The sequence below is a fragment of the Condylura cristata genome, unplaced genomic scaffold (genome assembly GCF_000260355.1).
Source record: "Condylura cristata isolate star-nosed mole 26May11 unplaced genomic scaffold, ConCri1.0 scaffold00008, whole genome shotgun sequence".
Taxonomy (NCBI): domain Eukaryota; kingdom Metazoa; phylum Chordata; class Mammalia; order Eulipotyphla; family Talpidae; genus Condylura; species Condylura cristata.
In genome coordinates, this window is record NW_004567109.1 from 27,582,991 (window position 1) to 27,655,079 (window position 72,089).

Sequence of the window (72,089 nt, forward strand, 5' to 3'; positions counted from 1 at the left end):
TAAATGAAAGTGTGTAGAATGGATTTGAGCTTCCCAGATTTTTAAATGTGTTCATTCCAACTTTTTTCTGTAGCATCTTCAGATGACCCAATATTTTTATCATTAAACGAGCAAAAAACAAATAGCGTAAAATTCTGTTTTGCAACCTGGCCCCCTCTCTAAGTCAACTCAGCATTCCAAAGTCATTGCCCTAGGTGCATGGTAATAAAAGTGTGGTCTCCAACCAACAGGATCAGCATCACCTGGGAGCTTGTGAAGGCAGATCACCGCTACGTGAGTGTGTGAGGAACAAACACTGCACTAGTTGATAACAAGCCGGCACGTTTGGGCGTTATGCTATATTAGTGTCTGGAAGTCATTTATAAGCACACTCGTGACTGTCTCCAAAAGGAAAGAAGTCACCGCTTGCAGACCATCTGCAAAGTGAGAGGTCCTCTACATTCTTTCACTGGGTCCTCAAGCCTCACTTCACAGATGAGATTGAGGTTCAGTGAGAGTAACCAGAAGTAGTTAGCAAGTTTCCAGCTGGGATTTGGGTTAGAATGTGGCTAGCACCTCAGGGTTGAAATTGCAGAGTTTGAGCACCAAGAGAAAAAGGCCACTTGCATTGGGAGTGGCAGCTAAACAAGAAAGGTCACCTTTATATTCTAGGACTAGTTTTTACTTACAAGTGGCAAATATTTGACTTTCTTACCTTTGAACAGAAACCCTGAGCTAGGATTTAGTCCTACAATATATAAAGAACATGATTGAAATTCAACCTGTGAGGCATAGGGAAACTGCCTAAGGTATCATGAAGTCATATTAAAATATACCCTGAACTTTACAGATGAGCTTTATAGTGATTCCCTGATAAGATCACTCACTTATGATCTACTGTCTATCTTTCATTTTCATTTTCTTACTAATTGAAAGTTCATAATATCCCATAAAACACCACCGTCCATAAACTGACATTTGAAGAAATGCCCCCTCGGAGCCAGATGAAGGAATAGTCAAATTTTCTTCCATTTCTCATTAGCCCTCTTTTTTATTATTATATTAAATTACTTCACTGGTTGGGATAATTAAATTCAGGGCAAAGAATGGGATTTAATTAACCAAGCTAAATATTAAACCTCTAAGTCAGCGTGAACCTCACCTAGTTGAACTTAAAGATTCTTATTTTAGTTTTATTGGAGAGGCAAGCCACTGTTTCCTGAAGAGGAGCAGGCATTTAAATAGCTGTCCCCAAGAATAAGAGAGCATCACAAACATGTATAATGTCCAAAAAGTTGTTGCAGACCTCTGATAGTCATTCCTTATCATCATCAACCCTGCTCCTTAAAGGTGTCATTGCAATGTACATTAAACAAATGGATACATTATTTTGGAATATTGGAAGTTGATGGTATATTAGCAGTTCATATGCTGCATCCCCCAGCTTCTAACAGCTATCCTTAAAGTTTCACAAATAGCCGTGGGTATTTAAATTGGTCTTTAAAATACCCATAGAAGGACATTCTACATTCACTCACTTGTCAACACTTCCAACATCAGAGCAGTGTCTGCCTAACAGATAATAAAAAATTCATCTTGTGCGAGTGTAAGTCTGTTACCTTAAATCTCCAGGCAAACATTATATAGTTTCTGTAGGAGTTTGTGGAAAAGGTTTAATAAATCACAAGAATACAGAGATTATTAAATTTCCTTTCGATTCTGGGCACATTATGTTTTGCTTGACGGCATTTACTTAGTGTTATTTCCGTCAAAGTGGTAGCAAAGGAAGAGTGCAAAATTCATTGCTCTGTCCATAACCATCCCACCTCATCACCACCAGCAGCAAACGACTCGCATCTATAACTGAAGACCAAATACTGACCAAATGGTTACAACCAGAAATTTTTATCAGCTGTGTCCTCTTTAAATTTCTTTCATCAGGCTCTGTCATCATGTGTTCCTTTGAAAACAAAACAATTTAAGCCCCAGAGAACATTTGAAAGTATAGTGGAAAGTCACAAGGTCATGTGGGCCATAGTCAGTACTTAGGTATGGCTGCCTCAACCTTATCAAAATTGAGCTCATCACTTTTTGCCATGGATGGCAGGGGTGACTCCCACCCACCCCTAGACATGGTTTTCCCTTAGTGCCTCCAGGCCCTGTGAATGTGGATGTTTCTTAAAGGACATATAAAGCAAGCACAGAGGCAAGCATTTGTCCAGTTCAATCAGATATGGGACTTTTTACTTTGACCTGATTTTGATTCAAAAATCAAACCTGACAAAGCATTCACTGTGTTTTCTAAACAATGAAGAGTCATTAAAATCTTAATTTGAGAACATCCTGCCTGGATTCCTTCCACAGCCTTCACAAGAGCTCACAGAACACAGCTGTATAATACCCTTACACCCTTCACTGCCTTTGTTCCACCTGGAAAAGAGAATAATAAAAGGAAATTACATTTTATTTCTATGAACTAAAATCAGGTTTTAATATTGTCCAAAAATTACTCATACTGTTCCTTTATCTTATTAGCTTCTTGGCACATTAGGTAATAAGATAATTTCTCATGGTACAGTATTTATGTAAGAATCATATTTCTCTCTGAGCAGATCACTTACAGAAGTGTCTGTTAACAGGAGAGAATGATGCATAATCGGCACTTAAGATTAAAATAGACCTGAGAACATAAAAGTGTTCCTTCAATTAAAGGAATAGCATTTCTCTAGTCTCATCTTTTTGTTTCTGCAGTAGAATGAAAACTGGCTTAAAAATCACCCAACCCCGGGTTAATTGCCAGAAGACTTTTCCTATGCAGGTCCAGCTTAATCTACGAGTGGTTCAAATGCAAAATGAATTCACATTCCCTCTCCAGGATGCCATGAAATTATCTGAAACAGTTCCTCAGCAAAGTCCTTAAGGTTTATGAAATGGTTTTTAGAATGAACACTAGTATTCATGAAGTCTTGTGCACATGTCAGGCACTGTGCACACACATTCTATTTCTCCAGCAACTTAGTAAGGCTATCACCCTCCCCCTTTATGCTGAGCAAAAGGGACTCAGTTTCATTATCTTGTGCAAGCAGATCCCAAGGTGATTTCAACCCAGGTCTGCCTGAAACCCCTGCTGTATATACCAGCCTCGTTGTGAACCAGTTGTTATAATTGTATGTGCTGCCGATTCAAACTCAATTCCATCATTATTAGAACCAAAATAATTACCAGGTGACCCTTAATTGATTAAAGGCCGAGATGAGTTATGTAAGAAACAAGGGGAATTTCATTAGCACACTCTACCTGGGGCAAAAGCCCTCCCCAAATCTTTAATAGAGAAACAAATGCAAGAACATTGGCTTAAAAGCAAATTGCCAAAGAAAAACTACAAGTGATAGTTTTTAAAGGAAATTGTATGTTGAGAGAGCTGTTTAACCCACCAAAGGTCAATGAGCTGGAAAGGAGTGGAGGACGGGACCAGAAGGCAGAAATGTTTCTAGTAAACTTAGCTGCATTTGTTGCTGATCACACAAGTCTCCTTAAAAGAAGCCATTGTGGGAGCAAATGTCACATCGGTGAGAGTTCCTTTCACTGTTGTATTGACCCTGAATCCTCAGAACTACCCATGGAAGCACTTATCATATACTCCTTTCACATTTGACAGAAACAGGCCGGTTAACTATCTTGTCCACGGTTAGACAGCATGGAGCAGAACTGGAATTTACACCCAAATCAACTGGCTCCAATCCAGTCTTTTCCCCAATACACATGGACAACCTTTCAAGGTGACACTGCCATTTGCAGAACACCCATCTATCTTTGAGGTCCAGCAGAGTGGGTGAGTGAGCCAACCTAACCCTGTCTCCATGAGAAACCTTCCTCTGAACACCTGCCATATGCCAGCACCTGCCAAGCACCCTGAGCTAGGGGCACTGTAATGAATAAATACTCAGCTTTTTCTTCCACCTGTTTTGTGCATGGCACTGTGCAGCAGATGATGGCAGGAAACCAACAAGCAAAAAGCAGGAATGGAAATTTAGAGTTTTACTTCAAGACACATGCAACAATTATTTAGTCACACCAGGTAATTTCTAGGCTGGAAGGAGAATTAACAGGAAATTTCAAAAGTCTATGGGAAAGACATTCTGGAAAGAAGAAAAGAGCATGGCAGAAAGAAGACAAGCTCTTGCAAGAGAAAGTTCTGGGTTTGGAACCCTGGGCAAATCATTTAATGTCTTAGAGATTCTGATGAGAGAAAGTTTAGAGATAAAAGGGGTCAAGTAGCTGGCATTTGATGAAGAGTGGTAGAAACTGAAGAGTAGCAAGCAGCAGTTCCCAAAAGAGCTGCAGCTGGACCCTGTGGCAGAAGTAGGTTTGGTGGGTGTCCCTGGGGCAAGGGAGGGAGGAAACAGGATACAAATCAGGGGAAGCTTTTGGAAATATCACTTGGCCTTGTCAGACTTAAACTGCCTTTGACAAGGACACTAACACCCAGAACAGGCCAGCAGGGCTCTCACTAGCCCTCAGCAACCAGAGCCCATGCTCCCTTCCCTGTTGTTGGTGACCACAGTGACTCCTCCCTGTGACTCTTCAATTTGTGCTGGGTCCATCCTCCCTCATCCAAAAGCTACAATTCAGGAGTGGGGGGGCGGGGCACACTTGGTCCTGGTTAGTGGGCACTCACAAGCTGCCAGCCCCGTTCTTATTTCACAGACCAAACTGGTCCAAATTGCTGAAGTCAGGATTGAGGTCCTGTGCTACACAGCACAGACTGCTGGGAAACAGGGGTGTGTGGGGAGACCTGAGGCGGCAACTTGGAGCAGGACAGTGGCAAGGCAAGGTGGAGCAGAGACAGGCTTTCCTGGGGGCTGGTGAAGGGATGGTGGCTAGAGCTGAAGAACTCAGATAACAGCAAGAGTGTAAGAGGACAGCAAGGAAAAGGGCTGACCACTCAGACTGGGAGGGGGGGCGGGGGGGCTTTAGGAAAGTGGGGTCTCACGTGGCCTTTGAGCAGAGACAAGTCCCCTTTTTTTCCTTTTTCCTCTCCCACTTCATTAGGAAGGTCCAGTCCTGGCACAGAGGTGCTTGAACAGGAAGGCCAGGTGAGGAAGGTTAAGCACTGAAGGGTGCTCGCCACCGGAGCCCCCTTATCTTTAAGCCTGTTTGCTAGTCTGGTCATCTGTGTCTGACTCCTTCCTTCCTTACAGTGATGTTTTCTCCCAGAAACCTTTGTCTTCATTGTACTCTGTTGTCAGATACATTTTAAACCTCAAATATGAACAGTCCAAGTTCCTACTTGTAGAATCTATGCCAAACCAGAGGAGGGTATGAGGTAAATGTAGAACTCTGGGCCTCCAGCTACAGAACAAATGGTTAAGTTCTAAAGGCCTCGGTTTCCCCATCCATAAATGCAGGACTGATCTCAGCTTCAACGGGCCCACATCAGGAGGGGCCCCAGGAGCAGGCTTAAGGTCCCTGGATACAGGAGAAACAGTCTAGAGCCGGGGAGGGGGAAGAGTGAGGGGGAGAGGAAGTTTTCAATCAGGTGCTGAGCTTTCACTGCCAAAAAATTTCCCACAAACAAACCCACCCCAGCAAAGGAAGCTACTGTCGGCTGGCACACTGCAGAAGAGAAGGCGGGCAGAGGCCTCATTAATCCGGCAACTGTGGGATCAGTTGCAGATACCCCCAGCCCACCCACTTCTCACCATCTGCTGCTACTGCCGCCGAGCTGAAGGCATGCAGCTCTGGTGGGAGTCCCGCCTAAGCCAGCAGAAGGGCCCGGACCAAAGCTGTGGAGCAGCTTCAGCCACAGAGACCCTCTCGTCTGCTTGACCCCACTGTGTCCCAACTCCCATCTCCACCTGCCATGCATGGCCACCACCTGCCCGAAGCTCCACTTTGGGAGACTGGGAGAAAGAAGTCCCAGCAAATAAACAGTAAGCAAATAAATGGCTTAGCTGCAGTAACTGAGAACCTACTGTGCACATAGCTTTTCTCCCATAAATACTGCCCCAAACCATGAAGGCTCTCTAAAGCTACTCTCACTGATTTCAATAGGCTCACTGGTGATTCCTCCAGTCTCCTGGCTGGAGCTTCTCAGCCTCTGCTTGTCCTGCTACTGCATTACTCACGCCCTGCTCAGACCTTAGACCTTCATACTTTACTTTCAGCTCTGGTTTTCCCTCGTCCATATGTATCTCTATGCCACTCCCTTTAATACCTTGACTCAAAATAGCCCATCAAGCCTTTGGGATCTTCAACCCACTCTTACTCTCCCTTCCCTCACCCCCCAACTTAAATTCTTTGGTCAAACATGGAAGCATCCTGGCCTTGCAGACAGTCCCCTCTTCCTTGTCCTTCCTTTGTTTCAAGAACTCTTTGACTCAACCAAAGCTCCCCCCCACCAGCCCCATGCCTGTACCTTCACAGCTGAAGATGCAAGAGATAAATACATACAAAGACTGACCAGTTTCCCTTTGAGTGGGTAAGTGCCAGCCTCCTGCAAGTCCTGAAGGTCACCCTGTATTTCTCTAGAAATTTTCTTCCCCACCCCCTCACCGAGGTGATGTTTTCCTGCTTTCCCCTCCCCCTTCAAAATTCCAGTAAGTTAACTGAAGACTCAGCTTCTTAGTCCTTTCTGGTCTGTTTCTTTCCTTATCTCTTCAACCTTTAAGTACTGGAGCCTGTGTTTCTAAGACCTTTGCTCCAACTACCTTCACTCCTGGGGTCATTCACCCAGGGTTACAGCTTATAGAATTAATGCCTATATGACTCCTGAGAACATTTCCCATCAAGATTTTCGCCAAGTTGACGATCTCCACTTGATGTCGAAAGGACATCCTACACTTCACATGATAATCCAAGGAATGCCCAATTCCTTTTTACCCTCCCATCCTCTTGTTGAGGCCCCCATGCTAAGGGACCCCCCCCCCCACAGGTTCTTGACTTCTTTGCAGGAAAGAAGAATTTCTAGACAGAAAGAATTGTAGGCAGAAAGAATCTAGGCAGGAAAACTCTCCGTGTAGGTAGTTTGAAATGAAGCGTCATTGTAGGTGACAGTACACACTTGGAGAGTGTGGGCAGATTCAGAATCCGCGCTGGGGGCTGCAGGCTGCTGATTTAAATACTTGCTTAGTTGAGGGGGGCGGGGCTCACAGGTAGAATCCTGACTGGATTTTGACTACTTTTTTTTTTTTAAACAAAAGGGGCAGGAACTTACAGATTTGACCAATTTGTTTATCAAAGCACCTGACTCTTAATCACCTGTTAGAGAAGGTAGAAGTTTTACCATCAGTGGCACCCGGTGTGAAACAAACTATTGAATCATTGGTAGGGTTTGAGTCACTTGGTTCTGAAATATGCACAGCTGTTTGGCAGAAATGCTGGGTGGGGGCTATGGGGCCATTGTGCTAAGTTCCTGTTCTTCCCCCACCCACCTGCTCTTTTCCTAGTTTCAGCAAGTGGCAGTAGCATCCTTCTAATCACTCAAAATCCTCGACGTGACATTTCACTGTTTTTTCTTTCACCCTCTAGAAATTCTCCCCATCATGGAGATTCATATGTTTTATTCACTATTATAACCTCAGCTCCTGAAAGAATGCCCTACTAAATATTTGTTGGGTAAATAAATAGATGGCATTGAATGACTTGGGTTCTATGTCATTTGTCTGTTCATTATGAAAATAAAATCATGGCAGCCTGCTGGGGGCTGGGGAGGAAGATGCTGTGGAGGGTTAACAGCAGGGGTTTTCCCTGAAAAGAAACAGACAAACGAATAAAGGACTTTGAATCAAGACCGAGGGTGAGAAGATGTCCTTGTGGAAGGGCTAGGCCAAGAGCCTCAATGCAAAGGCCAGAGGTGGGCAGAGTCTAGTGGGTTCTGGGAAATAGCAGGTACAGAAGGGCAGAAAAACAATGCAGGCGGGAAAGAAAGCTGGGCAGGCCCTAGTCATGCAGACTTCTGCAGGCCCTAGAAAGGAGTGTGGCTCTTATCCCAAGGTCACTGATTTCATTTGCCTTGTTCCAAATTCTAATTAAAGAATGTGGAGTGATGTTTAAGACCTAGGAATTGGGACCCCTGTTCTGTCAAGCTTCCACCACGCAACCTCTAGCAGGTATCTTTCCCTCTCTGAACTTCACATCTATAACCTGGGGGTTACCATTTCTTACCTGCTTACCTAGTACCTTTATGTTTGGGTTCTACTGAGATCAACCAGCAGTCCTCTGAGGCATCCCTGACAAAGCTTTAAGGACACTTTAACTAGAATGTTATAGACACAGACCAAGCAAAAGGAAAAGCTAGATATGGCTACCATCTAAAGAGTTTGTTAGGCTCCGAGAACTCGATTACCGCGAAAGACAGAGCGTCACACAAGAATGCAATTCGCAAAGTAGAGTTTATTGGGCTGGCTAGCCAGGGTCAAGCCATTCCCTGCCGGAAACGCAGGTTCAGGCAAGACCCCGACCAAAGGAAAGTCAGGGAATATATTGGCCTTGTTGGCCGTTACATACGTCAGAGCCCCCGCAGATTCAATTTAGCAAATGGATTCAAGGATTAACAGACATCACAGCCTGGATCACAGTTCAACCACCCAATGACAGGTTTCCAGGAATAGATGTCTCATTTCCTTGTGCCCCAGATCCAATCAGCCTGGGCCACACCACTCCCATCATCCAATCAACCCCAAATGCACATTGTCCCTCCTCAACCCATCCTGCACTCCGGGGGGTGGGGCCGGGGGTGGGTGCCCGCCTAGGCCAGTCCAGCCCTGCTCAGGCCTGCATCAACCACCCCCTCCATTCCTTCAAGTTCAAAAAATGTTTTGCTAAGATGCAAAAGACATTTCCTTGGCATGCCTGATAGTTCCAACCAAAACTCCAGCTAAATTCCTGACATTTGAGAAGACAGGTTGACAAGCGACTCACTGACAGTACCCGGAATTCTGTCCTGCAAGGCCACAAAGTTGGTACTCATTGTGCTTACCTTGGCTGTTAACCCTCACGCCATCTTCTCTATCTGCTCAGGCTTGTGGGTCCTCATCTTTGTGCTCAGGGAGAATGAAATGTGAATGAAATGAAATTACAGCTGTGACTGTCTCGCAACCAGGAAAGCCCCATGGGAATTACCAACAGAGAAGTGAAAGAGGCCAGCCTGCCCTGTGTGCCTTAGTGACTCACGAGTGCTAGGCTGGGGTCCTAGTCACCACTGACTTGACAGCACGGAGAATACAGGTAGCTACACATACTTCTCCGTCTTCAGACTGTTACCCAGTGCTGTCCAAGGAAACTGAGGCAGTTAAAGGAAAGCTTTAGACTTGCACATGCTAATATGGCCAGGTCTAGTCCAGGTTTGGGGGCTGGTGGCTCAGAACCAGCTCAGATAATAATGAATGTTTTTTTTAAAGTATAGACCAGGTGCCAGAGCTTCAACACATTACCTGTATTCCTCCCAACACCCTTTGAAGGACAAAGTTGTTTTTTTGTTTTTTTTGTTTTTTTTTTGCCTTGTAAGTGAGGAATCCAGGGTGTAAAGGGAACATACGACTTTCCCACCATCTAAGGTTCATCTGTGGAGAAGCTGGGGCACTAATCCAGTTCTGACTCCAAAATTCATATACTCTGTACAAACTCGCACTACCTCCCGAGAAATAGTAGCCTCCTCTTTGCTCTTACACACCCTGTAAAGAGAGAGAACAATAAGGCACCTTTGCAGCAGGACCCTCTGTCCCTGACAGTTGGAAACACTTATTAAGGTGAGAATCAATTGTTGGCGAGATTCAGAGGCTTAGAACCCAGGCTAGCACCTTGTGGGTACCTAGTAAAAGTTGGCTCTCATCATCATCGCTGTCCTCATTGTTGACACTACCATACTGTCCTCATCAGTCATCTAACCAAGACCCCTTTCTAAACAGCTGCACCCTCAAGAGAACTAAGGGTATTCTTCTGCACCACAGCAAAACCCTTTACCTGGCATAAGAGTTCAGCTCAGAGCTTGATCTCCCCAACAACCAGCATCAGCATCCATTGGAAACGTGTTAAACTACAAATTCTTAGGTTCCAGGATCTACTTAGCTAGAAATTCAGGATGGAGTCCAGAAACCTGTTCTGGCATAAGAGTTCAGCTCAGAGCTTGATCTCCCCAACAACCAGCATCAGCATCCATTGGAAACGTGTTAAACTACAAATTCTTAGGTTCCAGGATCTACTTAGCTAGAAATTCAGGATGGAGTCCAGAAACCTGTCTGCTAGTGATTTCTGATGCACGCTAAACCTTGAGGATCACTTAATAATGGCATCTGTGGCTACTAAAACAGATCACCTCCTCCACCCACTAGCTTAACACTTGAGTTTATTTTTCAATGACACAACGTATTACTAACAGGTATCCCTGTTGGCTAGGATGCATTCTTGAAAGTGCGAATTTATGGGCCTAAGCTCCTTCTATATTGTGGCTTTAACATCCCAAATCACCTTCTGCTTCTCATTAGCAGACTGGAGAAGAGTATCACATGTTGGAAGTTTCTATGTGGCCACACTAAATGCAAAAGAGGCTGGCACAGCAGTCAAGCAATGGGCTCTAGAAGACTTGTGAGAGATGTTAGTGAACATGGCAATTGTTTTGTCCCAACTTCTGTGACCGGCCACAAGAAAGAAAGACAGGAGGCAGAAAGGCTGAGTAAGTGGAGTTTATTGCTCCTGGATAGCAGCTGGGACGGAGCCCTTAAGGTGGGGTCCACAGCTACTGCCAGCCTTATTGGGGGGAAGGGTCTCTTATATAGATTCCAGGTTCACATTCCAAAGGGGTGACTCATCGCTGTGCCCCCTGATGCGAGGCCCAGTTCCTCCCACCTGTATCTCCCAGGATGCTAGGCCCAGTTAATTAACAAACTTGGATGTGAGGCCCAGTTGGTTATCACCTTCAGCTAGTCCCATCCCAGATGCAAGGTCAGTTTATTACCACTTTATCAAGCTTGGATGCAAGCTCAATTCTTTACCACCCTAATTCAGTCCTTGTCAGTAAATCTTTGGTCACTCCCAACAGCAATAACAACACCTGACTTTCTAGATTCTTCATGCCTACCTCTCCAGATTCATCTCTGACCTCAAAAGTTTAGGTTTGTGTGTGTGTGTGTGTGTGTGTGTGTGTCGACTGCAATGAAATGACAAAGATCTGATGCCTTCATATAATTACTAAAAACCTTCTTGAGTTGCCATTTTATAACATTTGCCTAATTGGAGTTTGGGTTTAACTACAGGAAGAATGTGGGTTTGAATTAGATTGAACTGGATTTAGGAAAGAGCAGAGCAGGTAATTGGGTTCCTCTCACTCACTGAAAGAGTCTTGCTAGTGAAAACAAGGGACACAAAAGAAACTTGGAAACCTCTTTGGAAATAAAGAGAAGGCCATGGAGCAGAATCTGCAAAGGTATTGGTGTGGCTCAAAATCCTTCTATATCCTTCCAAATCCAGGCCTCGGGACAGAGGCTAAATGACATTTCAAGGCTTCAAGGCTTCAGGGTTGGTCACTCCTCTATGCAGCCTGTCCCCTCGCCCCACCTCCAGCAGCCCCACCCTCCACCTTTCGCCACTTTGGCCTCAGGGCTCTTCACGCTTCTCTTCTGATTGGGGCTCAGGTCTATTTCTTTGTCTGTGAGTGGCCTTGACAGGGCTGATCTAGTCCATCCACCAAAAAGTATTTATTGGGAACTGATTATGCACCAACGTAATTCTAGGTGCTAGATTAAGCCGTTAACAAAACAAAAAATTGCCTGGCCTCCAGGAGAAACAGACAATGCAAATAACCTCATAAGCAAACTATAGACTTTTCGGTGCTGCTGCTACTGCTTACTATTGATAGATGAGTCGAGAGCATTTCCCTTTCTTCTAGGACTGGTGAGTGAAAATGGCAAAAAAGATGTGTATCCAATTCAACATATAGTTCTAGAAACATCTCTTTGATAATCTAGAGGCTCAGACAAATACCTTGTACCTCCCTCTACACTTGTACAGAGGCCCACTTATGGATATCTGCACCCCACTGTATATTCCTTCTGACTGGACAATGAGCTGTCGAGGACAGGGACAGAGACTGATTTTCGTGACAGCCCTGGAGAGAATGTGCTGGCTGCATGAGGAAAGGATTGAGCGAGTCCGGGCTGGCTGTCCACTGACCTGAAATCAGAAGCCCTTCTCAACACTTTTGGCCCTTCAGTTTTTCTCTGCTTGACAAAGCTTCAGCTATTCTTGTAGAAGCACCATCCTGTTTTCTAAAAGGTTTACTGGGGATAAAGCCCCTTGGAACTGAGATCCCTGAGGACATTCCAACTCCCTGGAAATAAGCATGACTATTTTCCAGCCCAACTCCATGAAAATAATTATTGCAAAAGTCATCACCTAGTGAGCACCTTGATTGCCAGGCACTATGCTAGGCCCTCGATATAGGATGTCTTTTTAATAAGCAAAATGTTCTCCTTGGTAATCCTCACAGTGCCAATAACTGCGAGAAGTAAATGGAAATTACTAGCTGCTATCAATATTACTGTGTCTAAAACTACCGTTTTCCCCTGCATTAGAACAATCTGAACATTGTTAGGCAAAGACATCTAAGCAATTTTAAAATTATTTGAGTCATGACAGAGAGTCTCACAACTGAAATATTTACCTTTCAATTTCAGGTGAGGATGTTCCCAGAGATGGAAGATGTGACAAGTTCCCGCATCGTGTGAGCATCAGAGAAAAGTTCTCCTGACAAGTCACGTGAGAGATGGGAACTGCTGATTATGGAGAAGATTAATTTTACCTTCCAAGTATTCTGCCAGGGAAATGCTCTTAGACACGTAGAATGGTAGGGCTGGAAGGATCTTTTGAGGCCTCTTGCTCAGCCTGTTGCCTTGTGAATAGGGAAACAAGTCTAGAGATCCAAAGTGCATCCTAATTGTCCAGACTGCCTCCTTCCACACCCCACTCCAATCCACCTTCCACAATCGAGCTTACTGCATGAATAAATGCATACAAGCAAAGGAGGTGTTTGGATTTGATTCAGCTTTTCATTTATTCAACAAATGTCTAATGAGAACCTCCCATTTGCCAGGCAATATTCTAGGCACTGGGGGAAACAGCAGTAAACAACACAATACAAAAATCTTACCCTCGTGGAGCTTACATTCTAGAGTAAGGAGTTAGATACCCAAAACAAATATACACAAATTGCAGGTTGTTAAAAGCTATGGTCACAAAATCTAGAAAAAAGAATAAAGTAGAAAGGAGATAAGGAGGTGCATGGGGGGAGGGGAGAAGTAGAAAGGTCAGAGTAGGCCTCACTTACAGAGAAAAAGAAGTAAGGAAGGGAGCCATGTGAACAACCTTCCAGACAGAAGGGACAGCAAATGCAAAGGCCTGTTGTGTCCAAAGAACACTAAGGAGGCCAGTGTAACTGGAGCCAATTGAGTGAAGTGCAAGATTATGGCCAGAATCAGAGAGATAATGGGGTGACTAGGGAGGGCACACAATATCCTGAAGGTCTCACATCACCAGTGCTGGTAACCTCTCACCTTCATCCTCCACATCTCTGCACTGCTCCCTTGCCCTCTGGCTTCAGAGGTTTAGCTAATGGGAGTCACTGGCAGGGCTTTAGAGAAAAGGAGAGGAGAAAGCCAGGTCTGGAGCAAATGTCCTGTTCTTTCTGCTTAAGTGTATACATCAGGCCCACCACTGTGTCCGGCTCCAGGCCCCACCATTCAGGCCCACTGGGCTGCAGCTCCAGTGTGGAAGCTCCAGCCCTTGGGGTAACAAGGCCTCCTCCCTTTATCTCTGCATCTATAGCTGAAGGGATAAGCTTCGGTATTTGCCAATCTCAGAGTTGCCTCACCTTCCCTTGGTTGGTCTGTTAGCTCTTCTAACTCCTTTACCAACCAGCTCCCTGTATTAAGTCATCTCTGGTTTGGGTTGTATTTTCCCAGCTGGATGCTGACTGACAGAGACTCCAGGGATGCCTGTGAGACTTGAACTTTATTCTAAGTGAAATGGGCAGCCACTGGAGAGTTTGAGCAGAGGTCCATGTAGGGTCTTGAAAGCCTGAATGAGGTATTTGTGTTTCCGAAAGTGTTTCTCCACTGAAGACCTGTTCAAAGTCACAGAATGTGGATGGAACAGACCCCTGATGCCTACTCCTCTGCTTTCCACTCAGTTTTCAACAAATGGCCCTGGGGATCCAGAAATAACGAAGACAAGGAAAGATATTTGCATATTTTTAAGCAAATTAGCCAAGACCCCAGCCCTTTGGACAGCTTTAGAAGCCAGGAGTGGAGGTGATGCTGTGCAGGGGGAGGCTCTTCTGTTTGTGATCTCCAGTACCAGCTGTGACAGAGAAGAAAAACTAGCACTGAGGGAACCATTGCAGTAGCCTAAGTACCTGCCAGGCAGCTTCACATCCAATAGCTCATGTAGTCCTACAAGGACACTACTCAGTGGACATCACTGTGCAAACAGAGCTGAGTTTCAGAGAGGTTATCTGTCCTCCTGCCCCACCAGCAAGAAGCTTAGGTTCTGTACCACCTCCGAGGTGGCCAGTGAGGCAGAGGCGTGGGAGAATCTTTGGGCAAAGTCTGTGGGTGAAAAAGCCAAGTCTTTGGACCACTAGTCATACTGTATCTTTGGGTCTCAACTTCCTCATTTATAAAGTAGGCATAATCTCAATGACATTCACTTCAAAGGATGGTTTTGAAGGTTAAAATAGGTCATTGCACATGGATGGAGCTGGAAGGGATCTTGCTTAGTGAAATAAGCCAGAAAGAAAAAGAAAAATACCAGATGGTTTCACTCATAGCAGGAGCATAAAGGACCAGGATGGGGATGGGGGTGGGGGTGAGGGTGGGGGTAATAACAATAATAATGAACAACTGTATACCAGAGACATATTACAGGGGGTGGGATGGAGAATGTGGAGAATGAGATCAAAAATGGGGGATGGGGGAGTGCACTGGACTATGATGATGACACACGAGTGATTTGGTGATGGGAAGCCCACAGGGATTACAACTGAGATGGAAAAAGGCACAGAATGATGTAAAAATAAGCATTATATTAAAATAAAAAAAAATAGATCACTGCAAGATAGAGATTTTTATATTAAAAAGTTCTATACCAAAGGTCTTAAACTAAACTTTATGCTTAAACTTTGAAGTCCATTGAAAATGATGCTCCAATTAATATGACTAGACCCAGGCCTGCTGATCCTGAACAAACTACACTTTGCCAATGCCTCTTTTTACAGGTAAGCACTGTGCTATGCACACGGTGATCCTATTGTTTACAGAAAGACTTTTACAAACAACATGGCTCTCAAATATAAAACAACTAACTACTCTGCAGACTATGCACTCCTGACTGGATGGGCAATTCAAAGGATTTTTTAGGGTAATTCCAACTACATGTGATTTTTTTTCATCACAGAACCTAACGGTAAGATGTGACTACTCACTTGGTGCATTTGTGGCAGGAATATCCACCGCTTCTTGGTAGAGTCTCAAAGGAAGTGAACCAAAGTTGATTGGGAAGCACCATTCTACACAGACATCAAAATACTACAATATTAATCATGATGAACGCATTTGATAGTGATCATTAGAAACACACTTACTGAGCACCTACGTGTGTCAGTCATCACTCAAGAGTGAATTCAAGAAATCCATGTCCCCGTGACAGGACTCATGCTGTGTGCTAACAGACCATCTGTAGCTAGAAGATCTGCTGCAGGAGGTGGGGTCTGAGCTGGGTCCTAAAGGGTACTGAGACTCTTGTCAGCTGAAGGTGACAGAAGGTTCCAGCAAGGCCAGTCTTACATAGACATAAAGTAGAGATGGTGACGTGGTCTGCTTAGGCAGTGTGGAGGTGTGACAAGCATAGGTCAGCAGAGAGGGGGCTGAAAACAGAAGTAGGCCTGGTTACAGAGACTTTCAGGACACAACTCTCCTACCCATCCCGATTTTCATAATTCACAGAGCCCTACCTCTTCCCCAGCACCTATTTTAGAACTGAGTACCTGTGGAAGCTTTCGGAGGAAAAGGTCCTTATTCTAGATAAAAGCAAGAAGGACCGATAGTCTTATCCTGACTCTTCTACCAGCCAGCTATGTAACTATAAGACAGTCCTCTCTGTCTCTCTGAATCTCAGTCTCTTCATCTATAAAATGGGAAAAGCCATACTTCTCTGCCAGGGTTAAGTACTCAGTAGTTTGGCACTAAGTAGAAGCACATCTCATGTTAGTTGAAGTGGGCTCTTGGGGGCACCAAATGAGATGGTAGGTGGTCAGGTGATTTGGAAGAAAGACCAGGGCAGCCTCAGACTCCTGCATTATTGCTGTGGTCATGGGCCTTGAACAGTTCTCATTTCCCCCAGGGCAAGCAGACTCAGCCCTCTCCCATTACACCGGCCTCCCTCTGCAGCAAAGAAGACAGGAGACAGATTCATCAATCACCTGGATTGATGCTGGACATTGGAAATCTCCCAATGCATGCTAATGCCATCGACCCTCACTGAGATGTGCTGGGGTTTCAAATAAACTTATTTGATGCTGATGCATCTCTGGAGAAAAGAGAAGTTACATTAGTGATATTAAGAAATAGAAGAACAAAGTCCTGCAAACAATACCTTTAACTTTCATGAGTTCTGCTGAGGTGACGTGCCCTTCTCAGTGAAGCCCTCGTGCCATCATTCACTCACATACCTAACCAATGCCCACCCTGAGCAGATCCTGGGGTGAGCACAGGAAGCATCAAGAGAACACAGTTTACCCTAGGTATGGGGCAAGAAAGAAGAAGAGCCAGGGATCCAGAAAAGTGGGCATCAAAGGTCACAGCATCTGGCCCCAGCCAAGGGTGCTTTGAGAGCCAGGGGAAGCACTCTGCTAGCTTGAGGTGGGTGAGTCCAGAGACATTTTAAAGAAGCCAGGCCTGCAGTCCTGGGGTTTTATGGAGCCAAGGCTCTCTTTTATGGCACCTGCTGATGCCATCTGCACTATCCTTTACCTGAACCAGGCTAGTTTGTGCACTGACCTAGGATAGGATATGTGGAAAAAAGCCTTGGGAACCAATGGGTGAAGCAACTTCTTAGAAGAGGGTTCAGACAAGATTTTATAGGTGATTTTTGAACTGGCTCTTAGAAGCAGTAGTTTACCCAAAGAACTGCATGAGACACTGCAGGGTGTGTGGGTAGGAAAACACATATATACAGAGAATGACACAAAGTTCAATGTATCTGGAACACAAGGTGGGAGCAGGGGATGAGAGATGAGTGGGGACAGGGGCAAGAGGCTAAGAGCTTTGAAGCCAGACTCAGGAGTTAGGATGTTGTCCTCTAAGTGATGGGGAGCCCTGCATAAGTTTTAAGTTTTAAGCAGGTAGTGAACTGTTCAACCATCATAAAGACCCTGCAGTTCCTGAAATAAGTTCACAAGGAGGTAGGCTTCTAACTAGAGAAAATGCTGAAATTGGACCCTAAAGCAAGAAAGTTCATTACCGGTCCCAACAGAACCCCAGAGAGCATGTAACTCCCCCCACCCCCAACAACAACCCACAACTCCCCCACCTCAGCCTGCAAGAGGAGCAGGACTTCCCAAGGTCACCCTGTCCTGACAGCTGTTGAAGTCTCTAGGATTTCTCCTGGCCCTGCAACACCATCGCCTTTCAGCAGGTTCTGTACCAAGGACAGATTTGATGGCAAGCAAATGGCCCACTGGAGAAATAAAATGCCTGTGTTTCTTCAGCAGGGAAAGCTGTTGGGGTTTTTTATTGTCATTATTATTATTTTTCTCAGAGCCAAACAAGTGACAGGACATAATAATATCATTTATTCTAACTTGCTCTTGCAAATCAGAACTTTTTAATATTTTCCTTTCAAATGAAAATGCCATTTATCATTATCAAATGAAGTGCTAATGAAAACAACATGTATAAGAAACACATTCACACGGCAGAGCATGATGGAGTACCTTGTCAGCAGTCCATAGTCTCGCCGTTAATTCCATTTCTGCCAAAAATCACTTAAGTGAGACTTGGGGATTTTTTCCTCAATGCTCCAGGCCCTTTCTACTGAGGCCTGTTTATTCCCTTCTCTAGAGAAGGCTCTGAAGTCTCATGCCAGTTTTAATCTGACTTTCAATGGAACTCCCATTGATTGCATGAAGGATGTGAGCATGTCAGGGAGCGTGGGGCCCATGCTTGCCTGTCAGTGTGTTATTGCTTATTTCTGCCACACGACACACCCTTGGTTGGTGGACTTTAGCTGTGCCCTTGTACTTCAATTTGATGTGCTTCTGTGGGTGATTCTGTGTTTGCATCCTGAACCCATGAGGATGGTGATTGTGGCTATTTTTTCCCCAGTGTAGGGTCTGCATCTGGTGGACTGCCTGGCATTTGGTCGATATTCAGTAAATACGTGTTAAATGCATAAGTGAGCGTGTCTGCTTGTCTCCCTGCGGTATGTGGTTCTGTCTATATGGGTTGTATCCGTGTGTTTCTATTTACATGGACTTGGAGGGCAAGAACAGTCCCTGAGTCTCTCGTGCTTCTTCATACAGTGCCTGGCACCAGGGGAGCACGAAGTACTTGTTGAGTGAATATGTCTGTGGACTTTCATATATTCTTTTTTTACATAAAATTAACCTTTTTAAGTATGCAGTAAAGTTGGACTTAGTCCAGTCACAAGGTGATGCCATCATCCCCTCTATTTAGTACCAAAACATTTTTATCACCCCCAAAAGGGACCTTGTGCCCATTAAACATGGCCCTCCCCACAGCCCCTGGTAAATAATAATCTGCTTTCTGTGTCTATGGAGTTACCAATCCTGGATGTGTCTTGCACAGGATTATACAGTGTGATATTTTCAAAGTTCTCCACATATGTTTTATATCTGTGTGTATTTAAGTCTGTACGTGTGTCTTCACATATATGTCCTGTGTCCCTAGGACCGAGCATAGGTCTGACAAAGAACAGGTTGATCGTGAGAAGAATTCTCTGGAAGTTTCCCTGTTCCTTTCCCTGCCAGACACTCTGAGCCAGGCTATTCCTCAGCCTAAGCCACTACCCCTTCATCAGTTGTTATGAGTCTAAGTGATTCCTGCTGACTGATCTGAGTTATCTACTCCAGCTGCCTCTCCTGACCCCAGGATGGTTTACAAGATGCTCTTCTGATCTCTCACTAGCACTGTGCTTTTTGTTTTGTCCCTGTCCTGAATCGCTGTGCAATGGTTGTCAATCTAGTTGTATCTCTCCTTAGTAGACCATAAGTTCCTAAAGGACAGACTGTGTCTTTACCTTTGCAGTCCCAATGCTTAGTATGGTAGTTAGCACCATAAGCATTGGTCAAAAGAATGAATGAATTATTAATAAATGACATTGCACATAGAGAGAACAACCCTTGCAGAGACACTGGGGCAGGAATGAGTGTGTTCATTGTGTTAAATGCAGCAGTTTGATGACTTGAAGTGTGTATAAGAAGGAGGAAAGTGAGTTGACATTGGAAGCCAGAAGTAGCGAAAGGTTCCTCAGGAACCATCCAGGGGACAGTGGAAAGACCCATCAAGGGCATGCCATGGTCAGATTTATCAGCTAGAATTCTACTTCTAGCTGCCAGGTGAGGAATGGGTTGAGAGGACCAGAGTGGATGGGTCACTTAGGAGACTCCTGCAGAAGTCCAAGCGGTGGGCAGGATGGCTTAGACCTGGGCGATGGCAGTAGCATTAGAAAGAGACTTGAGCGCTGCTCAACAAAGTGTGGTCTGCAAAGTGGGCTGACCTGTCAACTATAACCAGTCCACAAAGAGACACATACTAAAGGGGAAAACAAGAATAAGGACTTTGACCCCTTTTATAGAAAACCGACATTGCTGAGATGCTTTCATTATACTTTACAGAACATACTGGAAGTGTGTCCTTCACCACGACAGTTTTGAGGGCATGCCAGTAAATAGATCTGCTGGGCAGTGAGAGAGAGGGAGCAGGGGTGTCCCAGCAAGACTGCCAAAAACAGAAGTCATATTTCTGTGCCCAGGGTTTACTGGGGAGGGAAAGTTTGCTAACTTGAACTCCCAGGGTTTGTCAGGAGCTGATGGTCCTGAACAATGCCAAGACTCCCACAGGATCCAAGATAATGCTTTAGTCTGTTAGGGCCGCTGTGACAAACTATCATAGACTCGGAGACTTAAAGCTAAGAAAAAAAAAAAAATCTCAGCGTTTTGGAGGCTGGATGTCCAGGATCAAGGGGCTAACCGATTGAGTGTCTGGGGCAGACCCACTTCCTCACTGAAAGGTAACCACTTTCTCCCTGTGTCCTCACAGAAAGGCAGAGGCTGGGGAGCTCTGTGGGCTCTTTTATGAGGGCACAATCCCATTCAAGCAGACTCAGTTTTTGTGATCTAAACACACCCAAAGGCTCCACCTCTTACTTGAGGGTTAGCTTTCAAAGTGTGGATTTGGGGAGGCACATTCAAACTATAGTAAGAAGTGAGGACAAAAATGTGTATCCATAAAGAAAGTGGGATCTGCCCTCAGGGGCCCTGAGCCACAGAGCAGCTCAGCAATGCTTCTTCTCCCAGCTCTCATCAGCTGCACCCTGGCTCTGCTTAAAGGCACAGGACAGCATGCACTTCTGTGCAAACCAGCACTCACCACGGACCCCTCCCTGGCCTTCTCATGGCCACCACACACACACACACACAATCAACCCACAAGCACCAACAGCCAGTAATGTGTGGGGTTGAGAGCAAAGACTGGAGCCAGACTGCCTGAGTTCGAACCCTCAATCCACCACTTATTAGGTATATAACTCTGAATATGATTTGTACCCCTCTGAGCCTATTGTTCTGGGTTATGTGATGTCAATGACTTTTTGTGGCATGTAACAAGAGTTCTATGGGATGGCTCTTACAGCTGCTATTATTATATAGGTTGTTCCTACTTCCAAAGCATCTCCTGATACTCCTCCCTCTCTCCATTCCTTGTGCCTCTGTCCCAGCCCAGGGCACCACCATTTCTCCCCAGAAACAAACACAGCCTCCTCTTCAGTGGCCTCCACTGGGTTGTCCCATGATAAACTCTGCCCCCAGAATGTTCTTTCTGAACCATGAGTCTGACCACATTACTTCCTTGCTCGAAAACTCTCTGGGTCTGTCCACCCAGAGAGTGAAGTCCATAATTCAGAGGGCCCTTCAGCCCTTTCCTGTCATTCACAGTCTCAGCATCTGTCACAGTTGCCTTGGCCTCCAAGTGTCAGCCACATGAGCTTCCTCGGTTCCCCTAACGGCCTATGCCTGGGCCTACTTCAAGCCTGCAACTCTGCCTCCTTCAAGTTTCTGCTCCGTAGTCATTTTTCTGAGATGACATCCCCTTCCCCCACGAGGAATCAGAAGCCCCTTTTTGTGTTCCTACAAGCTCTGTGCCCCCCCCGCCCCAACATTGCCCTGACCACAGAGTTGCCTTTGTCTCCCCAGATCACAAGCTCCTCAGGGCAGATTGGGCAGATTCTGTGCCGATGCCCTGTCAACCCATGTGAAATGGGACTGAATTGGAACCAGCCCAACATCGCATTTTAAGAGCCAGAAAGCAGAATAAAGTGACTGGATCCAACTTCTCCAGGAGAGGCTCATGCGTGGGCAAAGGGAGCATGAGATGTTCTTTTCTCACACCGTCCTCTTCCTGCTGCCAACCCCCTCCGGGCCGCGTGAGTCTCGTGAGTCGACTCCAGATGGGATGGGCTTGGCAGTGGCTGCCTGGCTGTGTGCCCACCACTCGTGGGCGCCCAGGCAATACTTGCTGCGAGGAGTTGAGCACCACCGAAGCAGTTCATCCCATCAACTCATACCGAGGGGCACCAGGAGGTGATGCCTGACACCTGAATCTACAGTGTCTCTCAATATCTTCTCTACAAAATGGAGTCATAATTCCGACTGTAATGTTGTCACAGGCAGTCAAGGAGATCGCAGACATGGGCACACAGTGGGCGCTTCCTACTCCTGTTCCACCCAGTCAAGACAATGAAGAAAAGTACAACTTTAGGTTGGCTCCCACTTTGGTGCAGAGTAGATGGAGAGATTATCTGCAGCGTACAGTACCTTCCCAGGATCGGGTTCACTTGTAAAGGCCCTCATGGATGGTGAACCTGGACACTGACTTCTAATGCCCTGGAAGCAAAGAGAAGCAGTTCAAGAAACATTGGATTGTGTTTCCATAGGGAGGGCGGTGAAGTAAAGTCCACGACTGCCAGCCGCAAACATCAATAGCTCCTACTATGGATTCCTCTTTCGGCATGTACATTGTATGTATAATCTCCTCTGAGCCTCGCAGCACCCCTATGAGGAAACCAATAAGGTACCATATTGCTACTATTATTAATATTCCCACTTCTCAGATAAGAAAACTAAGTCAGGGGGAGTTTAGTAATTTGCCCATGGAGCCGTTAATGCAGAGCCAGAATTCGAACCCAAAGCCATCTGATTCCCAACCCCTTGCTCATCCCACCTGTACTGGAAGTTGTCACCGGTCTTCAGGGCTACACCTTCTGTCTACCCTCTTCTGTGAACCCCTAGGGCTGAGAATCCAAGGATGGCTTTTCTCGGGCCCTGTGCCAGCTGGCTCCCAGTCTGGCCCTGCACCTGGGAGGTACGCATGGGCCACAGGAAGGCAGGGGAAAGCTGAAGCCATTCTTGCTTCTGTCACACACGGAAGTGGGGTCCTTGGGCTTCAGGAGCTGCCCTGATGTCAGTTCCAGGTGTGTCTGCAGAGGTGCAGCTCCCACCCCTCCAGACCAGAAATCAGCAATGGCTTCCTCTGGGTAACTTATTTCTAGGGAGCACCCCATTACTTTGCCTTTTTTCCCTCCAACCTCACCAGCTTTGCAACAAAGTCTCTCTGTTTTAAACACCAAGAGGTGTTTGCTTCGTGACTGAACACCAGTTGGCACAGAATTTCTCTTCCTACTACTTCAGTCAGAGGGAATAAACAGTTACAGGGTCAAGGAGCCAGTGAACAGCCTGAGGGCAAGGCTGAAACCTCTGTGGAATAGTAAATCCATCAGGGAAACTGAGGCAAGCATCCATTGGCCCTACACCAAGAAAGGAGGATACCTCCTAGCAGGTATCTGACATGCTAAGCTCCAGTTGTGAGCCTCATGCCAGATCTTCCCATGACTGAACTGAGTCCAAGCTGTCCGACAGCATTCAGAGGGCTCAGGGTGTGGCTGGTGCCAGAGAGCCTTGGGCTGGCAGCCGTGCAAAGCAGGAGCTGCAAGACCAGCAGGATAACTTCTCCCTGTCTCCACTACCCCTAGAAACTCACATACTTTGTGCTGACTTTTCTCTCCACTTGAGAGCTTGACTGAGAATAAGCTTTGGATTCACACTCCTTGCCAGCTCATTCTGCTGGTCACTTAGCTCCCACCACCAAAACTTCAGTCTCCTTGCTTATAAAATGGGGTTGCAGGCCCACTGTACACGTGGGATAAGGGATAAAGTTCCTGCCTCAGCTCCTGATCGACTGCAGATGCTTCAAAACTGCGTGTTCCTACCCTCCCCCCTCTGAATCAGAAAGTTCCTTATTTAATTGTTTAACATCGCCTATGTCTGTGTCTTGCAAGCTCCATTATAAGGTCTGGAAAAGTAAAGAACATGTCACTGTTTTTTTTGCCTTACTCAGAGAACCTAGTTCATTTAAAATAATCGTATGTCTTTAATAATAGCTTACCCTTCGCGTTCATAAAAAATAAAAAGAAGATGGAAAAGACATGAGCCTTTCCCATTCAGTCTGGATATGGTACATCAGGGAAGACTGAAAGTTGAGAAGATGCTCGATTTATTTTAGGATAATCCATCCCTCGTTCTCTACCTTTTCCTCACTCCCGCAGCCTCCATCTTTCTCCCAGACATACTCTCCAAGGCTGGAAATGACAAAGATAAATAGGGTATAGTCCTTACCCTCAGAGATCCAGATTCCAGAGGTGAAGACACTGTAAATAGACGACAGCCCTCGGGTGCACAGAAAGGCACCGCCCACAGCAGACACCAGCACATGCCAGCGGTGTGAAGGCCGGGGGGCTTCCTGGAAGAACTTACCATGGGCTGAGTTGTAAAGGGTAAGTGGCAAGGTGCCGTATGCAGGTCAGCAAAGGGACACAGACCCCAACATCATGCAACTCGGTGAGTTCAGACCTAATCAGTTGTGTGTACCAGGGTGACACGCCTACCCTGTTTGGGACTCAGTTTCCTCTCCTCCAACGTAGGGTAAACATACCTTGTTGCACAAGGTTGCCACAGGCTCCATGACAGTACAGAAAGGACCTGCAGTGAAGCAGGTATCCATGGATAACCCCTCCCACCACTATTGTGACAGTGGCCTCTCCTGCAGGACACGGGAGCGCTGAGTAGAAGGGTGTGGGGTCAGGACACCTCCTGAAGGTGCTTTGTTGACTTTTGCATGTGGAAAGGTTTCCCCCCTCACCTGGCCCCCTTTCTGAGCAAGGTTTATGGCTAGGTAGAGAACACGATATGGAGAATAATGCGGCCACGCCCCACCCTTATTCCAACACACACACTCCTAGGGCTACCTCACCGAGAACACAATCTGGAAAGATCCGCCAGAATTCAGTAAGCCCTGCTCAGCCCACACCTCCACGGCTTTGTTAGATTTAAGACACACAGCACAAGAAGAAAGCACCCCTGACTTTCTTTTGAAACTGAGTAAGTTCCTGAACTTGTCAAACATCAATGCAAAATTATGAAAAACAATCATAAGTGAAGAATCCAGTTATGAAAATGTATGGGGACTAATTATTGATCTGATGATATGCTGAATAAAAAGAAAGAGACACGCTTGGGTAAATGGAAATCTTTTAAAAGTCATTAATATACATGTGTTTATTTTTCCTCATCTACACTGGAAGCTGCAGCAGCCTGTATTGTCTAACAGACTGGAGGGCTGACAATGCCACGCTCAGCCTGATGTGTGATGCCTCTACGCTCAGACTTATTAATTTCTGCCAAATGAAAATCAGGGCGCCCTCCCCACTGTAGGCCACAGGAATGTGTAATGCAAATATGAGTGACATGAGGAAAACTTTGCTGGGGAACCTGCAAGCTAGCCTAAAGTTGCTTCAAGACAGACAGGAAACCACTCGCCAGAAGCTGGGTACTGGTAGGCCAGCCCCCCACGCCCCAGGAGTGGTGTCTTGATTCTATTCCTGGAAGGGAGGCCTTCTCTGACACCCCCTCTCTTTTTCCCCAGGTCAGTCCCCAGCGTGGCACCACTGCCCTGCAACTCCATTCCAACATGATTGCTATGCCCCAAGCCTTGGCTTTCTTATCTTCAAAGTGGATCTCCTGTGTCAGAAGACCTAGGATGATGGAGAAGAGTTGAAATTCCAGATCAGATGGATGACTCTTCCCACTTGTCTGATCCTGAGCTCCACCTCTCTGAGCCTTCTTCTCATCAGTTAAAAAGGAAAACAACAATCATATTAATCCTCCTGGCACGGACTGAAGGTCAAATAAAATAATCCAGGAAAAGCACTTAGTCGGAATGTGGCTATGTAGTAGATCTTCAATAATTTGTCAGTTGTTGTTACTGCCTTTCTCACAGTTAAATTAAATCACAGAAAGTATGTAAAAGCAATAAACATACATTTCCTACAGATATTTTCTCAAAGTAAAAACAAGTTAATTGCCTCTAAAGTCACCCCTTCCAAAAGACCTCAGAGGTATGCTGACCAACTTACCTCTGAATACTGTCCTCTCTATCTTCAGATTCCTACTGGAATCTTGAGCTGGGAAATTTGACATCAGTGTTTGCCTCTTGATATGGCCTCCTACAGGAAGCCTTCCTGGAATAGTCCACCTCTGGACTTTCAGTAGTGGCTGTTCTGCGGCTTTCCATCTCCCTCACCTGAGAGTGAATGACTGGAGGGCAGGGCCAGAGTTTTACCCAGCTCTGGAACCCAGCCCAGAAAAATGAATAGAGGAGATAATGTTTACTAGCATTTATTCTGGGTCAGGCCCTGAGCTAATCAAATTATAAAAACCTTATTTACACTCTCAGTACTGCATAGGTATGAAGAAGCATCACACAGTTTTGTGTCCACTGAGAGGAATCAAGTCCTTTCCTCAAAGTCACATAGCTAGTGAGGGGGAGATCTGATCAGACTCTTTCTATCTCTCCCAGAGCTTTACCCATTCCAGACCTTAACCTTAAACCACTGTTGCTGAGAGAGGAGAGAAAGAAAGAGAAATTTCACCCTTTACCTTCCACAGCCTTGACTAGCACAGGGACAGTGGATGGGAAGTTGTTCTAGGTATCGAAATAAGAGGTAACAACAATAGCAGGTGGAGGGAAGGAGAGAGCGTGGGAAGGAGGGAGGCTCAGATAAAGGCCCCTTCAGGATTTGTTGGCTTTCTGAGCGAGGGGGTGTTGAGGGAGAGGGATGGAAGGACGGATGGACAGACAGCCAGGCTACTGTCAGAGTGAGTCATCACAAGAGCTATGAATCACCACCGTCATCTTCCCAGGGAGAGAATTAATGTCACACCGGATGCTACACTAAATTCTCACATACATGTTCCCATTCCGGTCGATACCTGGAGAAGGCATGATTTTCCCCACTTTATAAATGAAAGCATGAAGGCTTCCAAACAATTTCCTATTTGAGACAATTTCCAATGAAAAATTACTTGAACCTGGTAAATATTTTTCCAGCCTTTTTTAACCATGAAATATGTTCCCTCACTACTCAGCTCCCCTCCCTAACATAAAGATGTTGGGGTGTCCCACTTTGTGTCTCCAAATCATAACCCTTGCCTCCTGGGGCCTGCCAGTCCTAGAACACTCGCCTGCCAACTCTCTCAGCTAGTTTAGCAAGCCTGCCCACAAACAGAAGTTGGGGACACCCAGGAGTTGTTTAAGGGAACAGGCAAATCAGCGTCCCCTCCCTGATGTACCCAGATTTCTGAAGTCCACCCAAGGTGAACCTCTCCCTGACTCTCCCACTGCATGGGTGCAAAGACTCACCCTGGCAGCCTGCGTGTCAGGTTCCGCCACTTGGAAGCCCAGACCCTGGAGAGCAATCAGAATTGGGTAAATGCAGCTGTTCTTTTGAAGGAGTAAGTTGAGGGCACTTAGCGAATCAACTTCCTAATGAATCTTTTCAGGTCTAGATGGAAGCTGTTCTGTTACTATGGAACTTGGCTTGATTTGGAAATTAATGTGGTAATTTGCAGCCACTCTGCCAAGCAAAAAGATTAAAAGAGATGGAGAGAGGGGGTGAGGAGAAAGATCTGCAGTGGCAAAACCTTAAGAGGCCCCAGACTGGGACAGGAGGGAGGCTCCCGCCAGATCGGCTTCTCTGGGACACAGTCTGCAGAGAAAGTCCTCAAATAAGGTCTGAACACCAAGGTCCCAAGTCCTCTTCTTGTTAGGGATTTTATTGAACAGCTAGATTGATACATGCATACACACAGACAACAGATTTTTCATTGCTGTGTTTCTCTGACTTCCAGGATTACTTACCAGTATCACGATTTTTGTCATGACCATACATCACCAAAACCATTATTCACTTTACAATATTTGTATTTAAATGTATTCACTTTTTATCTTATGTAAATTTTATATCACTATCATAAACAGAAAGCCAGTTGGTGATACTGGAAGATAAAGTCAATGGAAAATTAATTACAAGCAAAACAAAGTTATTCAAATTTTTGAAAAGACAAAATTATCAAATTCTGGAGGATCCTTCCTTGTCTGCCAGAGGCTCGGAGCCTGAAACCTGCCTTCAACTGGGGAGGGGAGGAAGCAAGTATCCAAGAGATGTTTAAGGCATATTAGTGCAAAACTAACATGTAGATTACCTCTGGATGCAATCGGACAGATTGAAAGAGGAGCGAAGCAGAATCTACTTTCTCACTGTGTGAGTCAGTGCTATTTAATGCTAAGACCTTGCAGTTGTTTATTTAATCAACATTTACATAGCACGGACTATGTGTCAGAAACTGATCTTCTAAAGGCTTTTTTAAAATTGAATTCATTCGATCCATTTAATTGCATACTAACCCTATCTGATATAGCAGTATACCCATTTTAGAGAAAGGAAACTGAAGCACAGAGAGGTTCGGTAACTTGGGGTAAAAGGTCACCCCAAATGCTATCACCCCAAACACTTAAACCACATGCACTTTTGGTGAGTCAAACTGGCCCAGAGTGGTCGGAGCTGCAGGCATTTGCAAGGGGCACGATTTGCACACTGAACTCTGCAGATTCCAGCCAGACCAGCCCACACTGGCCTCCGTGGGCGGTGCCATCAGCCCTCCCCCACCCTTCCCAACCCTCACCCCACCTCCACCACCACCCCCACTCCCCCCACCCCTGCCTCCGGTGCTCTGCCCCAGACTGTGAGTTCCTCAGCAGGTGCAGTAAGAGGCAGTTAGAATCTGACCCAAAGAAAAGTCTCCAGGAGAGAAGGGAGAGATTTTTTGTTTTTCTGTTTTAAAAACTATAGCAGAACCCCTAAAGCTGCTGCTTCTGCTTGTTAAGTATGCTTGAAAGAATCTTTGAGCCACACTCTGAGGACCAGGCCCAGGCTGCAGCTGGGGATCAGGTGGCTGACTCTGAGGAGGCAGCGGGATCCCTGGGCACAGGGGGTGGTGGGGCAGGGGGCGATGGAGACGTGGGGCTCTCTGCCTGGACTTCTGCCAGGAGGTGCCCTCCAACCCACTGTAGCAGTTCCTCCCGGGATAGCCTGTGCCTGGTTCTGGCCATGAGGTATAATGCAGGCTGTTACCCTAGTCACAACCTGGCAGAGATGACGGGGCCCAGCATCATTAGTATGATTTGAAAAGGGGGTGTGGAGGCACTATTTGGGAAAAAACTAATGCAGTGTTCTCTTTTGTTTTTCCAAGTACATGAGCTTTGCCCATTCTGACTAATATATTAACCCTTCTGGAAGTTAAGAAATTTCTTCTTCCAGAAGAAATTCCACAAGAAAAATGAAGTGTAACGCAACCTCTAATATTCAAAATAGTCTGAATTCTATACTGGCTGAAACTAAAAGCTGTATTTTGCCCCCTAGTGAGAAGAGAGAAGGGTAAGTTCAAAAGGAAGGTCAGATCTCCACAGAAATAAAAAAATTGTAATCTTTCGGTATACTTGAGTTGGAGAGTGAGTTAAATTTGAGACCCTAGGCCCTCTCTGGTGGCGCAACGGGTTAAAGCACAGCACTGAGAAGCTAAAGCCACTTCCGCATGAGTTCGATTCCTGCCTGCCCCGGAGGAGACCACATGGTGTGGCAGACCTCTCCTGGCCCGCCCGCTGCTCCCCTCAGCAGTGTACTTCGTTGATCTGCCTGTTCTGCTCCTCACTCTGTCTCTGGTGAATCCTTTCACCCTCCGCATCTCTGGCTTGTACCCCAGTTCTGTATGAATAAATAAATAAATCTTTAAAAAAAAATTTTGAGACCCTACTATAACAGTTAACATTCACTAAACACGTCTTACATGACAGATGTTTTATAGGAACGGCCTCATTTAAACTTCTGAATAATCCTGAGGTTGGTGATATTATTATCCCCATTTTATGGATGAGGAAAGGGAGGAGGATAAGAACAGGGTCAGACACCCAGCAGGAGACACAGCTGGGAGCTGAGCACTCAGTGCATTTCTGTAGACTGCCACAGCTACCATTCCCATGGCCACCATGAGTCATGAATACATCACAGGAGAGAGTCTATCTCCAAACCCAACATTCTTGGGCTCATGTCAGTCAAGGACCGGCCCAGGGACCTTCCAGGTAAGAATCTCTGTGCAGCCCAATACTAGAGCCCGTGATGGTTAGAAAGCATGCAGAAGGCACAGGCCTTGCACTGGGGGATGGCGCCTGCAGAGATATCTGCCTCCTCTGGGCACCTCCTGCAGCCCCCTACATCCAGATTCCTGATGTGTATTAATTCTGATCACCTCAGTGAGCCACTTGAGGTGCCAAGCACTAGCTCTCCAGCACACCTCCCAATCACCTCTGCCCTCTCCCCAGGAGGGAGTTCCAGGTCAGGCAGAGCTTGGCTTTCCCTCTGCTACTTGGACCCTGGAGAAGGTCTCCCCTCTTCGTCTTTCCCTGCCTTGTGTCCTCCAGCTACAGCCCCCGGCAGACAGGGGTCAAGCCTTATTCATCTGCAGGCCCTGCCCTAGGCCATCCAGAGTTCCTTTCTTCCCTCAGGTCCAACCTGCGGCATGACCTTCAACAGGGAATTACCTTCTCTTCACTTCAGTACCCTGATGTGCTAAACAAATGGCTAGAAACTCTGAGCTTTAGCACCTGCTCTTGACTGGTCTGTCTAGAGACAACTCATGCTATTAGATCGTTCAGATTTCTTTCTCCATCTTCAATCTTCCAACTCCTATCCTGACCTAAATTGCATTCCTTAATAAAAGTACTAAGACTTTCAGTATAACATCAAATCTTTATTAAGCACTTAACTACATGCCAGACATTATTCTAAGTACTTCTCTTTTATTAATTTAAGTTCTTGCAAAAACTCCATAAGGTGCATGCTATTAATGTACTTATTTTATAGAGAAAGGTACTGAGAAATAGAGGCGAAATGAATTATCCAAGGTCACCTAGCAAATAAGTGGGAGAGTTAGGATTTGAACTCTTAACGGTTCTCATGAGATGAAAAAGTGTGATGAGGCCTGAGGGAAGCTGCCTTGTATGGTCAGAGTTCCCATTTTTATATGTGAACCTTTTCAGGGAGGCCAAAGCAAAGATTTTATACAAATTACATCTTTTTTCAGACAACCTGTTCTTCTGTGATAGCCCCAAATTCAACTTTCTGGGCCAAATTCCCCCAGCAGAAATCTATCTTCTGTCAGTACAATTACCACCAATTCACTTCAGAATAAAAATCCCAAGTGTGGAGACACAAGAGCTTGGCAGAGCAGAAGGGAAAACTGGGAGACAACTTTGGACATGGTGTGTGATTTTGGACAAATTCCTGCTCCAGTCTGAGCTAGTTCCTCCTCTAAAAACCAGAGATGCAATACTGACCTCAGAGAGTTGAAGAAAATCAAACACTGTCAAAGCCCTGGGCAAGGGAGATGTAATTCACTCAATAGCTAGTCAGCAAGTGCCTACCTGTACCAGCACTGTTCATGACAAACAGCACCAAAAAGGGACCTTCTCTCCCTAGCTTACACTGGACAGTGACATTTGCACTGGAGTCATTTCCCAAGCCAGCTATTCCTGAAGGAGGCAGGCTCTGTTTATGAGGCCACCTTATTCCCCTCACATCAGAATCTCAGGATGCTCACTCACTCAGAATCTCAGGTGCTCATCACCCAACTTGTTTCTTCCCTCCTTTGCCTCCACATAAGGCCAAGGGCTGGCCTGCTTCTCTGGGCCTCCTTCTGTTGGGGGGAAAGGATGCCCTGGACAACCTCCACAGACACAGGTTTAACAGACCCAGCCCCACTCCAGAACTAAGAGATCAAGACACCAGGAACTACAAATCCCAAAATGTCATCATCACCAAAGAGAAGATTGCTGGGAACTGAGGATGGGGGTTAAGCAGCCATGCCTGGCATATAACTAGACATGTGGGTTTTGAGGGTCTCTCAGTTTTTTTGCTGGCTCTTAATATGCTATTGGGGTTCCAGCTCAGCAAAACAGGTAGGATACAGTCACCAGTCTATCTCCCTCTCTTTCTCCCTGAGCTATTCATTTCTTCATTCCCCTTCTTTTGTAAATAAACCCTTGCTAACCTTTTTGTGTGTACCTGCAGCTGAGTCTCTTTAGAAATCCACTGTATGACTGCAGGTGAGGACCCACAGTCTGGCAACCCATTTTATATTGTAACAGGGTGGTCCCTAGGAAAAGGGGAAGTTCCAGGTTCCCTGCCCCACCCAGAAGGAGGGTGGAGCTGAGCAGAGAAAAAGGGAAGAAGAGAAGGAAGCTGGATGGAGAAGGAAGAGGAGGTGTGGGGAAGCCACATGGAGCAGCAAGCATGTGAGGAAGAAGCCGTGCTTGTTTCCTGACCCTGCACTGGTTAAGGCAGATGTGGGTGAGAGACCTGTAGGGGGGTAACTCTGGCAGTGTTCATATTGATTTTGATTTTGCTCTTTTCCTCCCAGATTTGTCTGGCCATTTCTGACCCTTTTCCATGGGTCCCGGCCAGAAGATGCTTTAGTCTTGTGGCGGCTTTCAGGCCTTGCTTTGGACCAAGCCCTTTTGGGTGGCCCACAAGGGGATGGGTAACTTGAGGTGTTTGATTTAGAAGTTATATTCTTTGTGTTCCATATTGTATATTTACTGTATTAAAGTCCCTTTTCGTTAAAGTTTTATATGTTTTGTCTTGTTGCGGTGGATGGCAGAACCCACTTAGAGCAGGCAGGTTTGGGGCTTCAGGGGTGCCCCTCTCTCCCTGTCCTGAAACAATATCAGGGTTGCCTTGTAGCAGTTCTTTTTCTCTCAAATAAGGAACTGGAGTCTGATTTCCAGGTTTCTGCAAATGGCCACCACTGATTGTGTGGTTTGCTGCTCCTTGGTAGAATGGCCCTCTCCCAGGTAGGGTGAGGTGGGGGTGGGCATGAAGATGAGCCCACACACCCAGGAGGGCCTTTATAGACACCAGTCATCACTGAGCCTGAGGCGCTACGTTTACTCCCTGACCACATCAAACACCTTCGAATTCCCTCACCACCCCTGAGATCACAGGCTGCTTCCTTCACCTGGCAGTCACCTGTCCATTGCTTGCCTTCCTGGCCAGTTCCTTTATTACCTTTAAAACTCAGAGCAGACGTTACCGCCCCTCTAGTCTATTTTTGCACTCAGTGCACTCGAGTATAATTTATTGATTTGCACATCTGTTCTCCCACCATGCTGTGAGCTCCTTCAGGGCAGAGAGTGTAATTTATAATATTGTGTCCCCAGGCCCTAGGTCAGTGCCTGGCTTACAGCAGGTGCTCAATTGGTACTGGATGGATTGAATTGAATGTGATTTAAAGTCACTGCTGTCTAGTCCCTGTCACAGGAACTGGCAGGCTAGGATTGGATCCCAAACCTGGGGACATCAACTCCAGCACCTCCTCTCCCTGCAGCTGTCAGGAGAGGCATAGAGGAAGCCACTGGAGGAGGAAGGGTGTCCAGACCAGCTGCTTTCACCATCCTTCTGCCACAGGGAAGACCTGGGGGGAGGGTGACTGGAGGCCTCTGTCCCTGCTGGCATTGCTGTCCACCTTGCTTCCTTCCTTGTCACCCTCTACACCCCCACCAGCCAGTAGACTGGCTTTCTGGGGACTAAAGTCCAGCCACCCTTTCCCCCTTCTGCATTCTTTCCTGGACCTCTAAGAAATAAGGTGAGCCTTGGCTTTCTGAATGAGGTGGGAGGAGACAAAGAGAGCCACCCACCCCCATGCCTGTGGAGTGCCCAGTTCATATTCCTGCTGTGACTGTATCTAAATTTGCAAATCGTCACCCCAAGCCCCGCCATCATGTGTCATCTTTTATGCATGGCCACCTCTGCGGCGCTGCTCGGCCAGTTGCTATGCAACCGACGATGGCGCCGCAGGGGCCTGACATTAGTGAAAGCAAATTGACCAGAGGAGCCCTCATCCCGCATGCAAAGCAGCCAGGGCCTCCCTGAGCCACCCTCTGTCTATAGTCCAGGGCTAGACCCTTGGACTATAACCTCCCTTGCCTAAGCTGCAGAGGCGGGGAAATCTGACCCTCCTACTCCTGGAAAGACTTAAATCTGGCCAGTGAAAGAGCCATCCCCCAAGGGAAAGGAGGGCCAACTACTTCAGAGTTTAAATTCCTGAAGGGCTAGCTGGAGGGTAGAGGGGGACGGAAGAGAGCTACAGATTCATTGAGCACTTGCTATGTGCATGTCTCAGTAAGAACAATTCAATGCGAAAAGCTCTAACTCCCTGGCTTCCAGCCCAACTCCACCATCGCTCAGTTGGGTATCATGCACACAAATCATTTAGCAGGACTGAGATCAGGCTACAGAGGAGCCTCTCCCGGAGCACTAAGAGGGCAGATAAGAGGCTGAGGGTGAGGGAGGCTAGCACAGGAGCAGTGGAGAGAAGATGAGAGCGGGAAAGGAAGGGAGGATGCTGCGGGCACACCTAGTCCTGAAGGCCTCCGAGCCTCCTGCTGGGAGGGAGAGGAAACTGGAAACTGACAGTTCTATTCTCTCAGCTCAACCCTTCATACTCCCACTCCAGGAACTTGACCTCACAATTTCACTTGAGAATATACCATTTTGCACTAGGAGGCAGCAAGTTGTGCTGGAAAGAGCAAAGGCTAGAATTGATTAGAACTGGCCTCAAATCTTCAACTCCCATCTCTCATTCTTCTGAAACTTGGGACTGTGACAAGTTGTTTCTGCCTTTTGAATTTCAGGTTTTTGATCGGTAGAACAGGCACAATGACACCTACCACCCCAGGTTGATTGGCTGATGCAGGCAAAGGGCTAACAGAAGGTTAGTGAATACTATTCTTCACCCCAAATTCTTCAATGGCTCCCAGTTGTCGAAAGACAAGTCTCCTTCCTCAGCCCCACTGGCCCCCACCAGCCACCCCATGTCTTCCTCCCCCACCCCACCCCAGCCCACACATTTGCTCCTGCCTACCAAGCCCTTCCTCCACCCCACCTGTGCATTTTATAACTCTGGTCTACCTCTCAGGGTCCAGAAAAAGTAAAATAAAATTCAGCTCCAGCAGGCAAGCTTGCCCCACCAGACAAGTGCCCCAATCCACTGAGATTCCCCAGGAACAATGGAGCAGGGAACCAAAATGTAAATTTCCCTTCTCACATAGTGAGCTTGAGTTGTTCTCCCAAACTTTATGAGGAGATCTGTCAGAATTTAGTAGCCTATTGAGGAGAGCAATTCTGAGGATCCTGAAAATGTGGGGCTGCCTCACCCTGAGGGTGGGCATGGGGCTACTTTATATGGCTCAATGCAATGACCTACTGGACTTCAAGCATGATTCTTGGCATCATAATAACACCTGGAGTTTGGTCATGTTAAACACTTGCAAGCATTAACTGACGAATCCACAACAATATTAATATATTACCATCATCATACAAATCAGTGAGGTAGCTACTATCCCATTCGCTGAAGAGGGAACGGAGGCTCAGAGAGGAAACATCACACAGTCGGTGGACAGTGGTAAAACGGGGGCAAATCTGATGTTCTATCTGAAAATGGGTGCTCAGTTTGTAACGATGGACTTGGACGATAGCATCCACCATTGTTAACACTTCAGACAGAGTTACTTATTTAAACAGCCCACAAGATGCCAGGCAAAGCCGCTTACTTGCTTCTTGAAAGAGCAAAGCTTCACCAAACTGGGAGAGCAAGAGGAGGCACGGGGGTCCAGAGAGCACTGCAGGACTGCCAGGCCTGTGTCCAGGGGCCCGCTCCCCAGAGCCTGCATTTCCTCTCTGAAGTAGAAGGAAAAGCTACTCCACCCGCCCAGCTCTATTCTGAAGGTCAAAATGTACAGACACCACAGTGCTAAAGGTCTGGCGAGGGATCCCTCCTCCCTTGGCAATGGCAGTCCTCCAAACCAGAGGCTTGCAACCTGTTCCTGACATCCGCATTTCTTTAATTATTCAATGTTGAGAACTGTGTTGTCATTGTTGTTTAAGAGGAGATGTGCCAATTGTATTGCCTTCGTGCTGTATTGAAAAGCATTCCTTCATTATTTGGACTAATTTCCAAACAAATTAAAAACTGTTGTAGCAGTCAAGCTCTGACTGCTCCATCTATTAGATTCAGAAGATGGCAAATTCCTTAAATCACAGATATAAACAATTCTGGTAACACGATCTGATTTTACAATTAATTTTCTGCCTGGAAAGACAAAAGTTCTTCTTTCTACTTTCTTTGCCTTCAAGTCCCTGACTACTCTTTCACTTCTGGCTGACTTTTGGTTAAGGAAAAGCAGATTCTGTTACCTGAGATCTGTTGCATGTAAAAAGATGTCTTTTCTCAAATGTCCTTTTCTCAAGGATGGCAAGGCCAGAGGAAGACCAGAAGCTCCTTTACGCTCTGAGACTGGCTCCTGGTCCACCCACAGCCACAGTGGACACATCCTCATCAGGACATGGTCACCCAGCAAACCCACTCTGGTAAGCAGCCCACAGAGGCTCCGGCCTGCCCACCTGGGGCAGGGGCACCACTCAAAATTACAGTGTGAGACTGAAACAAGTAAAATAATGGAGGGCAAACACACACAGAGGGTTTAAGTAGTAGAAGATTAGATGTCTGAGCCTGTAGAGGGAAAATGGCCATAAAGGATAGATCTAGAAGCCAGTCTGGGACCAAGATCAGGACTCAGTCTGGTTTATGGCTCAAAATATGGCTAGGCTAGACCTCAGGCTGGATCCAAGTTCAGGACTCAGGCATGTCCCGGAGCAAGACTCAGTCACTGAGCAAAATAAGACTTTAATTGAGATCTGGGGTGTGAGACCCATCTGTGGCCCAGTGCCCAGAATTTGCAACCTTGAGGCTGCAAAGATATACAGGAGCTGCCCTGGCAGAAAATGATCACAAGTTAGATGTACAGGAATAGTGCAGCCTGGGCTTTGGAATTCAAAGTTGTGATTCCCATCGCCTCTGCTTACTCACTGAGTAAGCAAGTCATTGAACCATCCTGAGCTTCAGTTTCCGCATATAGAAAATGAGGCTAAAGAAATCTCTAGTATGAGGCAGTGAATGTAAACAGACTTTACATACCACATAACCTTACTCAAGTATTAGTTTCATTTATTCACTGAAAGCATATTTTTGAGTTCTTATTGTGTATCAGACAATGTGCTAGAAATTGACATACGCATCAGATTTAAATGTGGATGCTACTGGTGAGAAGAGAGAGCAAGTTTAGAGGAAACAAGGAGAGGGGAAAAGTTTAGTTTATAATGAGATAAGATGTTGCATTGAGGGTCTGGGGCTCAGAGACGACTCAACTGATTGTCATCTAATGAGGAAGGTTTCCCAAAGAAGGTAAAATTTGTATAATTGTGCCTTGTGGATAATTGGGGCTTTTCCAAATGATGAAGGCAACTGAGCAGGGGAATAGAGAAGGAAACACAGAGGCATGAAAAAGATATGCACTTAGACCATCAGGACTGGCCTGGGTGTCACAGTGTATATGGGTTTTGGGCCCTGAGAGAGACTAGGAAAATCTCTTGGGATTAAATGGTATAGAGGGCATGTGAATACTTTCTTACAGGTCACAGGGATCTACTCTGGCATGAGAGCTGCAGTGGCACTAAGGTGAAAGGAATAGGTGAGAAAGCCTACCCAAGACCCAGGAAGAAGAACTGTGGGAACCAGTACCTTAAGAACCGCAACATCTGGGTCCTCTCAATTATTACCACCACACAGCTACCACCACTACCAAGCTGCAGCAGCTTCACCTTCAGAGAGCTACTCAGCATGGTCAATCTTCAAAATCTTACTGCAGCCTATTGACATGCATTCACTGTCACCCAGTGAGCTTTGTTTGGTTATCCTAATTGTGTTTCTATTGGCAGGGTAGAAGATGAAACACCTTCTAATTAGTCCTGAGTATCCCTCTAAAGAGGTCTTTATCAATTTATCTATTGCTGTGTAACAAACTATCCAAAACTTAGTGGCTTAACAAAGCCATTTACTTGGCCCCTGTTTCTGCTGGCTGGCAATGCGGGCAACCCTCAGGTAGGCAGTTCTGCTGAACTTGGCTAGGTTTGCTCATTTATCAATGAGAAGCTCTGTTTTCTGGGACTAGATGGCTGTCAGCCGAGGGTAATGGGGCCAGCTGAGCTACTGTTCTTTCCTTGTCTAGTAGGCCAGCCTGGGTTTGGCCACATGATGGCATCTCAGTGTTCCAAAGGGATCAAGAGAGGAAGCTACAAGGCCTCATGAAGTCTACACTTAGAACACACCCAGATTCAAGTACACCATGGGCCAAGGCAAGACAAAAACCAGCCTGAAATAAGTACACTCAACCTATTGAAGGGAAAATTTGCCAAGTATTGTGCCATCTTTTAATATACCAAGGTCTACAAATTTTCTTCTTTTAATACTGGCATATGCTGGAAAGGAAGAATGAAGAGTGTTCCTAAAAGTTTTTGTTATTGCTGCTAAATAAATTATTCCCTATAACCAGGACATACACTGAGAGCCTGGTCCATCCCCTGCTGTTTATTTATTGTGCATTATTATTATTTATTGAGTACCTCCCACATGGCCCAGACCAGTCAAATAACAGCAGAAAAGGCATACACTAAATAGCACTTGTTCCCAGGGTGTTTACAGTCAAATATGGAAAACATCTTGAATAAATAATATAAATATTTGGTGAGTATCATGTCTGAAAGTTTTATAAATGTATTATTAATTATTTCCTTGATGGTTGTTGCTGCTGGAGTCCTGACTTTTAAAGCCTTTGTAACCCTACTTTAAATAAATATTCAATTGTCGAAATGGGTTTTTGAAAAAAGGAAGGTAAACCTCTGGCTGAAGTTCCCCACTAGGCAAACCCAGGCCTGTCAGAAGGCCAAGACCAAAACAGGGAAACTCCAGTTCAACTCCAGACCCAGGTCATGGCCTCTCCTGGAAAAGACTGATGCTGTGCTCCCTTCTCATTGTTTGTCTTTCCAGGTGACACCATGAGAGGGCGGCTGGAGGCCCAACTTCAATCAGCCTAGACTAGTTGACCCAACTCCAGGCTGTCTCTGTTGCCAGGTCTCCTATCGGGCCCCTCCCACAGGCATGTAACATGCAAGCTGACCTCTCAGCAGCACTTGCCTGCCTTTCATTCAAATGTATCATGTCTACTTACTTAGCTGTAGATAGTGTTGTAGCTTTTTTCTTTTTTTCCATTTGACAATGTATTAGGAAAATTGCCCTATGCTGTTACTTAAATCTACCCTATGGGATACAGAATGTATAAATGGATGTTAAAATATATTATTAAAAGAGAAGTTGTTTGTCCAGCAACTCTCTTGAAGGTCTCTTCTTCCCCAAACTCCTTCTGTGACCAAGGCAGTCAGCTTCAGGCGTAGGGCTAAGCACCCACTCTTTCCCTCCTTCTACCTTTGTGGGGATTAGAATATTTCCATGAATCCTAGTAGATAGATGTGAGACTTAGATTTTAGCATTGGTGGCCTGCTCAGGTCTGGGTCTGGTAATCTGTTGTCTGTGCATTGGAAAAGCTCAAGAGAACTGTATCCTTCTGCCCACTGCTACTTCACTGACCAAAAGTCCATCTGGCCCAGCCACCTGTTTAGGAACAGGACATATGAATGTCCTCCTTTGATGGACTCGGCCTCTGAAGTGCAGAGGAGGTAAGGGTCCCCCCAAGCTGACACAGGGAAAGATGGAAACCATTTCTGAACTCCCAGATTGGCAACCTCACTGCAGATTTTCTTTACTTTACAGATGAAGCTTCTAGGATTCATCCAGTCCAAAGTTTCTCGATACCTTAGGAGTCTTTATAACATTTTTTTTTCCTAATCCAATCCCCCTAAAAAATGTTAAGACTATAGATTTAATAGACAGCTGGTTTCTATACTCTGTATATATCTGAGGTTTATGTTAAGAAAAGAGTAAGCTTTTTTCAACTCCCAAGAATCACATTTCACCCACCCTTTGGAGGTCCCCTGGAAGATGCATGAGCTAGCTTAACCTTTTCATTTTACAGTTGAAAAGACTGAAGCCAGAGAGGGCAGGGGAATGCCTCTAGGTCACTAAGTTCAGGCCCATGGGGCCAAGAGTAGATCGGAGGGCTCCAGACTCCTCCCCACTCGCTGCCTCATGGATAGCTATAGAGGCTTTGTGACTCCCTCCTGGACATCGCCCACCCGTCCTCCTCCCTCCCCAGGATTCCACCCAAACTTGGGCCTTCACCTGTTCAAGAACAAGGTGGTCAACAACTGAGGATCCCGGGACCTCCTAGACTCAGCCATGGACCATCCATCAGGAAGCCAGAAGGTTGATGGAGCCTTTCTTCATAGCTATGGAAGTGGACAAGCGCTGCTCAGCTTGGGCGCTCACAACAGGGCTGACAGATCACACCACTGCCTCCTTGAGGTTCTGCCCCATCACCTTTTCCAAATGCAAGACAAGCATAAAACTACTACAGCAGTGAACAAAAAAAAAAATCAACTTGGAAATAATTAAACAGCAAGGCAGCCACCCATAATGATATTCTGCAGCACACTTTGGGGACAGTTTGCTGCAAAAGCGCCCGAGCACTCCGGTTGTTTAATTAACATTGAAACGGCAGTTCCACAAGAACTAAAAACCTTGTTAATTTATGTGTCTCTTAATGATGCTCATTTAAATACTGTCAACTTTCCCTCGGTTTAATATTCATGATTTTGAGTCATTAAAACACTATGATCAGCTGGAGGGGGAGGGACTTTCTTACACACCGACAAACACAAACTGTTTGCAGACAATTTCCGAGTTCCTCCCCACCCATCCCTCTCCCCCTAAAAGTTCAATCCCTTAGAGAAGCCAACTGGGGTGCTTTCTCAGGGCTACTGACAGTGCAGGAGGTTGAATGTAGTTTTGTCTTTCACTGGCCACTTCAGAACTGGGCCTTCCCTGATTGTCAACCACCACAGTGCTGGGAAGATTTGCTGGCAAAACACAGGTTCTTGATTCACACCTCACCAAGAGTCTGGACTCCAAACCCCAGGCATCCAGAAGTATTTCTGTCATGGTTCGGTGACACAAGTTACCCTGAAATGTATTTCTGAGAGGACATTTAAGGCTGGTCAGGATAAGATGCTGAAGAGGCGAGGCGGCATAATCCTCAGCAGGAACTGTGGATGCCCTCATGGGAAATGTGCAACAAGTCACACGAGGCCCCATGTAGGAGCTACCGGCATAGTGAAAACTATGGGAGAGCCCACCCGCATTCCCACAGCTTCCACACATAGATACTCACAGCAACACATGCGAACTCTTATAAGAGCATGTGGAAGTCAATAAGGAGGATTTGAGTCAGTCCAATTCAACATGCTCACATTCTAGCAATAACCCACACACTGTTCTGAAGATTCCAAACTGATCTAGTAGGGAAGACAGACAATAAATGGGTAATGCAGGGTAGGTGAGTGTGAGAGGGTGTTGGGTGTAGACAGGAAGGAGTGCATGAGGAGGCAATGAGGTGGACATCAGAATACCAACCAAAACTTAGTTGGTTCTCCTAAGAGCTAGTTGGCTTTCCCATCTCTAGATCTCTCTTTCTGCAGGACCACTATACAACACTGGAACTTGCTTTCAAAGAGCTACAAGCCAAGTACTGGGTAAGTCAAATCAACCAGCATCTCTTTATATGTGCTTTCCTCCAGACAGACACACAGACCATAATGGGTTGTGAAGGTTGACTGGAGCAAGGGACAGAGCTCTAATTTCGAAGTCATCCAAAAATGGGTTCCTCTTAATATTCTTATGACCCTAGGGGAAAAAAATCAGTTATTAATAAATGAGCCCCTTGTCTGTAAAACTGAAATAATAGCACCTGATATCCTTTTTATTGAAAATACCTGTTAATGGTTTGTCTTTCCCATTAGAATGAGATCAGGAACCTTGTCTGATTCACCTCTGTATTTTCAACATCTTCCATATATTAGGTATTACATAGATGTTCAACTAAAATGAACTGCTGACCTCACAGGGATATGATTATGACTAAGAAAAATAAAGTATGTAAAGAACATTTAGTAGGCACTCAACAAATTACTATGACTAGGGAGGGGAAGAAGAAAGGCTTCAAGAGAGTTTGAACTTAAAGTGGATTTTGAAGGATGATATAATGTGGGCCAAAGGGTAAAGTATCTTAAGTTCAAAGAGCAGAGTGTACACAAGCCAGGCATAAGAAGTTCAACTCTTATGGTTTAACTGGTTCTAGAGTCACCTCTTCCAGGAAGCCTCTCTTGCTTCCCAGTCTCTTCCTGGTGTCCTGGTCTAGCTTTATAACACTATGTGGTCATTGCTGTTTATATTCCTGCATTCTCACTTGGCAGGAAAGGCCTGTTTCTGAATCATCACTGCATGCCCAGTGCTGAGCACAGATCTGGCACAAAGTAGTTTTGCCTAATGGATGGAAAACAGTCTGAGTAGAAGTAGCAGTTAGATAATGTGACCCACAAGTCCACTATTCAAGCAAATGTCAGTATAGGCCCTCTGGAAAAAGTCACGAAAGCCTGGACCAAGCCCAACTTCCTCTCCCATTCCCTACCCATCTCATCACTCAAGAGATCCCATGCCCTAATAGGATTCTGTTCTATTCCTCCATCCTTTCTGCTGTTTCTACTTCTATTCCCACTAGCCCAGCTTAGACCTCACCAATTCCCCCTGCCTCAAGCTGACACTCCCAAGACCCTGTAATCAATCTCTTCTCTATGCATAGCCAAAGAAATTGAGCTAACAACCAAACCCTTCCTCAGAAGGAAATCAAACTTCACAACCCAGAAGGCCCTTTGGGATGTGAGCACTGCCAACCCCGGCATCCCCAGCCTCATTCTCAAGCCTACTGGCTCCAGCTAGTCTCCCCTCATTTCCAGGCCTTTTACCTGCATTTCCTCTTTTGAAAAACTCTTTGTCCTCTTCACCCCCCCTTTTCCCAAATATGTATTCATCTTTCAAGTCTTAGTTTCAATGTCACTTTTCCTGATCCTGCTCAGTCTGGGTAGGCCCCTTAATTCTTCCCTGGGCATCTCTTCTAGGACACTGAGCATTTGTCAGATAAGATGTAAGGTGCTGTGGAGGGGAAGTAACAGTGGGGGAGGAAGCCCAAGTGGAGTCTGTTCTTTCCTGGTCTACTGCAGGGGTGGCTCTAAGCAGACCTCCCCCGCCCAGCAAGTCTCTGTGGGCTTTGCCAGGTGAAATGAGCTGCTGGAGCAACCGCCTTCCTCCTGACCTCCTGCCTCTGCGCGTCCCCATGACTCACTGATGGAAAACATCCACCCCTTCTGGGCCTCTTCCTTATTTCATCACTTTAATAAATTAAGAGCAGATTGAAAAGCAGGAAACATTGTCTCTCGGGCCCCAGCACCCACATTCCAACTCAATTACAAGATTTGTTTTTCGAGTCTGGCCAGAGGCAGCTGGGATGCAGCAGAAGAAGCAAAAGAAAGAGTTTCAACCAGGAGGCCAGAGAAGGCAGTTCAGCTCCCAGCTCAGTGGCTGACCAGGGTCCTCAGGCAAACCCACTCACCTCTCTGTACTTCCCACCCTTGTCTAAGAAAGGGGCAATAACAATGACACTTCCTTCACAGGGTGATGGGAGCATGTCCAATAAGGTAGGGAGTATAAAGGTACTTTGTAAACTGTCAAGTACTAGACCATGTGAGAAATAGATCATTGCCAATTCTCTTGGTTAAAGCTAATATGACATGAGGTCCTCCCTCCCTGTCAGCCTGCAACTTGAATTAAAACCCTTGATCTCTGAGGTAAGTCTTTCATTCTCCCACTTCTTATGGCAACTAAAACCAGGAAGAGGAGCTCTATGGATCTTCAGCCCTATATTCAGCTGTTGTTCTTATAGTTTTCAGCTGAAAGCCAGACTGCTGTGTTAGGAAGAAAAAGGAAAAAAAAAATAGGCCTGGGTGTGAGCTGGGAGGCAAAGCTTTGTTCCTGACTATGTGATTTGATTTCTTGCCAACTGCATCACTTCCGTGGCTCGCAGTTTCAGTTTCTCCATGTATAAAATGAGGGCAGAGGGGGGATTGAGTTAATAACCCTTGTCTTGATAACCACACAGGGTGGTGATTAAGATCAAGTTAGGCTCTTTACAAGCTATAAAGTTCTATACAAATGTAAACTACTGTTAAAAGGAGATTAATAATAATATATAATTAATAATAATATAATAGTGACTAAGTAATGGATGAAGAATATTCCAGTTAGATGATAATGCCTCCTTCCTCTTCTTCAGGGAAGAGAATTGCCTGGCTCTCTTTGGTTACCCCTCCTGAGTTTAAAATTTATGATTCTGGAAGTTCTTCCTTCTCTAACCCAATTATCTCATGCTTTCAGTTAAGTCATTCTCATTTTCTGCTCTCATTTGAAAAGAATAGGTCACCATATTCTTTAAAAAACTTAAAAAGCCTTCTTTAAACTTAACCATTCATAAGACAAATTTTTTCCTTCTAACATGCCATCAGAGAAAAGCACATTGGAGGAACAGTGACAACTGCTTTGGAAAAGGTGGGTCAGCGGTGCGTTGTACATCTTTCACTTGAGAGACACAATAGGCTAGCTGGAAATAAAATCTGAACATTCAGTAGACAGTGCTGTGCTGAAAACAGTGTTTTGGAGGCCTCAGAATAAAAGTGGCAGCTGAATAGTTTCAATCTTATTAAACTGCTCTCCATTTCCTGGCCAAGTCATCCACTCTCAGGCCTCCTGACTCTTTGCTCCTGCGGTTCTCTGCCTAGAATGTCCTCTTCACCCATGATATCCTATGCATTACCTCCAGAGGGATTCAAACATTGCTGAATAGTTCCTCGCTCTTCAACAAGGTGTTGTAAGCTAACTTCTAGACTTCTGAACACAGGTCTTCAGATAACAATTCCAGAGATTTATTGCTGTGTTCTTCCAACTACTCCAACAGCAAGAGATATGTGGCAGGGGTGAATTACTTTTAAATATAAGACAGATTCTGAATTTAGGGCAGCATCACACTGACTTTGAATTAAATTAGCCAAGTAAGTTAGCTGGTAAATATCCAAGACCCTCCGTTGCTTCAGAGGTTGGGCTGCCTCAGAGCTCTCCATGGTGCTGATGTGACTTGCCAGCTCTGAAAGTCTGATGTGCTCACCCCATAGACAATTTGGAGGCTTGTTTGGGATAGCATTTCAGTCATTTCCTAAGTGTAACTCCCTTTCCCAAACTACCTTAGCCCTTCCCTATGCTACATACTCCCCTGTTAGTAATTACTCCTGGTGAATTTCTCATCATTCAAGACTTGGCTCCATGGTCTTCCTAATGCGAAGAAGCCATATTGGTTTTCTTAGCAAAGGTTCTCAGGTATCTAATATGTATCATTCACTATAATTCTCACAAGCAATGCCACTTATTATATAGTAATATAGTATATGGCTTACTAATTTATTGTACTTATTTTTTACTGTCTCTCTTCTACCACAACAATATAAGGTTCACAAAGGCAAAGGTTATTGTCTATCAACTCAACCAATTTATCCTCAACAACTATAAAAGTGTCTTACACATAATTGGTTGGCAATAACTTACTGTTGAATGATTAAATGAGTTACTAAGTTATACACAAACAATCATATAATATAGAGAGTTACAATTTGTATTTCATATATAAGGGTTTAGGCAAAAGAAATCTTCATGGGTGTTTCTTTTCCTCTGAGATCCAAACTCAGAGTGTGCACTCAGAGACCTGAAATGTCAAGGTCAGCCTGGGTGGAGGTCAGTCTTGGGGAAATAATGTGTGGGGGAAATGATGTGTTATTTTTCACCTACACAAGTAAATCTTAGAAAAACACAGTTAGTCTTCAGTGTTGAGGTCATTAAGACTTTCAGCCTTTAAAGGGAGGAACTGAGGCCAAGAGAAAGAAAGATAACCCTAACTCATTAGTCACAACTCTCTGTTTATATTATTAGTTTATTATGTTGGGAACAGGATGCTCCCCTATTATTCATGTTACTCAATGCATCCAGGCAACAGTGCTTAAATCTTGAATCACAATTGAGGTTCAGTATCTGAAAGAGGTAGTTTAGTCTGATAACAGGGATCATGTATGTGTATGATTGGGGTCAAGGATAAGCAAGTGAATTCAGTCAACTAAAATCTTAAATTAAACAATGTCAACAAAGTTTCTGTACCAAAAGTTGATCCCATTTGGTGAGATGCTTAATAAATTACGTCTTTTTCCTGATTTTAAAGGGCATTCTACACTATTTTTAACTTTCACTTATTCATCCCCACCCATCATGAACTCCTTTCTTTTCTCTGAGAGCCTTTCCAAAGACACCAATATTAGGAACATCTTGAACAATATGATAGAGACTTTGAACTTTGTCCTAAAGATTATGAGGAACAGGAAAATCAGGGACAGATTCCAAAACTTAAGACTCCATTCCTTCATTCCTGTCCTTCACTCTTACCTACCAAACCCTGCTGTAGCCTACACAAGAAATTTTATACTATCAAGACTTGGAGATAAGAGCACACTCTCTTTAACAGGTGCCCATTTCCTGATTCACTGGGAACCCCCACTTGTAGGCAAGTAGAATAACAAGGCTAGAATTCATCTTCTTAATGAAAAAACAAAACATGAAAAAGTGGTTGTCAAGATAGTGGACATCAATCAAGAAAAGACAACAACTCCTAAGATCAGGAAATAAATAAAGCAGATATTATAATTGACCCCAGATTACTGCTTTGAGAGGCTTTCTACACCTCAGTGCTTATAAGGAAGGAGAATACAAAGGGAATCTCATGGACTCTCTAAGTTGAGAACTTAGAGATGCGTGTCCAGGGAAATCAAGGATATGAGAGTTGACAAGACAAAAGAAGTTGACATGACACAGAGAGAGAGAGAGAGAGAGAGAGAGAGAGAGAGAGATTTAGGGATATATGATTTCTCCTTGATTGTATATATGTGAAAAAAAAAACAAAACTATACAAGGTCAATGAAAGGCCTATCAGTGCCCAGCATGAAAACAGTCTCAGAAATAGTGGCTATTCCTAACAGTCAACTTGGAAAAAAAATTACTCACAATTCACAAGTTTTGGGGTAAAAAAAAATCTTTCAGAAGGATTTTGCTCCAGTAATAGGAAACAATTAGCTCTGAACTAGAAGCTGCTCTGGTCTAGCCTTTAAAAATTTTACAATCAAGACCCAAAGGGATCAAACTATTTTCAAGTAACATAACTGTATTCCATAACAAAGTTCAAGCATATGCAAAAAATATCCAGCCCCCAGGAGCACACAAATTACAATGTCTGAAATCCAAACATTAACCAGCACTTAAAGAGGTAGGAAAATATGGCCCATACCAAGAGAAACATCAATCAGTAAGAATTGACCCAGATAGTAGAATTTTTTTAAAGGTATGTTTAAATAGATATTATGATTATAACATCTATTTTCAAAAACTATGTACAGTCATGGAATATATTTCTAAAGGTTCAAATTAAACATCTAGAGATGAAAATTTGTGTGAGATAAAATACATTGGATTATTGGATTGGGTTAATGGCAAATTTAACCTTACAAAATAAAATACTGAACATCTGCACATAGAAATAAAAGCTAAAATAAAATGAAAAAAGTGAAGATCATCAGTGACCTTTGGAACAATTTTAAGCAACCTAATATCAGCCTACTTAGATACCATAAAGATGGAGGGGAGGATAGAAAAATTACTTGAAAAAATATAGCTGAATTTTTTCCAAATTTGATGAAAACTATAAACCCATTGGTCTAAGAAGTTCAATGAAGTCAAAACATAAGAAAAACCAAAAAGCCACAACAAAAAAAATTATAATCAGATGTCTCAAAATTAGTAATAAAAACATCTTAAAAACAATTATGGCAAAAGAAAAGAGGAACAAATATAAGATGAAAATATGTCTATTCAAAAACAGCATACACCAAGAGATAATGGAACAAGTATAAAAAGAAAGCTGTCAACCTGGAATTCTATACTTAATGAGGATATCTCTCAACAAAAAAGGAAAATGAATCTTTTTTAGTCTTACAAAATCTGAAATGAAAACAACAAAACAGCCCTGCAAGAAATGTTACAGGAAGTACAGAAGGAAAATGAAATCAGATGGAAGGATGGATCCACATAATGGAATGAGGAATTCCAGAAATGACAACTACATGAATAAATGTACACAATTTTCAACTCATTGTTTAAATTTCTTGAAAAGGTCATTGCCTTTACTGTGTAGAGTTAAATTTTACAAAGCATAAAGAGTGGTGGAGATAACAGCGGTGATGGCTGAACAACACTGTGATACAATATGTTTAAATTATCCGCTTCAAGATAGCTAAAATGGCTAATTTGTTATATCTACTTTGTCACAATTTTTAAAATGATAATTGAATGACTGAACAAAAAAAATAATGATGTATTGTGGAATGTGTAAGTGCAAGCTTGACGAAGTTAGCATAAAGTTCAGGAGGGGAGAAATGGAAGTGTCAGGCTCTCACATGGAGTGCTAATAGTATCCGTTGAAGGTATACTGCCATCTCAAAGATGAATACTGTCAACGCAACAGCAACCACTAAAATAACACACCCAAGAGTTGATAAACTGACAGCAGGGATAAAATGCTCATCCAGAAGATGAGTGATATAAAACCTACCTTACCCATCAATAACTGCATGAAATGTAAATGGCTCCCTGCCCTCTGCCTTCCTGGGCCTGTTAAAGTGACTGTGTGAAAATCAGGCATCTCTCATATCTGGATTCAAACCTCAAAGCCATCTCTGAGGTAGACTGCAGTTTGCTTCCTTACTGCAGATTAAGAAACTGAGACCTTCTAGGGGAAGAATCAATACAGCAACTGAGCAAATGAATTTCCCAATCTCCTTCATCCCAAACACAATAACAGACTCCTTCCTTCAAGAAATTCATAGATACTCACCTACCCCCCACTCTTCTGTCTCTCTCTCAAGAAAAAGTATAATTTGGAATGAATTAATGATGAGCCTGCCTGGCCAATTACCAGAGCTAAATGCTCTCCTGCTGGGAGCAGTGTCCACAAAGCACTAAGTGATGTGGTAGTAGAGGGGGCCCCACCAGCCAGGCCTAGCACCCACCCACTCCCCCTTGGGTCCAGGCTTAAAGGAAGCAGCTTTCCAATTAGCTCTTACCAGACAGACTGGCTTTTCCGCACAGCAAATTGGTTTACAGAGCTCTCCTCAGCTGGCCTCCTTGCTGGTCCCACCCGGCCAGCAAAGAAAGAGCTAATCATCTGTTAGGCCAAGCCTGCAGGTTTCAGGAATCCTGTGCAGACCTTGACCCCACTAAGGGGCATTTCCTAAGCCAGTAGATGTGCCCCCCTACTAGCCAGACAATGGTCTCAGAGCTCTGAAATTCAAGCTCCTCGGTGAAAACGAAACTGTTCAAAAGAAAGAACCAAGGCTCCTATGTTTTCTCTGCCCATAATCACACCCACTAATAAAGTGGTGAATCAGGGCTATCCCAGAGCTTCGGGGAGCGGGGGGGGGGGGCTATCCCAGAGCTTTGGGGAGTGGGGGGGGGCTTTTCTTTCTTTTTCTAGCACTTCCAAGACGGTCCAGATGCCATTCAATTTTTGAAAGAAACGCTGGGTGTTGGGAGGGAAGACTGGCACCCCATCATGTTGTGCCATGGCCCCTGTGTTTTGTTTTCTGACCAACAGAAAGAGAACTTTGGGCTTGCCAAGTTCTAGTCCAAAACTGGAACCCCTGCCCACATGCTCTAACCAGAAGGATCCGACCTGCTCTGCACTCCCTCTAGTGGGCATGGCCCTATTACAGCGCTGAACTTTTCCCCTCCAAGTGAAAACACAGGCCCAGCACTTGACCGTTTGCACAGTAATTTCAGAGACACTGGCATACTTGGTGCTCACGGTAACTCTGTTAGGTAGACTGACAAAGGTTATGGCTCCCATATGGGTCAGGGAATAAATGTGGGCAGTAAGGGAAAAGCTTGGTCAGTGTGAAGCAGGATTGGTGCTGAGGAAAAGGCCACCCTGGGGTGTTTCTCAGCTCTCCTTCACCAAGCCGGTCTTTGATTTACACTGAAAGCCTGAGGTCTGGGTGTGTCTCCTTACCTACTGTAGTCCTCACTCTTCCAACTCAGGCACTGTGGTTTTACTGAGCAGCAGGGCACCATGTACCCACACAGCCACCTGAGCAGCAAGTCACAGCACACACTTGTGGGATCTGACATGAGCCACGTACTAGGGATTCCAAAGCGAACTAGACCGAGTCCCTGCTCTCAGAGGTCCACAGGCTGCTTGGAAAAAATAAACAAATCTTGGCAACACCATGTGGACAGTGCAATGACAGAGGACGGAGGTGCCACAGGGCTTGGGACGTATCCCGGATCCTGGCCCAGAGGAGAGACACCTAAACCAAACAGGAAAGCTCATAGGAATTCACTGGACAAAGGCAGGAGGGTAGCCAGGTGCAAAACCTTCCAGGAAGAAGGAACTGTTAATAGAAGAGGAATCACAATGAAATGTTTCAGTCTGGCTGTCAGGTGGAACATGAGGGTGCAGAAAGACAGGGCATGGGGCTGAGACGTGTCAGGATCAGACTCTGGGACCTCCTATGTGCCCCGCTGTCCAGGTTGAGACTGATGAGTTCCTGCAAGGTAGTGGCTGCAATCCCACAGCTAAGTGGGTTTCTAGCCAAATATTCTTATACATGTCAGGGAGCTAAACAGAGACAGGGCCTCTGGGGAGTAAACAGCTGGTGATGCTGAAAAGTGTCTGCCAGGAGAATGCAACAGAGAATACTTCCCATTCCCAAGAGGTCAAGGGGCCCTGGTGTTCCTCACTAGTGAAGGCCCTGAGATCACACTGTCATCCATAATTCACTCAACAAACACTCATTGGCTCTCCTGCCTGTGCCAGATTCTGAGCTAAGCAACAAAGATGCAGAAATAAAAAGATATGAACCTTGCCTGTGAAGGATGCATGGCCCTGGGGGAAAAGCATTGCAAAGAGATGGGCACAGGGGAGGAGCAGCAAGCGGATCTTGTATGGAAGCCAAAGAGCAGAGGAAATTTGAGCTGTTTCAGAAGGTGGGTAAGAGTTTCTCATACAGGAAAGGGCATTCTAGAAAGCAGGAAGAATGTTTAAACCACTGAGTCATAAGGGACACCAAGAAGCAGAGAAAATTAGGCAGGAGCTATGCTTTGGGGTGTGTGGTGGGGAGTCAGACCACAAAAGACTAATTTTGCCAGGCTGAAGAGCTGACTGCTCTCCTAGTTAGGTCTGGGTTTTATAAAAGATGACAGTGACAAAAAGAGAGTGGTCCAAGCTGAAGGCTGGAGCAGAAGGATGGGATCTGAAATGCTCCAAAGGAGAATTGGCAAAGGCCAGGGACCAACAGACTGACTACAGGAGGAGACATTCATTTGCCTCTTGCTCTTTAAAATTGCCAAGCTCTGCTAAGCGAACCTCTTCTGTCGGGCAGATAATAAAGGTTCAAAAGGCAAAGGCAAGAGAAAGAGCCTATTATGGACTCCACTGCCACCATAGACATGAAGTATAAGGATGTGCTGTAGCTAACTCTGCCTGGCTCCGTGAGTAGAGTGAGTGAGTGAAAAAACTGAAGGGGGAATAGATGGCCCGGGGACCCCAACAGGCAGCATCTGGATCACACAAGTCTCTATGCCCCTCTACCCACCAAAAGTTCTGGGGAGATGCTATCCAGAAGGCTCGTTTAGTGGTGTTAGGTGCTTAGAGAGGCCCTGGAAACAAGAAATCTCAGGAGCTTTGGGGTGACAGGTCCCACTGACCCGCCTTCATTCTTTTGGATAGTACCAGGTAATGGAGCAATGTGTACACTCTGAGGAAGCCCCATTTCTAGCTGGCCCATCCTCACTCTGCAAACCTCAGTAAATCAGAAGACAGCATGTGAGAAATGGAAGACACCTCCGGGGAGTAATTGACATCACTTAGTCACCTATGAAGCACAGACATTGTGGCGGGTACATTATACCTATTATCTCATTAAATACGATGACCCTGAAAAGGAGGGCAGTTTTATCCACACGTTACCATTTAGGGAATTAAGGCACAGAAGTATAACCTCGCCTAGGTCATCCAATAATATCGTAGACCAAGTCCATCAATTTACCTAATTAAAGCAACTGATGATAGAAAGGTAGAGAAACAGAGAGAAAGTGCCTACAATTTTATCGTCCTAATGTAGCAGCTATTATTTTGCAATAGCTCCTGGATGCTTAGTACATATTTGAGATTTTATTATTCATAAAATTTTGTTTTACTTTTTTCCTGATTTAACATTATATTATAAACTGTTTCCAGGTTACTATGTTGCCTTCAGAGCCATTATTTTTCATGGCCACCGACTGACAAGTCCATTGTAAACACCAGACTTTATTTAACCATTTCCCAAAATTGGGTATTTAAATTTTTCCCATTTGATACTACAAGTAATGAATTTTTTAAATTTTGAATTGTTTCCTTTTAGCAAGATTATTTCCTTAGCACATATTTCCAGACACAATAACTCCAAGTCAAAGGATACGAACATGTTTAAGGCTTTTGCTGCCTCTTTGCTCATGGGGCTTTTCCACTTCCCTCCCCACACCTGCATTCCTTCTTGTCTCTCCCTCTCTGGAGTTCCCTGGGTCCAGACACAACACCTCTCTGATTCAGTCTCCTGATACCTGAGATGCAGCTAGTGACCCTCCCTGCCAACCTCATGAACTGGAGATCAGAGTGCTTTGGAGACCCTAGTGGGTGTGTTTTATTAGACAGCACGGTGATTATACAGCACCAGCTTTGGCAACAGACTCTGCAGGTCTGAAGCCAGATCTGCCACTCAATCGCTGTGTGACCTTGGGCAAGTTACTTATCCTCTCTGTACCTCAGTACCTGTTCTCTCATCTGCAAATAAGAGTGGTGAAAATAATAGCAACCCCTGAGGGCTGTAGATAAGACCTAAAGGAGTTATTTTATGCAGAAAGCAAGCAGCAGAGCTGTCATTGTTCTAAAGGTGAGGTCTGATCGTACTAGCAGAAAAGACTCCGCATTTCTTCCTGCTCCAGGTGCCTGACAGATGAGCTTTTGGTGGAAACAGCTGATCTAGCTCTAAAGACAGTGACCACTACTCCCTCCCTACAGTCCGTGAGGTGCCAGTCTGGGTCTCTTTGGCCTCCTCCTCCTACCCCCTCCACTCCGCCCTCTGGCTGCTGTGGCTTGATCTTATCCCTTTTTCATCAGGCTGCCTAACTGACCGGAAAATGCAAATGCATCCCTAAATGCTTGCAAGTACCCCCCCCCATCACACACACCACCACCACCCCCCTTCCAGGAAGGCAGGCCCCAGCGCCAGCCTGACGAGCAGCACTTAATTCTTTATTGAAAACCATTAACTGGAGTTCAGTTCTCTGAGCCCCAGTTTCAAATTACCCACAGGAAACGCCAGACCCAGAGAGTGGCTTTCAAGGGCACAGCCATCTCCTCTAGGAGACTGACTCCAAGATACTGGCTGTGGGGTCTTTTTTATTTGAGAGTCCATAAGGAAAGCAGTAGCAGCAGCAACAATTATAAGTCCTATAAAGCCCAGGAGCTGACTAGCCCCTCCTCCTTCTCTTCCTCCTCTTCCAGGCTTTTCCCAAAAGCCCAGTGTGGCAGGTCTGGCAGCGAGCATTATCACCCCATGATGAATGAGAAAACGGATGGCCTCAGGATAGCACTGGCAGGCAATGATTGAACTGGGCACCCAGTGTCCCAGCCAGTGAGCCCAAGACACCTCCTGACCCCATGGTGAAGTCTGTCCAAGGAAGACAAAGTAGGGGGAAAAGATGGGGTCCTGGGCTCTTGAGAAGCTGCTACCAGTCTGACTGGCAGGGCAGACCATGAAGAGAAGCCTCAGCCTAGCATCCTCAAAGACCCTAACGCTATGCTGGGCTTGCTGCTCCCTGCGGCACCTTATGGAGTATATTTTTATTCATACAACATCCAGAGAATGCTAAGGCTGGGGGGAGTGGAAAGGAATAAGGGAACTGAGGGGGAAATTCTCAATCCTCAGTAGGTATACAGGCAGCTGGAGAGAACCTACGCACGTTCTTTCATTTTGAATTGCTTAAAATCACCTATGTGCCAGGCTCTGAGCAAAATACTTTACCAATAGTTCGCATTAACTCTTCCAAACAGACCTTTGAAGTAGGTACGATGACTGTCCCTACTGACCAGTGGAGAAGGTGAGGCTCAGTGCTCAAAATGACATATCAGTGGTGGGGTTTGAGCCCAATTCAACCTGTCTCTGGATGTTTGTATTACCATTACTGGTAACGGTTCTACAAACAACAAAAGTCACCTAACAAGAGTACAGAGAGAATGGCAGGTCTGTGTGGGTGTTGGGAATTCATTTGCTGCCATCCAAGTTGAAGAGTGAATGAGATTCAGGCAAAAGAAGAAGGCAAGTGAGAAAGTTCCACAAAGGGACAAGAGCAGAGGCCTGGGCCAGGAAGAGTCAGAGGACATGGCATGCTAAGGCGAGCCGGGAATTGTTGAACCGTCTGGATCAAGCATCGAGGGCACAGAGGGCAGTGCCCTCTGGGAGTGTGCAGCCTGCGAGATGGAAACATGTCAAAGGACTTGGTATTTGAGACAAACTGGGTGAGAATTTTTACCTAAGAACAAAGAGGTTTCTGTTCTATAGCTCACCTTGGCCTCAGAATAGCCTGAGAAGGAATTGAACAGGGAAGCCCTGGGTTGGGGAGGAAAGACAAGGGGTCAGCCTCCCAGAGGTCATACAATATACTGCCTCTCTGAATTTGCTTCCTCTTCTCTGCAAAGGGCCACTGGACCCCACTGTCCAGCACTGCACATGACAGTGATTTGAAAAATTACAAAGAGATTGGTTTTTATTCTAACTTATTTCACATTGCAAATGTGGACACTGAGGTTCAGAGACATTAATAACTCGACAATGAGCATCTATAGAAAACGCTTGGTCTGGGCCCTCCCTAGTAGTGCAAGGGTTTAAAGTTCAGCACCATGAAGCTGTGGGCAGCCACTGCACCAGGAGTTCCATCCCTGGCCAGGGAGCTGGCCCACATGACGCAGCAGACATCTCCTATTTCACCCACTGCTCTCCTCAACAGTGTGTTTCAGTCAATCTGCCTGTTTTGCTCCCCACTCTGTCTCTGGTGAATCCTCTAACCCCCTACACCTCTGGCCTGTACCCCAGTTCTTGCATGCATAAATAAATAAATATTTTTTTAAATGCTTGGTCTGAAATCTGATCTCAAATCTGGTAGTTTCTTCTGCCTCTCTGTCACTTCCACCTGCAGATCCTAGATTAGCCCTCTGGAACCCAAAACAATAAACATGTTCCTCTGTCCACAATGCCCCCTGGATGGTTGAAGACTACAGCTGTGTCCCCAGATCGCCTCTCCCCAGCCAAACAGGTTCTCATCCAATATGATGTCTCCATTCTGGATAGGGGTTAGCTGCCCTAGAGAAAGAAACAGGAATAAACAGTAGAAGGAGCTTCTGAGGGCCCTAACTAGGAATGAAACATCCCCTGCCTCAGGACCAGCATCCAGAAACAGCCAACTCCCCATGGAAAAGAACAGTCACAGCTGCCTGTTTGTCTTTCCTAGTCCATATACTGCCACAGCCAAGATGGGAATCATCTTTGAAACCTCAAGGACCTGCCTCCCCCTAAACCTTATCTCTACCCTGTCCCAAATGGCCCTTATTTGAGCTGGATCCATTTTCTTGGCCACCTTGCTGAATGTGGTGCACACTCATTCCAGAAAATGCTGACCTCTGCTCCAAGCCGCCTTGTCGGCAGTTTCCCAGACATGGCTCGACTGTTTATTTATTTATTTTTGTGTTAGCAAAGAGGAGAAAATCACATCAGCCTAAAATGAATACTAATGAAATGCCTTCGTTAGCTTCCTTTGTGATAAGAATGAAAAATCGGAATTCCGCAGAATTGCAAGCTATAAATTTCATTCCCCCAACCTTTTTTTTTCCCTTGCCCTTTCCTCTGATAGGAAGATTAGGGACAGTAAAGAAGGCAAGTAAAGTCATTTCATAAAAAATATCTGCATTTTTAAGGGCGCCTTTGTTGCAAAGGGACGTGGCGGTGCAATTTCTCCAAACCCACTCTTCTCAGCCTGTAAAGCAAATGTACCTATTTGTCCTCTGCTGCAACAATGCCAGCTGCATTCAATCAACTGAGAAGCTGCAAGCCATAAACCTTCTTCCTCAGCTGGGGTGTGGGGGAGCAAGCAAGAGAGGAGGCAAGCCATAAAAATTCATCAGAATAATGTAGGGATGAGACGCGCTCCGATCGCAGGCAAGCAATCAACCAATCACTCATCCCGTGGCATTTACAGCACGTCTCATTCCCCTGTTCCTTAAGGACAATTGATTTTTCCTGATTCCATTAGCATAACGGCGTGGAAAATGTCTGCAGTGCAATATTTCTGGAAAGTTCCAACAAGTAGGCTGGGCACTGGAGTGTGACCATCTCCATAAAGCTACCTCAGGCTCTGCAGCAGACACTGCCACAGCCGCTGCAAAGGGTCCAGGGAGAATGGCGCAGCCTCCAAAACTTGGGGGCCAAGGGCACCTCAGGGGCGTCAAAGCAGGTAGTTGGCACCAGTGTGAAACCCCTCGTCTTCTCATCCCTGAACACAGAAGCTCTCTGTTCTGCAAGGCTGGGTACTATGAAGTAGTAAGGAGAAAGCAAAACCCATCCAGCCCAGGAGGGACCATGTCACAGATCCTGAGTCCATTTGTAGGCTTCTAAAACTCCTGAAATTAGGAGCTGAGAAAGGAATGCTTAATATGATTATTCCTTCGTGTATGAACAGGAGGCTGCAAAAGTTAGGATCCATTAGCTGTTTTTCTGCATCTCCCTCTCCACCAAAACATCAGATGCCTGGGGAAGGAATGTGAAAAGTTTGGGGGTCATGCAGACCTAGGATTAGATCTTGGTTTTTCTTTTTATTTTGTGTGGCCATGGGCTGGAGTTAATTAACCTCTTTCATAATTCTTATTTTTCTCTTCAGGAAAACTGGGACCCTCATGACTTCATAGGTTGCTCGAGTATTATATAAGAATATGTGAATAGCACCTAGCATGTAGAGAATTAATGACTGTTCAACAAATCAAATTCTCCTCTCTCCCTCTCTTTCAACATTTCATTTCCCTTCTGTCCATGGGCAATACAATTTTCTCACAGTGTCAGCTTCAGTTGGTCAAGATGGTGAAACTTTCTAGTTCTAAAAGAAAACATACAAAACCCAGAATGTTTCCATCTGCACTTGCAAGCAAGATGAAAACCTGGTTATCCATTCCAGGATATGCTTAGGGATTCTTTCCTCTCATTCAGTCTCCAGAGTCAGCCTCTGTCTCTTCTCTCACCTCCTTTATTCTCACATTGCACTAGAGGGATCTTTCCAAAACAAGCACATGGCTTTGTCACATCCCTGCTTAAAACCACTTAGTGGCTCCTCACTGTCAACTGCTCTCTTCAAGATTCAGCATAAGTGGACTTCCCCCAGGAAGATTTTTTTTCTTTTTTAGAGATTTATTTATTTGTGCATACAAGAACTGGGGTACAGGCCATAGGTGCAGGTGTGAGAGAATTCACCAGAGACAAAGTGAGGAGCAGAATAGACAGATCAACTGAAACACACTTTTGAGGGGAGCAGAGAGTGAGACAGGAAGGGTCTGCTGCACCATGTGGGTCACCTCCTTGGCTGTTATCTGTTGCAGTGGCTGCAGATAACTTCATAGTGCTTACGCCAACAGGGAGGGCCAACTTCCAGGGAGATTCCTTTGACCACAAAGTGCTCTCATATTCTCACAACTCATCTCACTCCATTGTGATTATCTGTGCCATGTCTTCTCCATTCCAGACTGTGCATCCTCTAAGGGGACCTTTCTAGTTCCTCGTCCCAGAGTCTCTTGTAGTACCTGATTCCTATCTGTTCAGTTGATGTCTGATGAGAAACCTACTATTAAGGTAGTGCTGATCTCACTGACCAAGGCTGGGTGCGCACCATGGTCCTGAATGTTTAGGCTCTGAGGAGAGATCTGTTTTTAAGTGCCTGCCATGAAGGACCTCTAAAGCTTCTTGCAACCCTTTCAGTGTTCACTGATCAAGCATCTACACCACCTTCACTTCTTCACTCCTAACTTGCTCCTCAGTCTGCTCCCACATAGCTTCTGAATCCATCTCACTGACAAAATAGCTCTTGATGATGAGTTCATGCTAATATTAAGTTCATGCTCTCCTAGGACCACATTCTTGCTCAAGTACTAATCTTGGTATGTAATTATACATTAATTTGTTTGAATGTTTTATTAATACTTGCTTCCTAACTAGACTGTGAACTCCATGAGGTTAAGAATGGCTTCTTTTTGTTCACCATTGCACTCCCAGGTCTGGCACACTGAAGTCTCCCCCTTGACTTATCAGGAAGACAGGCAATGTGCCCAGAGCAAATCTGGCCTACCTACTACTGGTTAAAATACCAAGAGGATTCCTGGGACTTCTCTGAAGTCCCAGTGTCAACCTCCCCAATGACAGAGCTTCTGCCTGTTGGACTCTGGAGCACTGAGAAAGCTTCTGCACTCTTGAGAAACATGGAGTTATAATGAGGACTCACATGACACCCAGCAGCATGAATACAGAGCTGTCATGTGATATTTTGGGAACCACTGATCTCAGATATCTTACTGCATTGAAAAGGGAAATCAAGGTCAGAGAGTAAATGTGATCTAAGATCTCACAATAGTTAATGCTCAGATAGCAAGAGGTAGGGAAGCTGATTATTCACATCTGTCAGTCTCCCTACTCAGGTCACCATGACCCCTGCAGTGCCTGACCCCATGACATGTGTCCTTGCTTTTTTTTATTCTCTGTTCACATGTTGGCCTCCCCTTAGAGGACACAACCAGTGTGTGGTTAATCTCTGTGTTCCCAGGGTCTAGATAAATGCAGATACATAGTAGAGTGCAGCCAATCAATATTTCTTGAATAGATACTGGATGAAGAGATTGGGGGAGTGGGTGCTGATATATAAGAAAGGTAACTTGGAACCAACTCTGAACCCCACATAGCTACAGCACCAGAGCCTAGGAATGAAGAATGGTTATTCTCTGGTTAACCCAAGATCCAGTCTTGGGTTCTGTAGTAAAGTCTCACAGATCTGCTATTGAATTCATGCTGAATTTCCAACCTACCCACTAAAAAAAACATAGCCATCCCATAACCTGAAATTGACAAAACTTCAGAGCTTACAAGTCATCCTATGGGTAACACAAGCATAGAATATAATCTGCATTCAAAAGCCTGGGGAACTGAAGTTCTTTCATTGATCCTACTGGGATACAGAAGCTGTCTGAAGCCCTTCGTATGAATTCGAGCCCCTCCACTTATAGCTGTATACCCCAAGTTTACGTGTGGATTTACAAGGATACACAAGATATTGGCATTATTTTTAAGGAGTATCAATCTAATAATAGGGGGAAAACATGTCTACAAGAACTTTAAAGCCCCCAAAGAGAAGGTAGGGAAGGCTCACAGTCAACTGGGAGGAAAGCTTTAGGAGAAAAGAGCCTCTCATCTAAATCTTAAAAAAATCCTGGGATTTTAATGGCAAAGAAAGGAAGGCCATTGCTAGTGAAGGAGGAAACAGGAAAGTAAGGAGTGTTATACAAAGGGAGTTGGGCCAAAGTAGAGACATAAATGCCATTTAAATGCTGAGAGAGGTTAAATGTTCAGGGACACAGAGAGTCAGTAGAAGAGACATATGAGTGGACTCCAGAACTGTTTCCCACTTTTGCCCTCATCTTCAACATGAATAGTGCACAGCAGCTGACAAGGGTGCAGGGTTGTCCCATTGTAAAAACACAGGCACAATAAACAACGTCAGTGTGACTGACTGTAAGGGAAGGGCTCCAAATATGACAAAGAAAAATTATAGGATGAAAGTAAGAAAATACGTTCTTCCTCACATATCCACAAGTGGCATGTTCTACTGCTCGCCAAGCCCTTGCTGAGAATAACTACTTTTTGTGAGTGAATATGAATCTTTGCCAAAGGCACATCTTGTTAATATATTTAGCATCATTAAGCACCCTCATGGCAATTTTTTTCTTCAAAAGTATTTACCTTTGCTAAGACTTTTCATGGTAAATGCAAAGGTAAATTTCAGGCCAACTCACAAGTTCTGAATCATCACAAAATGTGTATTTGTTAGTGGAAAGAATTTAAGATCAGAAGGTTAGTGATTGAAATATTCAGTAGCTTTAGCATGTTCTATCAGAATGTTCCAGCATCCCTCAGGCTGTAACAAATCAAGTTATCAGAATGTCAGTATGAGCTCAGTAGACCCAGGCTTGACCCAAGTCCAAGGTCCTGACCAGAAACTGCCAGGTTTTATTACCTTGATTCCTTGATTCCACCTCAGTGCCCATCTCAGATTGTGAAGGTAAAATAAATCAGATAATGGATTTGAAATCTATCAGAGATCTCATACTCTAAAGGGAAAAGATAACAAAGAAACAAAACGGGTTAAATAAGGTGTCTCAGCTTTGCAGGGGTGGTTTTAGGCCAGAGGAAGGTAACAATTTGGGTTCTGACAGGAGGCACGTGTTCACCTTTTTGCCTGCCTAGCTGTCCTTTTATGTAAGTTATTTCTTACTGTTGTGATTTAGACCATTATCCATTTTTACCCAAGAGGATCTGGAGTTCAGAGAGGTTAGTAACTCGCCTAAGGTCACATGGTGAAGAAATGGCAGACCCAGATTCAAGCCAACACCCCTCCGAGCGTAAAGCCTGTATGTTCCACCCCTAAATTATGACACCTGCCTCTAGAAGCCTGGTGAGTGTTACCATGGAAACTTAATCTGTATATTCACCCTGGAATCCTGGGATAGCAGGATTTTTCTGTAATGAAGCTCCTAGAACGTTGGGGAAAATGCTAACAGGAAATTTGGGACTGATGCTCAGCTAAGCATCTCAGACAAGGAAAGAAAGGCTTTTCCCACCCAGGATGGAGGAATAATTAGAAAGAGTTGGAATGTAAGGGCATCACTGGAGAAACAAAGTTGAGATGGGAGCTCCACCTCAGGGGTTCAAAAGTGAACTTGGGGGTGAGTCTAGTGCTGGTCCCAAGCTCAGGCTACTTCCTGCTCCCCACCAGACCCAGGTGAGGCTCAAGGTGTGGCTGGGCATGGGGGTGGATTCTGAGCGTATCTGGCTGTGGAGGGGTCTGAGCCATGGTAAGAAACTGAATGTTGGCAGAGCCTCATGCTCTACTGCTTAACAAAGTACACCTGGTGGAGTAAAAGCAGTACCCAATTGTGCATCCTCAAAATCCTTCCTAGATTACACTAGTTCTAAGAGGCTTTCCATGAGATTTAATTAATTTCTCCCTGTAACTTCCTGTTGTGACACTTTCCCCACCTCATAAACCACTGCCAGTTTACAGCCTGTCTCTTTGTACAGAATGACAGATTCTCTGAGGCAAAGACCTGGTTCCCCAGACCTGGCTCAGAGTCCTCCTCCAGTATAAGTTCAAGGGCTCTCGGCTGCATGGGATAACAGAGAGAGCCGCCAAGAATGCAGAGGCACTGGGAGGAGAAGAGGAGTGTGTTGTAGAAGGGGCACTTTCTGGGGAGGAATGTGAGGAAGGAAAAGGCTTTGTTCCTTCAGAAGCAGAGGTCATTTCTAGGGCTGAGATGACCTTCCCACCTGCACTGGATCCAGAGAATGTTCAGCTGCCGTCACAACTTTCAGGTGGTACAGGGGGGTTCGTCAACAGTTTCTTGTGTTTTCCAGTGAAATCCAACTAATTTAAAATCATTATTAAGCTGATGACTCCATTTGGACACTTCTGGGGAAAAATGCAGCTCGGATACTCCACCCTTTGCGAAGAGATCTTCAATTATTAAATTGAGACCATTGACTGGGCTGAGTCTTCCTCATGGCCATTAGAGGGGTCTTTCCTAACCCCATCCACATCATGGTCAAGTTAAGGTGAAACTCTGAAGCAGCAACCCTCTCCCCTCACCCTTTGCCCAGCAGTTTAATGGCATCCCTGCCTTTGCAGAGGCTGTCCCTTTGCAGAAACTGCCTCCCCATCTCTCTACCCACACTTCATCGACCAGTCAGTCTCAGGCATAAGAGCTGATCCACGCTGAGAACTGTCTTGCTTTTGGTTTCCCCAGAAGCAGATTCTGAAACAAGGATTTAAGTGCAGGTAGTGTATTTGGGAAATCACTTCAGGAAACACTGGGAGGGACATTAGGGAATGAGACAGGGGAGGGAAGGCTCCAATAAAGGGAGCTTTGTTAGCAAGTCGCCTACATAAGTAGCACCTAACGGTGGGAGCAGGTGCACAACTCCTGCCGCAGATTATCCCCACTGAGAGATGCAGGAATGGGGGTACTTACCCACCAGTTCCATCACTCACTGGCTGAGAGTTGCTCTGGGGAGGTGGAATATGAACACCCTGGTACCTTCCTCTTGCCCTTGGTGTCCAGGAATGGTAAATGGTGGGGGCACATGGATGAGTACTAACACATCCACTCAGACACTTGTCAACTGCTCAAGGAATGACTGACCCACAAAGAATCCAATAATGACCATACTTACCAATACTCATAATAACCACCATGACATCTAGTAATTGCTGATACTTTGCTATGTGTCAGGTGCCGCCTAAGCGCTTTACATAGACCTTTTCATCCTCCTAAAAACCCTTCAAGATAAGTTATTGTTTCGTCCATTTCAGAGATGTAGAAACAGAAACATAGCTATGGACTTGCCAAGGTCACAGGGCAGTGACTGGGCCTGAACCTTGGCAGCCTGGCAGGAAGGTGCCTCACTCACTGCCTGCACAACCCAGAGATGCTCCACTAGAACCATTCCATGGCCAGATAGTCCCAGGCAAGTTCTCCAAGCCTTGGTTTCTTTATTGTTCAGGAGGGTTCCACACCACTTGATTCCTGTGTACAGAGCCCAAACTGATATTTTAGGGTTGGGCCAGATGTTGGTCTTCAATTGTACAGGAAACTATAAGGTCTCTTCCTGCTCTGACACTCTGGAGTCATAATTTAAAAATTTCCTCCATCCTCCTGTGACCACCTCACTCAGGTGCACACACCCTCAGAGCCCCATTTCCCTATTCCATGAAGCAAGTGTGACCCCAGAGTTGTCAGCAGAGGGGAACATGTCTGTCTACTTTCCATCAAGCGAGGGTTCCAATCTCCCAGCCCCATCCTGAGTTGGGGGTCAGGTTCAAATCCCAGCACTATTACAGCAAGCTGTGTGGCTGTTAGCAAGTCACTTTCCTCACTCCAGTCTCAGTTTCCTCACCTGTAACGTGAGGATCACAACCCCTCCCCCAGAGGGCTGTAGTAAGCATGATGGGAAAGCCCAGCACACAGTAGGCACTCAAGGTCAGGCAATTTCCGTCTTTGTCATGAAGAAGTATTCTGAGATATTTCCATTAGGGTAAAAAAATCTTAACGTTCACTTTAATTCTAAGCCCTGGAGGCCTTTAGCAGGGCTGACAACTTCGTCTGGAGGATGGTAAATATTTGTCTATTTCAGAGGCAGCATTTATCTTCTAAGGCTCGTGCCAGTCCTGGTGCTGACAAGCAACTTGTTTATTTATTACCCTAATAACAAATAGATTGTCAGGCCCGGGGGCTCTGCTTGCCCTGACATTGAGGAGGGGCCTGTTTCAAACCCCAGCCAGTGAGGCTCCGGTGAAGTCTATGGGGCCGGGGGAGCTGGAGGCGGGAGGCAGGCAGGGAGCTGGCTCCTTCCATGCTCTGCCACTTAGATTTTCATTTGTTTAATCCTAAAATTTCCCTTGCACGTCCCACACTGTGAGGCTCGCCCTGACCAGTTCTAGGCTGCAGGAAAGAACCACACATAGCCATTGTCCTCAGAGTTTAAAGAGGAGAGATAGATGATGATAACAAAAGTAATGATAGTAACGTTGCAGCAAACACTATGCAGACATTGTGCAAATATTTTGTATACACCAACTCCTCTGACCCAACCAAAAGGTAGATACTATGATTACCCTCATTTTACTGATGAAGAAATTGAACAGAGGGATTAGGGGGCTTGTCCAAGATCCCCCCCCCCAATAAAAGTCATAGCAATACAGGGCAGGGGTAGATGCCAAAAACTGCACAGTAATTATAAATGATACTGAACCATTTTTGGTGTCGCCTATATTCCTCCCACGTGCAGGCACACTCTCGCCCGAGTCTACTAGTTGTTAGCCTTCTACAACAGTCTTCCCCCCCAGGTGACTGCCTTACTCACCTCCTTCAAAAGTTACCATATCACGGATCTCCCCCCACTTATACTTGCAGCCCAAATTTGGCCCCCTTTGTTTATTTAGCTTCCAGAGCACTTATTGCCATCTCTCCTACATATGTTGTAATTTTATTTATGTCCTCCTCTTCCATGAGTTTTACCCTGGCTCCAAGATAGGGTCCAGGAAAGGAACACACTTTCCCACATTCTCCAAGGAATCTTCCCTGGTACTGAGGCTCCAGAGGGTCCACAACTCTCACCTCTATCATCACCCTGTCTTTGTACATGCCTGTCCCCTCATCTGGGCTGTGGCCTCCAAACAGGCAGGCCCCAGCTTAGCTCAGCTCTGGAGCATGCAGTGTGGAAGCCGTAACTGAGCACAGCTAGTAAGCCCTCCCCAGCCTAGAGCCCGGAGCCTGAAAACTAAAGCCTGCCATGCCCATCTCCAAGCTAGGGCCCTAGGGAAGGAACACACTTTCCAGGGTCTCAGACCTGAGCCTCTTGGAGTGTTACTTTCCAGAGAACAGAGCCCCTGGGGCCCCGGGGTATGTTCAGGAACTGAAAGTCAAGACCTATGAGGAACCTGGGGAAATAATCCTCATGCATGCAGTTGACAAACGGAAAGACTTTTGGTGGCTCCTCACAGGAGAGCGTGCAAGCTGTGGCTATCTTCCTAATCCCCACGTTAACCCAGGCCTTGAAAACAAAAGGGAGTAGACTCACCGCAGAAGATTCATTCACTGTTTGTCTCTCAACAAGGGGTTCTGTGGGCCAGAGTTTCTCAGAGGTAGCTGGATGGTGGTGCAGCCATCAGAGAGGAGCTGCACAGCTGGGGTGAGAAGCTGCTGCTGGAAGTTGAAACATGGGAAGATGTCTGGACTGGGAGTCCTGCTGCTGCCATGAACCGTGTGACCTTGGGGAAGTCAGTGTCTGTCGCTTGGCCTCAGTGTCCTCATCGTGACAAGGAGGACTGTTTTGCACCTCACCTGAAAATAGCACCTCTGCTCTTGTAACAAATTCTGTGGTTAAAAACCAGATTCCCAACCTCGGCTAGCACACATCCAGAGCAACCATTTATTAATCACCAAGTGAGCATCAACTCCATGAAAGACATTGTACACACACACACACACATGCACACCGAGTGGTGCAGACAGAAGCTGTGCTTGCCATTTTAGTATTAACAAACTAAGCCACAGAGAGGTTTGGTCTTACCCAAGACCACACAGAGAATAAAGGACAAAGCTGGATTTAAACCTGGATTTGTCAGAGGCAGATATGCACACATTTTCTGCAAGGCCATGCAGGCACTGGGACAAAAAAATGCAAATGTGATTCTGAAAACTCAGGATTCCTGTCACAGCAAAGGAGAGGGCACATCCTCCGTGCTTGCCCTCCCTCTGAAATATACTCAGGTCACCTGAAATGACACACTAACCATTGACTGCTCATCTTGAAAATACCTCTCTACTTCCTACTGGTAAATAAAAATACAGTTATGTCTCCATCTACTAGTGTTCTCAGAGTTTAGTGGTTAAGAGTTCAGGCTTTGGTTTCATTCAGTCTAACTGTGTGACCTTGGGCAGGTCGCTTAACCCTTTGGAGCTTGGAATTCCTAATATGCAAAATAAGGAAAATGAGAAAAATCTCTACTTTGCAAGTTTATAGTGAACCCACATGGAGCACTTGGTTCTGAGCCTGACCCGCAATATTACTCAGACTACCCAAGCCGGAGACAGCACGTCTCAGGCTGATCCTGGTGAAGATCAACACCAGTACCCTCAGCCAACTAGGGAAAAGTTGGGTTTGGGGTCACAGGGGCCAAAATGTTGGATACTGATACAGTGTCCGAGCACAGATTCTGGACCCACATTGGATGAACTTGGACACATTATGACACCTCTTATGTCTCAGTTTCTTATCTGCAAAAATGGGATTCTTATAGACCCTATCTCATCAATGGTTGCAAAGAAGGGTCAGGTAGATATTGGAAAGTTGGAAAGGAATTTGTGCTCATGGAAAATGAAGACAGAAGAAGCAGCCCCTCTCTCTTCTTTCTATCTCTCTTCCTCCCTCCCTCCTCCTGCCACCCCCACCAATTATTATAAGAACAAAACAAAACAAAGATGTATGACAGAGGAGACTGGCTAGCTCTTTACTAAAACTCATGTCCTCTCTTCCTAGGCAGAGGCACTTCCCTGTCTTCCTGTCATTAAGAGAAGCCATTTGACTAGATTCTGACCAATGGAAGGTGAAGAGCATTGACATGTGTCATGCCAAGACCTGCCCGTGAAAACCTCCAAGCTCATTCCCCCTCTGCCACTGGGTGCAAGTGAGATCAAGCTTCCAGAACCACATGTTAAACCTGAAACACAATGTATTAGGAGCCTGGATCTCTGACTCACCACTTGGAGAACTTCCCATCAATTAGGAAGAACCGATTTGGACTTTACCAGAAGATGAAATAAGCTTCAACAGTGTTTGGACCATTGTGCTTTCATGGGTTGGTTTGTTACAGCAGCTACTGATACCTTGATATTTGCAAAGAGCTTAACTCAAGTACCTGGAGCATAGTGAATATCAGTTTAGAGCAACCAAAAAGTCAGGAGGTCAGACAGAATAATAACATTGCAGGAGACCGTAAAATCTCAAAGGCTATGTTGGTTCCAAAAAACAACCAATGTTTTGTTTCCCCGTCCTTTTTAAACCCACAAAAAGCACAGAGGGATATCTCTCTGACTCTATAAAATACAATAAATAATCCCTAAGGAATAAAGGCCCTATGGAATAAAGAAGCTAATTAATAACTATCATTTTGTTATGATACTTACATGGTAGTGGGTATTAATAATGACTTTACCTGCATGATCATATTCCTCCCAAATACACTAAGAACCCCATTTTACAGCTAAAGAAACTAAGACTAGGAGGGTAGGTAACTTGCCCAAGGCACACAAACAGTAAATTGGTAGCCAAGTCAAGTTCAAGACTTAAACTTAGGTCTGAATGACTACAGAGCCAGAATCCTTAACACTTGACTTTTCCTGGGTGAGGAGACACCCCAAACCTGAGATAGCACATCTCGGGCTGATCCTGGTAAAGATCAACACAGGGACCCTCAACCTACAAGGAAGAGGATGGGTTTGGGGTCACAAGGGCCAATAAGTTGAGTCTCAGTGTAAGAACTTGCGTTTGCTGATTCAGCCCTTCTCTCCAGGCTCAGCTCCATCTTCAATTCCTGGGACTGGGCCAGCTCTTACCTGCCCACTACAGGCTCAGCATGTAAAAGGCTGAGAATAAAATGGAGGAAAACAGCTCACCAGTAGGGAGGAGGGAAACTGTCACCCCATTCCCTTCAGCCCACACCCAAACTCCCAGGAGGCAGCTGAGGTTGGACCCTGGCTTTTCCCACAAGGTCACCTTCAAGACAGTTCCACCAGGGCTCAGGCTGGCAGCACCCGCCAACACCAGGCCGTGATGGATTACTGCTCGCTCTGGCTACTGTTCACTGCACAATCCAATCTAGGAGACACACATATTTCTCAATTCAGGGACTTCTTTTATTTTATGAAAAATCAGCCAGCTGCTCAGGCATGAGGGGTGGGGTTTGGCAAGTGTCTTAGATTTTGTGAACCTCCTCCAGCCCTGCCTTCTTGAATTCTCTTCCCTCTGCCCTCCCTGCCTTCTTGAATTCTCTTCCCTCTGCCCTCCCTCGTCAGCTCCCAAGACCTGTCTTGGCCCTGCAGAATTTAAAAGAGCACAAGCATGAGTCAGACAGTCTTGGATTCAAGTCCCATATCTGCTACTTATTCTCTGGGACATTTTCTGCAAGTCACTGACCGTTCCTAACTCAGTTTCCCCATGCATAAAGTGACAGTGATATTACCCAGACTCAAGGTCATTATCAGGCAAAAGGGAGTCACAGGTGTGGACTTTTTGATGCAGTAAATAGCTTACCTCTATCCACTAATGCATAGGAACTTGTTGGACTTCCTCTTTTCCATCTCCATGTTTAATCACTTTTCCTTTATTCTCTCTGGCTTCTGTTCTCCCTTCCCCTCCCTCCTCTTTGTTCTCTGCTTCACGGTAGATCATGTCAGTCCTAAAACTTCAGAGAGTATCTCATACTGCTCTATTGTAAAAGCCAGAGCAATTACTAACAGAGGCCTCTCTGAGCTTTATTTCCTGCCTTTTTCTGGACAACAGAAAATGTAGAGTCTGCCTTGTATGTCATTAGGACATACTCCTTAAGACCAGAAAACAGTGATTTCCGACTGTCACTACTCTTCTAAATTTCAGTGAATCATTGTTCCCAGCACTTCACCTGCCTTTTATACTTCACCCTTCTGATTTGAATAGGACAATCCCACCATTTCAAAGAGGGAAGAAAGCATTCTCTTGTGGAAAGTGATCATAAGATTATTTTTATGGAATTGGGTAAAAACAAAATAGCAGCCTAATTTATCCCATGAGCCCAAGTTCCCCATCATTTCATGGATCATTTGCATCTCTTGATGATGAGCTCTTAAGTAGACAGAAAAGTGAGATGGGTTAGATATAAAATCAAAGTGAACTTGTGATGTGATGAAAGATAAAAATTGGGTCTCTCTGGGTCTTTTGTCGATGCTAGCTTGAAGGTTAGAGGAGGCTGGGCCTTCAAGTCAGGAGGGATCAGATTCCTTGGGTCAGGGGCAGCCACACCTTGAGTACTGGAACCAGCCTTCAGAAGAGCCAGAGACTGTGGAGTGCCTGACTCATCAGTCAATACCAGGAAATAGCATTTTCCCAGACATCCTTGACTTCTCTACCTTCCCCACTCAAGACACCCAACCCATTCTTCAAGCACTCTGGAGCACACCCAACTCCATTCACTGTGCCTCAGTCATATTCTGGGCCCCATTACCTCTCACTGGGGTCAGTGTACCAGCCTCTTTTCTGCTTTTAGCTCCCTTTCCTCTAATCCACTCTACACAGCAACAGAATGGTCTTCCCAAAATGCAAACCCATCCATGTCTCTCTGAGACTCTCCAGTGCTTGCCACAAATTTCAGACATTTGCTTCATCAGCAAATATTTTCTGCAAAAGACTAGGGGAACCATAAAAATACATAGAAGAAAATATAAGTGAAACTCTACCTAACATATACTTCAGCAACATCTTTAAGGACGCATCACACAAAGCAAAGATAGTGAAGGAAAGGATTACCAGATGGGACTACATCAAATTAAAGAGCTTTTGTACAGCAAATGAAACATTAACCAAAACAAAGAGACACCCCACTGACTGGAAGAAAATTTTTGCACACAACACAAATTATAACGGACTAGTCACAAAGATCCACAAAGAGCAGATAAAACTCAACAAAACAAAGTAAACAACCCAGAACTAAAAAGACACTTCTCTGAAGAGGAAATGCAAATAGCCAACATATATATGAAAAAAAATGTGCAACATCACTCATAATCATAATGCAAATCAAACCATAATGAGATACCATCTCACACCAGTGAGAATGGCATATATTGAAATAAAAAGAAAGAAAGAAAGAAAGAAACCAGAAACAACAAATGTTGGCAAAGGTGTGGAGAAAAGAGAACTCTTCTACAAAATGCTGGTGTGGATGCAAAATGATCCAATCACTATGGAAAGGTGTTTGGAGGTTTCTCAATCTGCTAAAAATGTAGCTTCCATAAAATCCAGCAATTCTACTCCTAGGTATCTACTCAAAAGACACAAAAACATTAATTCAAAAGGACACTTCCATGTTTATTGCAGCACCATTTACAATAGGTAAGCTATAGAAACAATCCAAATGCCCAAAAATGGATGTGCTATATATACACTATGGAATATTACTCAGCAATCAAAGAAGATAAATTCATGCCATTTGCAACAACATGGATGGCACTGAAAGGGACCATGTAAAGTGAGATAAGTAAGAAAGAAAGAGAAAAACAGCAGATGGTTTCACTCTCAATAGGAGGAATGTAGACGATCCTAATCAGAGTTTAAAGGGAAGAAAGAATAATTATAATAAAGTAAATATCAAAATAAAACAAACAACTATAAACCAAAACATTCTGCAGGGAGTGAGAGGGGAGTGGGATCAACAGGGGTGGGAAGAGCGCAAGGGACTATGGTGATGGTGCACAGGTGGGAGTTTTATGGTGACTCTAACTGGGATGAGAAAGCACACATTGTACAAAAATGAAAAATGGTGCGAAAAATATACAAAATAAAATTTTTTTAAAAGGCCAGTGGGTAAATATTTTAGGGTTTGTGGGCTATAAGTACTTTGCTGCAACCACGGAACCACTGTAGCAAAAGCAGTCACTGATAACAAAAATGGGTGTGGCACATTTCAATAAAATTCCATTTACAAAACAAGCAGTGAGCCAGATTTGGCCTGCTAGCCACAGTCTGTCAACCTCTGTGATTTAGACTGACCCACAGTGCCCTGAGTGACTTGGCCACTGCCTCTCAGCTGTTAGCCTGGTCACTCACCGTGCAGTGATGCTTACTGTACAACCCACTCACACAATATGACTCAGTTCCTCCAAATAGCATGTGTTTTATTAAGCCCCTATGCTTCTGTCTTTAGTGTCCTTTATGCCCCTGCCTTTATCTTACTGGAGCACTGCCTCTATCTTCTCATCTTAGAAGACTCACGCAGTCTTTGAAGGGAAATGTGGTAATGTCATCAACATCTAAAACACATATATGTTCTGTTAGACTCGGCTATTTAACTTCTAGGAATTTGCTCCACAGACAAACTCACTGTGTTTAAAGATATGCCTATGAAGATAATTGCTGCAGTGTTATGAGAGTGTTAAATTGTAAACAACCTAAGTGTATCATTGATGTCCATTGATAGGCAATTAATTCTAGCATACACATAGATATTATGCTATTCTTAAAAATAATGGACTCTCTTGTGGGGGACATACATAGTTGGGTTTTGTAATTGAATCCATCCAGTCACTCTGTGCCTTTTGATTGGTGAGTTCAGTCCATTTATATTTAGGGTGATTATTAATATATGAGGACTTGCTATTGTAATTTAGCTTTTGTTTTCTTGTACTGTCTGTCTACTTATTATCTTGTTCAATTTGTTGTGAACTTTCTTTTTTTCAATTTAGATGGAAGAACTCCTTTCAAGATTCCTTACAAAGAAGGACAAATGGTAAACTTCAGCTTTTGTTTTTCTGGGAAAGCCTTTATTTTGCCTCATATCTGAAAGAGAGTTATGAGAAATAGACTATTTTGGGCTGGTAGTTTTCATATTTGAATTTTTTGAAGATTATTACACTCTCCTCTGGCCTGTAGGAAAATCACCTAACTAATAAAGACAACCATAGACTTAAAATGAAAGGGTGGGAAAAGGTACTCCAAGTCAATGGAATATTTTAAAACATAGGAACCACGAATATTTTAAACCATAGGAATCACATAAAATAGACTTCCAGTCAAAAAAGGTAAGAGATCAAAATGGATATTATATCATTATAAAGGGATAACTATAACAAATAGACCTAACACTTAGTATTATATGTACACCAAACATGTACTAAAATAGTAAAATGGAGATACTGACAACAAAACAGTAATAGGCAACTTAACACCCCACTTACAAAAGTAGATAGATAATCCTGACAGAAAATCATCAAGGAAATAATGATCTTAAATGAGACAGACTAATAGATACTTATAGGGCAGTCTAACTCCTCTCCTCAAAAACAAACAAAAAAAAACATGAACAAATGCTCATAAGATATTCTCAAAGATAGACCGTATAGTGAGACACAAAAAGAAAACTCAATAAATTGATGAATATCCAAATCATATCAAGTATCTTTTAAAGTCACAATTTGATATAAAAATTTTAAAATATGATCACAACAAAAAACCCAATTAAAAAATGGGCCATTGGATCTGAATAGACATTGCTCCAAAGAAAACATACAGATGGCCATGAGGCACATAAAAAGATGCTCATTATCCCATATTGTTAGGAAAATGCAAAT

The 72,089-nt window shown here is 44.9% G+C and overlaps 1 protein-coding gene and 1 long non-coding RNA gene across 8 annotated transcripts in view; both read left to right on the forward strand.

Annotated features, from left to right (window-relative positions):
• ELAVL4 (ELAV like neuron-specific RNA binding protein 4) overlaps positions 1-21 on the forward strand; it is a 126,917-nt gene extending 126,896 nt beyond the window's left edge. For all 6 annotated transcript variants that reach the window (XM_012722280.1, XM_004678985.2, XM_012722282.1 and 3 more), the window contains exon 7: positions 1-21. This exon is cut by the window's left edge. The gene's annotated coding sequence lies outside the window, so the exon portion shown is untranslated.
• A 32,002-nt stretch (positions 22-32,023) lies between these two features.
• LOC105853367 lies at positions 32,024-40,441 on the forward strand. Of its 2 annotated transcripts, none has more exons than XR_001145215.1 (4): positions 32,024-32,061; positions 34,404-34,483; positions 36,022-36,141; positions 37,245-40,441. It is a non-coding gene; the product is annotated as an uncharacterized LOC105853367 (long non-coding RNA). The 2 variants fall into 2 exon arrangements; XR_001145216.1 differs by having other exon boundaries at positions 32,027-32,057.
• The last annotated feature ends 31,648 nt before the right edge of the window (positions 40,442-72,089 follow it).